Source organism: Euphorbia lathyris, chromosome 4 (genome assembly GCF_963576675.1).
Source record: "Euphorbia lathyris chromosome 4, ddEupLath1.1, whole genome shotgun sequence".
Taxonomy (NCBI): Eukaryota; Viridiplantae; Streptophyta; class Magnoliopsida; order Malpighiales; family Euphorbiaceae; genus Euphorbia; species Euphorbia lathyris.
The window spans coordinates 70,755,646-70,827,734 of NC_088913.1; the positions used below are offsets into that span (position 1 = coordinate 70,755,646).

At 34.9% G+C, this 72,089-nt stretch overlaps 2 protein-coding genes across 2 annotated transcripts; both read right to left on the reverse strand.

The window, feature by feature from the left end:
- Nucleotides 1–11,077: 11,077 nt before the first annotated feature.
- On the reverse strand, nt 11,078–13,388 carry LOC136227861 (small ribosomal subunit protein eS10z-like). Its single transcript, XM_066016629.1, has 5 exons — nt 13,245–13,388; nt 12,913–12,961; nt 12,260–12,539; nt 11,917–12,049; nt 11,078–11,394 (listed from the first exon to the last, which is right to left on the reverse strand). The coding sequence occupies exons 1-5, from the start codon at nt 13,245–13,247 to the stop codon at nt 11,317–11,319; spliced, it is 543 nt and encodes a 180-aa protein (XP_065872701.1). The 5' UTR covers nt 13,248–13,388; the 3' UTR covers nt 11,078–11,316.
- A 15,332-nt stretch (nt 13,389–28,720) lies between these two features.
- Nucleotides 28,721–33,818, reverse strand: LOC136226954 (triosephosphate isomerase, cytosolic). Its single transcript, XM_066015665.1, has 9 exons — nt 33,650–33,818; nt 33,400–33,475; nt 31,917–32,040; nt 31,709–31,793; nt 31,432–31,564; nt 31,088–31,182; nt 29,861–29,939; nt 29,008–29,090; nt 28,721–28,915 (listed from the first exon to the last, which is right to left on the reverse strand). Exons 1-9 carry the CDS (start codon nt 33,686–33,688, stop codon nt 28,865–28,867), a joined length of 765 nt encoding a protein of 254 aa, XP_065871737.1. The 5' UTR covers nt 33,689–33,818; the 3' UTR covers nt 28,721–28,864.
- Between the last annotated feature and the right edge of the window lie 38,271 nt (nt 33,819–72,089).

The following is a 72,089-nucleotide window of genomic DNA, read 5'->3' on the forward strand; positions in this document are numbered from 1 at the left end:
TTGATGAGAAGTTGCCAGCCGAAGCATTGGGAGAAACAGAGTTATTCGCCATTTCAAATGACAAGAAACTAAGGATAGCAGCAGAACTATCGGAAGAAATGAAGAAGGCCATTACCGACGTGTTGATCCAATGCGAGTCGGCATTCGACGCACCAGATGAAGTGCTGAAGGGGATAAGCCTAGAGATAGCAACACATCGACTGAATGTGGATAAAGGCGCAACCCCGTTGCGGCAGAAAAAGAGGGGGCATGTGCCAGAACGACAGAGGGCGATTGAAAAAGCAGTAGCAGACTTGCTAAAATCAGATGCAATCCGAGAGGTCACCTATCCAGAATGGCTAGCCAATGTAGTATTGGTTAAAAATCCAAATGGAACATACATAATGTGTGTAGACTTCAAAGATTTGAATAAAGCTTGTCCGAAGGATATGTACCCGCTACCAAACATTGATATATTGGTAGATGGGACTGCGGGATTCGAAGCTTTGTCGTTCACTGATGTGAAATCCAGTTACCACCAGATACCAATGGAGAAAGCGGATGAAATCAAGACGTCATTCATAACTCATCAGGCGACTTATTGCTTCAAGGTGATGCCCTTTGGATTGAAAAATGCGGGAGCAACATATCAGCGGATGATGAACAAGATATTTTCAGACAAGTCGGGTGAGAACTTCTCGATTTATGTAGATGACATGATCATTAAAAGCAAAAAAATGCAAGACCATCTGCAGGATATTAAGGAAATTCTGGAAGTACTGATCAAATATGGCCTCAAGTTAAACCCGGAGAAATGCACGTTTGGAGCGAGAGCCGGAAAATTCCTGGGCTTTATTGTTAGTGGCAAAGGAGTTGAGGCGAATCCTGAGAAGGTTAAGGCGGTGATGGAGATGAAGACTCCAAGGAGCATAAGAGAAGTACAGCGACTCAATGGGCGGTTGGTGGCGTTAGGACGATTCATATCATGTTCTGCTAGAAGATGTCTACCTTTCTACAATGCCATCAAAAAATCAAAGTCCTTCGAGTGGACGCCGGATTGTCAAGAAGCATTCGAGGGGATAAAACGATTACTATGTTATCCGCCCTTGATGATCAGGCCAGTGGATGAAGAAGATTTATTTCTTTATGTATCCGTCACCAGCATGGCGATATGCACCGTAATGGTGCGAGAGGAAGAAGGACAACAGTATCCGGTGTACTATGTGAGTAAAGTCTTAAAGGATGCAGAACTTCGATATTCGAAGTTAGATAAAACGGCTCTCGCGGTGATAACCACGGCGGCTAGGTTGAAGCCATACTTCCAGGCGCATACTATCATTGTGAGAACTGGGATTCCAATGCGAAAGGTATTACAGAAACCTGACGCATCCGGGCGATTAATGGAATGGTCAATTCGCTTGGGAGAATTCGACATTCGTTATGAAGGAAGACCAGCTTTAAAAAGTCAAGTACTCGCCGATTTCGTGAATGAGTTCACATGGGATGAAAATGAATGTCCAAAAATACAAAAAGAAGAGTGGAGTATGTTCACAGATGGAGCGTTATCCGCAGATGGGGCTGGACTAGGAGTCTTTATCAAAGGTCCGGACGTTATTCGCCTATACTATGCAGCAAAGTTAACATTCAAAACTACTAACAATGCTGCAGAATATGAGGCAATGATATGCGGATTGAAATTAATTAACGAACTCATGCCAGAAAGAGTGATCATCTACAGCGATTCTAAGCTTATGATAAATCAGATCACAAAGAATTATCTGGTGAAACAGGAAGATCTGGTCAAATATCATCAGGTTGTTAGTAGATTGACACATAAGTTAACACGTAAAGGAATCGTCTGGGAGATGGTGCATGTTCCAAGGGGTCAGAATACAAAAGCTGACGAGTTGGCAAAAGCAGCGGCAAGTAGGGACCCGTGGAGTCAAAAAGCATGTACTTTGGAAATAAGGTCGTCACCAGCATTCGAAGCCGATCAGATTATGGTCATCGAAGAGCTAGAAGATGATGAAGATTGGCGGATGCCCATACGTCAATACCTGGAAAATGGAGATTTGCCGGTTGATAAAAGTTTGGCCAGAAAGCTAATTGGGCGGTCCGCAAGATACTCAATTCGGGATAGAACTTTGTACCGGAAATCATATACATGTCCATGGCTGAAAAATATTAGCCGCAACGAAGGAGATTACGTGCTGAGAGAACTCCATGAAGGCATTTGTGGGGCACATGAGGCATCCGCAACGTTGGCAAGAAAAGTCAAGTTGATGGGATATTATTGGCCAAAGGTGGTGGAGGATTCCCAGAAGATGGTAGCGGAGTGTCACAGCTGTCAAATCTATGCGAATGAAAAGCATGTCCCTGGAGCCGAACAAGTCACTATAATGACGGCGTGGCCATTCGCAACATGGGGGATCGATATAGTGGGTCCATTCCCAGAAGCAACAAGGAAAAGGAAATACTTGGTAGTCGCGGTGGATCACTTCAGCAAATGGGTAGAAGCAGAGGCAGTAACCGCCCAAACGCCTGAGCGAATGATCGAGTTCTTGCGAGAGAACATTATCATGCGGTTTGGAATCCCGCAAAAGCTCATCACTGATAATGGTACCCAGTTCAACTGTGTCAAATTCAAAGCGTATTGCGAAAGCATGGGGATCAAGAATCATTTTTCCTCTGTGAATCATCCCCAATCGAATGGTATGACAGAGGTCACCAACAGAGCCATGATTCAGGGTATCAAAAAGCGACTCGGTGCTAAGAAAACGGGTTGGGTGGATGAGATACCGCATATGTTATGGGCATACAGAACTTCGGTGAAGGCAGCGACAGGCGAAACACCCTTCTCGCTGGTCTATGGGGCCGAAGCAGTTCTTCCTGTTGAAATTAAGTCACCTACGGACATGGTAATTTATTACTGCGACACCCAAAATCCTATCAATGTTAAAGATGCATTGGATTCTGTGGAGGAACGAAGAGAAAAAGCTTACATGCGAATGGCAGTATATCACAACCGAATCAAAAAATATCATGACAGAAGGGTGCGAAAGGTGATAATCAACGAGAACGACTTGGTCTTGAAAAAGGCAGACAAAATACAATCCAAGGAAGGCAAAGGAAAGTTAGGCGTCAATTGGGTTGGGCCCTACAGGGTGTCCAAGAAGGTGGGATCTGCAACTTTTGAAATAGAAGAAATGGGCGGCAAAAAGCTTCCGCGCACCTGGAATCTAGAGAACCTGCGCCTATACAAACAGGCTGAGTAGTTAAGGGAAATGACGAGTACTCTTTTTCCTTTTATGAGTTGTTTCCCACTGGGTTTTCTGATAAAAGGTTTTAACGAGGCTTTGATCCCACACAGTTTATGTATCCATATAACGTGAAGTTCTTATTTTTTAGCAAAATAAAGATATTTCAATGATTACACCTATTCAATATACAACAGCTGAATGCATGTCCTTCTCAAGCTGATAACAAAAACACATAAATGTGTTGCCTACAAAAAGAAAGGCGGATGCATGATTACGCATCATTTCGCAAAACCTTATGATTAAACCTTATGATTGTTTAAGAACTACAAGGCAGGCATAAAATTAAGCGAATAAAAGAGTACTCAAAAAATTACGAAAAGGGTCTGGCCACCCTGAATTCCAAGTATGAAGTTGACATGCATACGAAAGTAACCGGCATGAAGGCGACAAGGGATAGAAACTCCACAAAAATTGCATATAAGTAAAACGACAAAAGCAAAGTTACTCGGATAAATATATGCTTAAAGTTTGGTACATACAAAAGTTCAAATATGAATAAAACTATACTACGGTTTCTTCCTCCTCGCCTCTGTTGCCCCCTTCGCCTCCAGCGGCTCCCCCATCTTCTTCGATAGTGGGATTTGTTTCAAGCGAATCCCCAACAATAAGTTCGGTAATCGCATCAGAGCGAAGCACCTCTGGCTCAACGGGAGAAACATTTCGCGGGGCGCCATCTTCATCCTGGCTTGGGATCTCGCGGCTGGTTAGAAAGTCATTGGAACTCTGCCAGTCCAGAATGAGTACCTCATCCATATCAGCGTCTTCCGCCTCCAGCTTGTCCCATTTTTCGGCCAACTCCTTTTCAGGAATGGAAACTTTGGGACGACTGGGTACGTGTTCCGGATTCCCATGTTCGTAAGCCGTATGGATCCGCTCTCCATACCAGTAGATGCGGGAGCTATCCTCAGCTACAATCTCCTCCGCCTTCCTCCTTTGCATCTCCAAAGCTTCGTTGGCCGAGTTCAGATTATCAATGGCCTTCTGAAGCTCATGGGACTTAGCCTGGAGTAACTTAAGAGCTTCCTCCCTCTCGCTGACAGCTTTCTGACAGGTATCCTCGAGGAACTTTACCTTGCCTTGGGCATCATCAAGGAGCGACTTCTGCGTCGCCAAATTGGTACCAAGGTTTTCCAGCTCTCTCGCCCTCTCAGCATCCCTACAAAGGGCACCCTCAGCAAAATTGATAATCTGCACATCAGGCGGCACATGAATGGGAGCGCAAAGGAGGGTGTATATTTGAAAGATAGAACGTGAATGAAAAACAGTATACCTCTATGGCACGCTTCTCAATACCCTCCATGGCAGTCGGAAGCGGCACCTTCTCACGGATACGAGAAGCGGATGGGAGTCGTCCAAGGACATTGCCTATAGAAGAAACAATGTCCTTACAGGAAAAGCTTACAGCCATACCAAAGGTTCTAGTCCACCATTTGCTCAAATCAGGGATTGGCTGCGAATGCGTAAGGAAAAGGGTCAGGAGGATATGATGAGGCGGAAAGTAAAAGAAAACGAGAGTAGAAAGCAAATTATAATACCTCGTGGATGGGAGCGCAGTACTTTTCCTTGGATGGGGAGGATACAGGCGTACCACCGACAAGCAAGATCGCAGAAGTGTTTTTCTTCTTAGGGCGGGAAGACTCTGCATCCGCATTGTTCTTCCGTTTCCGATTTAATGTCAGGCCCTCGGAAGCAGGGTCCGTTGGCATGGAAACAATTGCAGTACAAGCCGCCTCGGCAGAAGGAGACGCCCCCACAGATGGATTCGCCCCTGCGGAAGAGGTTGCTTCCGCCAATCGTTTCTTCCTCCTCGCCAAAGCTTTCGCCTCTCGATCTGCAGCGAGTTGGGATAAAGGGTCACCCCTGCAAAGGGTCAAAAGGATTCATCAAAAGGGAAATAAACCAATAATACCTTGTACGAAAACGCGATAAGGGATATAGACAACATGATCTCCCTCGCGATAAGCAATCGCCACTCGACCCCTTAACATATGGAACGCCTGATCATACGTCCATATGAAAGGGGGAGTGTTCTTCAAGAATTTTATAATGGCGGATCCATATGAAAGGGGGAGTGTTCTTCAAGAATTTTATAATGGCGGATTCTTCCTTGCTCGGGTAACCAAAATTCAAACTCTTTACATTAGGCCGACCCCATCGGTGAAGAAAATTTGGATTCTCTTCATTAAACTTGATGAAGAAATAAGACCTGTCCCACTCGCGGATTTTGTTCGACTTCTCGTCAAAACCGTAGTAACCGCTCTGTCGGATGAAGGTAAAATACTCCCCCGAACTTTTGAAGTGGTGAAGCTTGGAAAAGATCTTGAGCGAGAAGGGGACCTCTAGACAATCCGCCAAAAACTTATCCAGGATCAAGTCGGCCCATCCATTGGGGTGCAGTTGTCCGGGTGCGATTCCATAACCATCCAGGACAGAAGCAATCTCATCCGCCAGCGGATACGTGAAACCGCAAATAATTTGGGCGACAAAAATGGTAAAATGCCCCTTTGGGAAGTCGCCGGGACCTCTATTTTCCCCGGGAATGCTTGTTTCCAGACCTTGAAGCCAGGGGTACTGCTCCTGCAAGTCATCAATCGTCTCGCGGCAAACTAAGCTTCCTGACCTATCCTTCTTCGGTAATAAGCGGGGAGTTGGGATAGGTGGTGGAATTAATTTCCTAGGGTCGAAACCTAGGCCCTCATCAGTCGTATTCGCCAGACGGAGAAACTCGACGAGATGAGAGTCAGACCTAGGAGAGCTAGTTGAAACCTCATCAACCTCGTGAGACACCTCGCGAATGTAATTTTCATCGAAGGGTGTGAAGTCAAGTTCAGGGTTCGACATATTGGTAAAGGAAACGAACAGAGATAAAAAAGAAATGGTCGAAGGAGTTACAGAAGGAGAAACTTACATGTGCGAAAAAACGCGGAGAAGAACGAAGATAAGAGGGTTGATGCTAGAGAGGAAATGGCAGAAAACGAAAAAGCTACTGGTTAAAACCCCCAAATTTCAAATACCCAGGCGAAGATGAAGAGTTGCCTTAAAAAGACCCTAAAAGGGCTCTTACCAAACCAGGGGGGAGGCATATGATGTTTCATGATGCCAAATGGGTCAAATCCAAGACACGGGCCCAACCCACGATAACTTAAGCCCATGATTCCAGTTGAACGGGCTTTTAATAAAGGGAAGGGCTAACCGCCCGAAGTCCTAATAAAGCACCAAAACCACCCACTCAGACCACGTACATGACTACGTGGAGGACGTGGCACAGGAAGAGTAACCGCCGAGGGCGGTTACGGGTGCTTATAAAAGGAATAAGGAAGCTAGGAGAGAGGTACATTTTGACATTTTTTCCTCTATATGATTATCAATCTACTAAATTCTGGATAAAAACTGACTTGATCGTCGGAGAGTTTGCCCGGAGATCTTGTCTCCGGTTTTGTTTTGCAGGATATTATTACGAAGATCATCCAATCAAATTCGGCTAGTTATCATGGTCATTGAATTTCAATTTTTAACGGTATAGTTACTAATCTTAACACTTTTAAACATTGGTAGTCATTCAAAGCATTAAAATGACTGTTGAAGGTTTCAAAATAATCTTTTTATGAAGATTTAATGATATTATAATGAACTTTAATTGTTTAAAATTTTCATTTTGGAGGTCATTTAGGTGTTGTTTGGTTAAAAAAGAGAGTGAATTTTTAGAGAGGGGAAGTTCTAAAAAATGTGATTTTGGAAAATAAAAAATACGTTTTCATGGTAAATATCGTTCTGAACACCTTTAATTTTTAAATATTTTCATATTGAGGTCGTTAACGGTTATTTTGAGGAGTTAGTTAAAGTTGAGTGGTCACCGGTGTTAAAAAATTGTAAGTGGACATACCGTTAAGAATTGAAGTTCAGTGGCTACAATATTAAAATGGATAAAGTTCAATGGATATGAGTGTAATTTATATAATTTCTTAGGATCAAACCGAATTGTTTGTTGGAGATTCTACTAGATAACAAAAAAAAATTCAAAACCGGATTGAACCGCTAACATTTTTTAGAACCAAATCAAATTATACCATTAACTTTATTAATACAATTTTGAAGATTTTCTAATCGCGAATTGTATTGAACCGCACTTACCCATAGTTGGTACACAAATAGTCTATAATTACAGAAAAAAAACCTAATCCCCAAATAAACAAAAATGTATTTTTCCTTTTTTATCAACAATAAAAATCTTTGAATTAATTAGGAAAAGAAGCTTAATACAAGGACTAATAAAGAAGAACTAAAACTAATTAAGATTGTTCTAAAAAAAAAACTAATTAAAATTGATTTGAGTGGTTTAATGTCACGGTCGTGTCTAAATTTCTAAAATTTATATTTTGATATTAATATATATTATAATTATTAGGTGTATGAAGTTAATTTGGTGCTATGGAAAAGTTTGGAGTTAATTTGATGTTTTTATGTGTAAATTAAAAGTTAGGATAATTTTTAAAAGATTATAGAAAGATGGAGGATCAAACTGGATATTTTCTAGATTTGGATATATATCCAAAAGCATTGGCAGATCATCTTTGGTTTATTTTTTTTCTTTGCTTTTCATCATTTTCATCGTTCCTGAACCGTTTTCCCACCGTTTTTTTGATTTTTTCAAAACTCGATGATGGATACAATGTTTTAAGTTCATTTGAATTATGTTTTCGGTCATGATTGATTTTGATATAATTACGTTTGATTGATTACGAGTTGGTTTGATAAAACATTTATTTGATTACAAGTTGGTTTGATAAAAAAATTTATTTGATTATGAAATGGTTTGATGAAACGTTAAGTTTTGAGTATATTTGAGAAGGTTTTGATTAAATCCCTTTATAAAGATATATATGTAGCCATGTTAAGTACAGGATATAGAGAATGTTACCGACCGATTAGGCAAGGTTTGGAAGTTGGCTGTTTATTGTTAGAATTATGATTAGAACGTTGGTATTGCAATTGTAATATAATGATATTTGGATAAATTGGAGACTCCTAAGTATTGATTATGATCTTTCTATCGTCCGATGCCGATTGAGGTCGTTTAAGGTCGGGTGTGACATTTAATCTAGAGATCTTAAATTCGAGTTCGAATCCAGTTATGAATCCTTCTTTGCTTTGTTGATAAAAAAAAAACAATTCATTACTGGATTTGAAATATTACAAATTAACTATTCAATAAAAAAACAAATAATTATACTTTTACAAATTAACTAAATTACTAATATTGTTTACAGTAAAAATATGTAATTTAGTTAATTTCTAAAAATATAAATAAAGAAGAATATTAACAAACTCTTATTTTTTCAAATTAACTAAATTATAAATATTGTTTAATTGAAAATTTTATAGTTTCTCTTTATTTATATTTTTATAAATTAACTAAATTACTATCAAATTTTCAATTAAACAATATTTGTAATTTAGTTAATTTATAAAATCAGACCTTGTATTTTGAATAATTTGCAAAATCATTTTTTTATTGTTCCAAATCGTTCTCTTTCAAAATAAAAGTTACGACAATAATTTTTGATAGAATAATTAAATTTGGAAACTTGATACCACTGTTTCTATTTTTAAATACACCAAACCACAATATTTATTTTTATAACATTTCCTTTATTTTTATTTGATTTCAATTAAAAAGGTTGGATTTCTTTATAGATAGAAAGCTGCAGATCAACAAATATGTGTCTTTAATCCTAATCCTAATCCAAATCCATATCATTTTATATTTATGGTAATTGGTTTTAAATTTCAACTAATACTTAAAATTAAGGTGGGTTCGGTTAACCGGTTTAATAAGATATCTTTTAAATCTAACCGAATTTATTGATTTTTAAATTATTAAAACCAATCCATTTGATATGGTTAATGAAAGTTAGGTTTATGTAGTTAATGATTTTTTATCATTATCCCAATGGTTAGGAAAAAAAAAAAAGACTGTTACCTGTGATATTTATCCAAATATATATATAATTGATAACATATTGAAAAATAGATACAAGTGGATCAATGAGGAACATTCCTTCAAAAGGTATAACTGTCAATATGTGTCCCAATTAGGAAGCTAAAAACTAAAATATACGTTCTTGTTTCCCATATTACGCGGTAACTTATCGAATGAGGAAACAGACATAACAAGTACCAGAGATATGCAAGCCATTAAAACATTATCACGTGGAGACCTATTAAAATATATGTTGCCCCTCTCAACTCTTACAAATAGACATTTTAATGTCATAGGGTACATACAACTTCTTCATCACTATACTAGACTGAAAGTTACGAAATTTTAGTATTTTTACTTACTTAAGCATCAGAGCAAGGACGTCGTACTTCGGCCCCTCCTTTGACCATTTTCTAATCTCATTTCATGTGTTAAGAGTGATATCAAGCTTACAGTGGAGTTTGACGACATCAAGTGGTGCGGTAAGCGTGGATCGAAGTGCACTGTGACTCAGATGAGCAATTGTATTATGCAACCTATCATTCAACAAGCTTTCAATCTGTTGATGCAAGACAATTTGTTAGGACCTCATACTTATACCTCAATGTTAGATCAAAAAATTGAGGAATGTATGGGATCTTTGGACCATGAACAACACAGATTGATGCATGAAATCATGAAGAAACTTATACAAAATATAGATTCCACCCAAGAGTCTATGAATGTTCTATGAGCTGAACATGTCGTGTAGATGGAGGTTGTATAAACAGAGCTTCGAGAGGCAATGGAGCTAACAAACAGGTAGATAGGAATGACACCGTTGTCTATTCTATCTGACATCATATCGTCCGCACTTACCCTGTAAAGGGAGATCGGTCAAAAGAATCTCAACATGATGCCAACATGGGGTGATCAAAGGACAAGATATTCAGTCCTACACGTCAAAAGCATCATCACTCATAGACATCTCCTAGGTATCCTCACTGTCTCAATGAGTCTAGATCTCCTAAGATACGGAAAGGTCTTCGTCACAATTCTACTAAATCACTCTTTCAACATTATGAAGCCAATCATTACAAACCTTCGAGGCCAAGATATATTAATAAATGGAATACCATATCTGATCCCAAAGCCTAGGGAGGACAATACAACATCCCTAAAAGATGACGTGTACGACCTCATTCGGAGAACTTCGAAATGCAATGGTTGATGCCAAGATCGATTCGGATATAGCGGATACTATAGATGTAGATACACCTCTTTGTGCAGAAATTATAGAGAAGTCAATGCCTTACGGATTTAAGTACCCCACATTGAAGGACTATAATGGTACAACTGACCCTACTGCGCATATAAAAAAAATTCACAAGGCCTTAAAGACAACCACAGCATCAAACGCCCTCGTGTGTATACTTTTTTTTACCATATTGAAAGAGTTTGAGGCCAAAGGCGACAAGGGAAAGGACCGCCGAAGGTAGAGGGAACATACAAGCCAAAGCTTTGCTCCTTTGAATGCTCCTAAGAAAGAGATCATTTATTTGGTATAGCAGAACAGACAGCACATTCAATATCCGCCAAAGCTGAAATCATCTGGACAACATCGCAATGACATGTATTGTGAGTTCCACATGAGCGGAGGCCACAATACTGAAGATTGCAAATAATTGGTTGTGGAGCTCAATAAAATGGCCGAGCATGGCAAACTTGTCAATTTTTTTGTAACTCCTAAGAAAGCATAAGATCAACTAGACAAATGTCAATTTTCTAAAGGTCATATGGCGATATGCATTAGTTCCCCTTATGAATCATAAAATTTGGCAGAGATGATTAGAAGAATTTAGATAATATCAGTGCACAACACGAGAGATGACGAAAATCCAGAATTTCAGCTCAAAAGGACATCAAAATTTGAAACGAATATCCATCAACGTCCCTTCCACACTAAAATCTACATCTATTGGCCACAATTGTATTAATCCTCAAATAGCAGCAAACAACACATTCCTTGTAAATGTTGCAAAAACAACGTTCTTCTGCTCAAGGGAGATTCGAGCTAGCAGGCCCTGCACCAAAAGCACCAGCACCACGCCCGAAGCCAGGCCTTCCACCGCTACCCTGCATTTTCAGAAAAAGGAACATCAATGAAAGTTCAGTTTTTAAGCTCAAACACAAGTGTAACATTGATTTTCATATGCAGCGTGATCAAACACTAGAGAGTAATGCATATTTCTATGTGATCCAATCATTTTATAACATTTTAATGAATCCAAATCAGGGGTTTGCAACTCAAAAACCACATGGAGATATTGCAAACAAGTTAAAGTACACATTGGCGAAAATTACACATAAATGACACAAATTGACAAAAAGTACACATAAAATGACACAAAATCAATAACAAGAGCCAAAAATAACGACAGAATTGCTTAATCCTTCAAGCAAGTCTATATGGAAACAAAATAAAAATAAATTCTAGCAGCAACAGTACTCTCTGTTTCTAGTTTTTGGATACATATATTTTCATCAATGCATCAATATAGAACATAAACCAAAAAGAACAAACTAAATAGCATACTTAATTGACAAACATTTTTCAGGAATGAGAAAGAGGGAAAGAAAAATGTATTATTCAATTACCCCATATGTAGGCCTGTAATCAGCAGGAGCTCCACCCTTGTCGCCAAAGTCACCACCAGCTCCTCGGGGTCCTCCACGGTATCCATCTCGATCACCACCAAATCTCCTCTCTCCATCAAAGCGAGAAGGGCCACTAAATTAAAAGATCACAGCAATAAATCAAGGGTTGATCAGGGTTTATTACGGAAATGAGGTGCACCAAACTTTAAACAAAAAGTATACATGATGATTCACATTAAATCATGAAGGGAAGAACTAAAAAAAGAAACTGCAAAGTGCTACTTGTAGAAAAACAAAATCACGGGAAGAAAAAAATGGAATGGAAAATTAGGAGGTATTGTACCGTGGGCGATCGCCAGGTGGGCCTCCCATCGGCCTACCAAGAGGCTTGTTCTGTTTCTTCAATGTAGCAGGCACGATTTCAGATGGTAAATTGAGATAAGTTCGCAGGAACTCAATACCATCGTTCGTAAGGTACCAGTAGTAGTGCATCCATGCGAAGGTTTCACGAACATACTCCTTTGACTTGAAGCTCTGCATCAGCTTAATAACTTGCAAGTTCGGCACATCGATATTTGGGTGCTTTGCAAGATTGTAATCTTTCTTTGCAAAACATACTCCCTCTACAAAGAGCAAAAAGGATATATCACACTCAGGACAAAGGAAAACACATACATTACCATACTAACCTACATAATGCACACTATGAGCTAGAAATAAGCAATTACAAGCCAAAGTAAACATAAGAAACTGCAAGAATTTGTGAATGTAGACGGTAAAACATATAATACACTAAATGATTCAAATCAGATGACTGCCAAGCATATGCACTCCTCCCATTACATATAAAACAAAAAAAAAAAAAGTTGAGGTCTTTGAGTAAAACAAAATTCCTGGTTTAGTGGTTTCTAACCAAACAATATTGAGAATTTCGAAATATTTAACCTAACAAGCACACAATTGTTCATAGATAAGGAATCATTAGACGAGAAATACCTTGAAAGAGGTACTTGGAGATTTCTCGGCGGTTCTTCTCGGAGATGATCTGAAACAATAAATAAATAAAAATCAACCTAGTTCTTAATTGTGAGATTGACTACATCTGAAAACAATGTCGAAATCCATTCGGTCCCTGAATATAAATATACCAATGCTAAGACTTAAGCTCCTCTCCCCTTCAAGGAGCCACAAAGGAAGGATTAAAATCACATAAGACATTTATTCTTCTACTACTTTGTTTTCTTGAAGATTGCCAGCAACCAAATAGAATCCAAACAAATTACCATATCAAAAAATAAATGAGGGTAAAGAGAGAGAGAGAGATGCACCATTTTCGCCGGAAAAGAAGATATTCAGAAGCTGCGATGAGGAGCGGCAATGAATCGAACACTGTTAACTTGAGAAACTCCTATCGCTAGCAGCAGAAAAACCCTACTTATTTGTATACATTCGTTTCATAGGCACTCTGTACCCTAGTTGGGCTTCCATTTCTGGGCCTGTTTCATGTCCTTAAGCACGTTTAGGCCCAAAGCCCGTCATTTATTTTTCTAAAGAGCTTTCTACATAGAAGTTATAATTAGGGGGCGTTTGGTTCACATGGGGCAAGGGAAAAGGAATCAAAAAAGGGAAACTAAAGGAAATGAAAGGAATGAGCATTCATACCCCTATGTGTTTGAATATGTTTAGAAAAGGGAATACAATTCCACCCCATTCCCTTTGTGGATGTTTGGTTCAAATAGGGAATCAAAACTATTTTTTTTAACTTCATATATAATAAAAAAAATCAACTTTTTTATTATAGTTTCCATAAAACGTGAAATAACTTCATATATAATCCCAAACAATCCAAAACGTCACTCACTTGCTACCCTTATTGATAATAATATAAAGTTTATAAAAGTTAAAATTAATAATGCATAAATATTATATTTAAAAAGAAAATAATTATTTTAAAATAATTAAAAATAAATATTAAAACTGAATAATGTGATAAAAGAAAAAAATTTGGTTAAAATTATTTTTCAGGATAAAAAGGTAAAAATAAATAATTATAAGGATCAAAAGTGAAATTAATCTAGTGATAAAAAATATAAATAAAAAAATATAAGGATTAAACAAAAATAAAAAAAGTAAAATTTAGTCAAAAAAATATTTTTTGAGTAAAAAAATTAAAAATATATAACAAAAATAAAATTAATCCAAAGATAAAGAAATGTAAAAATAAAAAAATATAGATACAAAAATAAAAATAAAAAATAAAATAGGGAGTAAAGTAGAATTTTATAAGGAGTGTAGGTTAGAAAGAGAGGGGAAATGGAATAGAAAACCTTAGGGGAAAGTGGGGAATGAGTTAGAGGAGTTAGGGGTAAACCCAAAACTAAAAAAAGGCAAAGGGAGAATTAACAAAACAAACACCAACAAAGGGAATGAAGTCTCCTCTTTCCCTTATCCTTTCCTGAAACCCCCAAACCAAACGCCCCCTTAGATATTACTTTATAGTATAAAATTTGGATGGCAAAGTAGTGAATAGGTGGGATTTCTAATGCGGATTTAAATAGGTGGAAAACAAAATTTAATATAGAAAAACCATTTTCACATAGATCAAAACTATGAAGCACCGACTCTTTTCCGGGGTCGTCGTGGCCGTGTCGAATTCGTCGGACTCGGGGACTCGCCGGGACTCGACGGGGACATGAGACACGGATGGGACTCAGCAGTGACACAGTAGGGACTCGGCGGGACATGGCAGGGACTCAGGGAGACACGACGGGGACTCAGCTAATGGTGAAAATATGTAAAAGTTTAGGGTTTTTTTTAAATCTTTTAAAACCTATGGTTCAATTGCAAAATTTGACAAAAAAAAAACTTAAACTATATCTAATTTTCATCTGTGTATCGCGATTATAAACGCTTAGAGCTTCTTTCTCTTTCTTCTTCGATTTGTTTTGTGATTTAGCAAGTTTTTTTTTATATATTTTACATCTAATATATATAGAATTTGTCGTGTCTCGCCGCACCCGTATCTCATATTTTCTAAAAATGCCGTTTGCCGTGTCCGTATCCGTGTTCGTACCGAGTCGGTGCTTCATAGGATCAAGTATGTAGATTAGAGTATAGGAAATTTAATTACTTTGCACGAAGATAAAGACTCATTCTCATTGATAGAGATTACTTTATGGTTTAACTTAGATGACAAAGTGAATAGTTCAGTTGATGGAATTTCTACTGCGGATTAAATAGGTAAAAAGCCAAAATTTAATGTAAAAAACCATTTTTCCATGGATCAAATATCTTAAAGTATTAGAAATTTAATTACCTAGAGATAGAAAGGGGTAAATTTCATCAATGGTGTACAACCTTTACTCCATTTCACACTAACCTTCAGTTTGTCTCACTAATATGCACGAACTTATAGGTGACCTCCCACTTTGGTGTATATCAAGTAAAAATGACCTATTTGACCAGTTAAAAAGTTAAAAATTGACCCACCTAACATGAAATTACTTTTATACCCTTCTTCTTCTTCCCTTCCTTTTTTTAATTTCCAACTCCACCTTTCTCTCTAAAATCAACCTCACTCCTCCTAATATCTTTCCCTTTCTCTCTCTAGCTCACATCTCTCTATCTTTGGATGTTCTTTGAAAAGCTTCCTTTTGATTCTCGAAAGGTCGTGTTGAATATAGTGAAGATCATGTTTTGCAAATCAGACACTCTTCCAAGGAGGAGAGAAAAACAAACCTCCTCAGTTCAGATCTCCAAAACAAACAAGTTGAAAAGTCATAGTACGAACTGAGCTTATTAATTAAACGACGAAAAGCATGGAAATCAAGAAATTAAAATGAGAGTTGGTAGAAGGAGTATACCTGCGTTAGTAGCTCACATCTGAAGAAGATGAAGTGATAGTTGAATAAAATTCTATAAAGTTTGCAAGCTCTTAATATACCAAGGACTATTTTCATGTTTCATCAAGTTTAGAATATTCACGAAAGCTCCTCTCCACAATAAGAATTATTAGTTCCAAGTTAAAATTGTAATTAGATTTCATTCAATCAGCTTTTAAAATCACAACAACAATGACCCAAATCCTCATTAGAATATAAATTGAAGAAGAAAATCGTAAATCACCAGATGAAAATTGAAGAAAATCACAAGAAACCAATTGAAATTTGAAGAAGACAATTGCAAGGGAAGATACACAGTATTGAAGAACAAAATCATAAAGGAATAGACAGAATATTGATGAAGAAAACCAACAAAAATTTGAAGACAAAAAATCGCAATTGAATAAGAAAATTGGTTTAAATTTAAAGAAGAAAATTCCATGGAGTGCAAATTGCAAAGGATTTGAAAGTAGTTAGAGAGAGAAAGAAATAGAGGGAAGAAAAGAAGTTGAAGACATTGAGGTATGAGGGGTAAAAAGAGAAATAGATAAAATTAATTTTTTTATAATTTGTGGGTCTCAATTTTATTAATGAATATGATGAAAAATGCTGATGTGGCACGTTGACTTAAAGTTGACCGGTCAAACATGTCATTTTTACCTGCTGTACACCAAAGTGGGAGGTCACCTATAAGTTCGTACATATTAGTGAGACAAATTGAAGGTTGTACACCAAAGTGTGAAATGGGACAAAGGTTGTACACCATTGATGAAATTTACCCAGATAGAAAGCTACAAAGGTTGGGCTTCTCCACATTACTAGATCTGTCCACGGATCTGGATATCTGTCTGGTCTGCCTATATATTTATTGGTCTGAGTTTGGACAATGAAAATTGATAATTGACCAGCCCGGCCTAGGTCTGCTATAGCCCATCTATTTTTTTAGCAGACTTGGGATTAATGAAAATAGCACGGGCCGATCCAGCCCTGTCCGCCTTATTAATATTAATTAAAAAATCATATATTTATAATTAAATATTTATTTTTAAGTAAAAATTTTATTTTTTATAATTAAAATTTATGTATATTTTTTTAGGTGGACTTGTATGGACTGGATTTGTGATTTGATTTTTAAGCATGAATCCAGTCCAGCCCAATCCCGTCTAAATTAATAGTGGACTGGGCTGTGCTAAATTTGGAATGAGTATTTCCATATAAAAGTCTACTAGGCCCGATCTATTGACAGATCTACACACCACACACGCATAGACACGATCTAGAAATAACATTTGGGCTTAAAGCACTTTTTGGCCCTTGACCTATCCAAAATTTGTGCATTTGGCCTCTGATCTATTATTTGGTCACATTTGGCCCCTGACCTATCAAATTAGGTAAAATTCAACCCATATTGAATGGAAAATTAACTTTCTTGGAAAATTAAGAGCAGTCACCAACACAAAAACCACACATGACACATAAATAAAATTAATTTTCAACTAGAGATGACAAAAGTAACTATTTTACACAGTAAAAAAACCCTAAAAACTTTTTCTAGTGTACCGATAGAGTGAAAATTAAGTTTATTTATGTGTCATGTGTCATTTTTGTATTGGTTACTGCTGTTAATTTTCCAACACAGTTAATTTTTCATTCAATATGAGTTGGATTTTATCTAATTTGATAGGTTATGGCCAAATATGACCAAATAATATGTCAGATGTCAAATACATAAATTTTGGATAGGTCAAGGGTCAAAAAGTGCTTTAAGCCATAACATTTGTGCTATCCAATCTTGAAACGAACGAACGTGAATGAATTTGGACAGAGGGGGCACATTAAGGGATAGGATTAGGGAAAATTCAATTGTTGCGTGCATAAACCATATTTCCAAAATAGATTATATTTCCTCCTTAAAATATAGGTTAAATCCAATTCTAATTTGACTATATATATTTATTATCTGAGTATTATATTTTAAATATTAAAACGTAATTTCTAATTAGACAAATTTACTCTTTTATTTATCAATTGGATTTGGGTTGAATTTGATTCCAATCCTATTGTAATCTCTTGTTCATCTGGATCCACTTAACTGATTCTCATATAATTATATACATATAAGTATTGTATGTATTTTAAGCTATCCTAAGAAACCTAATTCCAATTAGTCTATTTTAAAGTATGTGATCGTATATGTCTATCTAATATTGTTAGTTTGACTGAAGTCGAGTTCCATCTGACAAGCAATCGATGCACTCTAGCAAGCTATTATGACTACCTAACTTAGATAGTTATCTTTTGTATCTAAATTGATAACCTAGTCGTAATCTCAAGTGATCCTTTGTTATGCGATATCAAGTCCGACATGAGGCACAGTCATGTCACCCTCATCTGATGCTCGAGCATTTCTTGAACTCCTATGGAACTGATAAATTCGAACAAGCAATATCTAATTGCTTCATTTGGGTGTGACCACACATTTCTCAGCTTCACTAATCAAGTGGTCGGTGATATATGCTCTCTCGTAGGAAAGTGGTTATCCCCGCACTTCACTCACGGTCCCTCAACATGATTTACAACATACCTAGCTAACTCATACTTGACACCAATTTACTGGCTCATTAGATGATAACAAAAGCATGTTGTGTCTTATTTAAATCCCATAGTGACTTTGGATATAAGGACTCATCTTTAAGCATTACATGAGAACAACATATGTCATTGTTACTAGATCATCGAGAGCTTATTCCCTTGGTATGACATTGAATGTATATAACCAGTGAAACATCATCACAACCAAGGCACATGCTAGTCTTTAGTTCGTTATTATTCCCACAATAACAACAAACTAAAGATTTCTAGATTAATATCTTATTGTCACGCGGTTTTACTTGTCTGTATCCTAAACCCGTTAAACATGAGCAAATTACTAATCAATGATACTCTATTAAGTTAGTTCACACAAGTGAATTACATAACATATTATTCTCTTACAATTAAGGGTATTGTCTATATACAATGTCTCGGGACTATGACATACTCCAACAATCTTACACTTTCACTAGTTTCGACTAAGTAAGATCCTATTCTTGTTGACCAAACATGACCATCATGTTAATGTCGATCCAATAAGTTCACTATTGAATCCTTGACATTATTATCTGACTTAACTTTGTTGGTCTTTACATTTCAATCGACTCCATTCGATTGAGACGTAATCCCTTGAATACGTGTTCAGATTTTATTATGACCGATGCATCTAATTTTGTGCAGTTGCTCCGTATCCATCACTTGAAGATGTCTACTGTGACTAAGATGAAACTCCTAACGCATTAACTCGCTCCAAGATCCAAAACTATCTTGTTGCATCCAATATAACAATATACTTAGCTTTCTTCTTCTTGGTTCATAAACTCAGCTTTCTTTTGATTTTCTTCCTTCGAAAAAAGCCCCAAAATAAACTTTTTTGTATGGGTAAAACGTAATTTGTCATATTTGCATTTGATTTATCGAAGGGAAATGGACCTGCAGGCGAAAAAGATGATAAAACATAAAAAGTTAAAATTTTAATTAACGTTTATGAGCGAAAATGGACTTGCAGCCAATTTTACTGCTAAAATGTAACTTTATCAATTTTAATTGACGTCTACGAAGGGAAATCTGATTTCATTCAAAAATCACAGGAAAATGAAACTTTCAATACCAGTCTTAGAAGGGGAAAGTGCTTTCATTGAAAAATCCCAAGAAAACACTCAGAGATGGAAAAGCTAATATAGTAATAACTTCCCAACTCCTAGCCACTTAGACAAACTAGAGGAAGTGTGAAAGTAGAGTAAGGGAGAGAAAGTGATTTGAATATGTTATAAGAGCATCCCTCATGCATAAGAATTTGTTGTTACTTTCACCTGTGTAGTTGTAATCTACCATTCAACCAATTATTACTTTTTATAGTTTGTTACTAAAAAGAGTTACCAACTCTTTCTTTCAGCCAATAAAATTAAAAAAGCCACTATTACAGAGTTTGTCCATCACGGGAGGCGTCAAATGCGCTGCATCTGGCGCATGTCTGACACACGCCAGGTGAGGCGCGTCAGACGCCTCCCAAAGCAGGACTACGTACAACTTTTTACTTTTGGGATTTTTACCGTTTTAATCCTTTTATTACATTAAACTATGTTTTGTACCCAATAGTACATTGAAATAATAGTCTGTTCTAATGCTATATTACTTTTAAGTCTTACTTTTCCCACGTGTCACTTGAAAAGTTATAAAGTTTGTAACTTGGACGTAGGGATACTGTAAGACAAGATGTCAAAAAATTTAGCAAAGTGAGGCTAAGAGCAAGTCTAATAGATGTTATATGTATGTTACTTCAAGGATTTGGAAACACCCAACCACTACACCATATGTTACTTTGTTGTTACAAAATTAAGCAAGTTACCAACTGTGGTAACAAAGAAAAAATAAAATGAAAATTTATAATAATGTAGGAAGTGAAGGCCACGCAAAGCAATTTGTGCACCTCAAATGGCGCATGCAGTACACGCACCTCATGAAAGGTGTGAATTGCCCTTTGTGGCCTTGAAAGTGGCAGACAAATTGTCTGCCACCCTCTCTCACTTTCTATTTTAATTGTATCTGGGAAACTATTTCAAATTTTCTATTTTTAATTCTTTAAAAAAAAATTGGGTAAATAATTTATTAGTCCTCTAGTTTTTACCTAACACACTGTTTAGTCCTTCTATTTTGAAAACAGATTTTAAGGTCCTTAACTTTTACCAATATTAACCCTTTAGTCCTTTTGTCTAGTTTTTTTTATACTTGTAACCGTTATATTTTAGCATAAATAGACATATATAAAATAACAGAATAACATGGTGAACTTGTATTGTAATGTGGTTATCCTAAAAGCTAAGATATGTTCGATTAAAAATATAAAAATAAATAGATAAAAGAACCATAGGATTAATATTGGTGAAAGATATGGACCTTAAAATGTATTTTTCAAAATAAGGGAACTAAACAATATGTTAGGTAAAAACTAGAGGACTAATAAATTATTTACCTTTAAAAATATGATATTTTTGATCCCATATTGTTCATTCATTACATAGAGCCGAAAAGTTTCTTTGAAGAGGGATATTCATACACAAAAATAGTAAATTTTTATTAAATAAATCTAGACTAGCTCAAAAAGTTGTAATTCTATGTTGGTTCATTTCCTCCACCAGCGGAAACAGATTGGTAAAAATACAATAAAGGCTAGGTCTATGGGAAGACACCCGAAAAAGAGTCATGCCATATAAGACGAGGAGGCGCAAAGCAACTAAAAGCATCCACAATGGTTGGTGACAACTATTGTGACTTAAGTGCACTTAGTAATAATGTGAAGTAACATTCCACTAGAGAGATAGCAACTTTTTAAAATATTATGGGAAAAAAAAATATTAATAAATAAAAAGTACCTAAACTGTAATAAGCCAATGATGAAATAGCATTTTTTTCATAAAAAAATGCAGGTTTGTTGATGGCCACGCCTTGCCATCATGCGCCAGATCTGGTGTGTGAAGTTCACGCGCCAGATCTAGCCCTCTTGTGTAATGGCATGGCCTTCAAACACTTTTATTTTGGATTTTAGGGATTAAAATACTGTTTGTTACAGTCAGAGGTAACAAACTTAAATTAGGAACATTAAAGTAATAACCTCTTTAGTGGATGGTTGTTACTTCATCCACTCAGTAACAACCAAGTGACCATCACTAGAGATGGTCTAAAAGGTTATGACAATGTTTTTTATACAACTAGAAAGGGGTGCCACCAAAGCATAAGAAACATCTTTAAAAAACATACCACTATATTCACTTGTTACTTCAAATTTTGTTAAGACCCACTTGTCATAAACTATTATATATTCATTCAATTAATATTAATGGTGCCTTCTATGGTTACTTTGTTTTTGACAAAGAATCATTACTTGGTACGTTTTCACCATTGGATGATGGAGTATAAAATTATTCCAATGGTGAAAACATACAAAGTAAGACTTACTTTGTAAAAAACAAAGTAAGCATAGTCTTTACCAATATTAATATATCATTAATGATATTTTACCCAACAAAATAATTAATTTAATAAAAAATTATTTATCCAATAAAATAATTAATTAAAAAGCGTATATTATTTTAACAAAATTGAATAAATAAATAACTATTATTTTTTTAAAAAGAAATTATTATTATTAAATAAATAAAAATTTGAGTGGTTAAAGGCTTTAAGTCGCTAAAATTAGATCTCAAGTTCGTGTTTCTGCGTAGGCAGAAAACTTTAATTGGAAGAAGATCCACTTAAAGAGTACCTGATGAGATCCGAACCGAGAAATTAGATAAACTATTAAATTTTTTATTAATTAATTTTTTATTTATTAATTGAATAAAAAATATAAAAAAATAATTAGAAAATAATCTCGGTGGAATGTACAAAGTTTTTTAATTAAAAAAGAAATATTTTTTTACCACAAATCTGTTGATCAACAATGTGATGCAATGGAATTTAAATTAAAAATAGAATTATTTTGGGTAATTAATTTATTAGTCCCTATATTTTGACAAAACACACTGTTTAGTCCCTGTATTTTAAAAAACACATGGTAAGGTCCCTAACCTTTTTCTCAGTGAACTGTTTAGTCCTTCCGTCTGTATGTTAGATTTTTTACCGTTTATGACTTCGGAAATGACTAAATTACTCTTTACTATTTACCTTCGAACTTTAGAAGAGGAAATCCAATTTAGAAGAAGAAGCTAATTGTATGGAGAACAATAAAAAGAATAACTCCAATACTTACGAATTTGAACGATTAAGAAGAAAATTAAGAAAAAGAACACTCAAAATTGATTTCTGATGCATTAAAGTTTAAAGGAAAGAAAAATAAAGGAGTAATTAATGTAAGGTCTGCTATGATGAATGTAGAGTCTACCCAACCCCAATAGTCTACCCATTTAATGTATAGTCTGCTGATACATAACTTAGGCTGCTTAGTCTACCCATTTAATGTATAGGCTACTTGTAGGGTAAAGCTGTCTACTAGGTTGTATATATATGTGTGTGCATGGAATGAGAAAGTGTAGAAATACCATTACAGAAATTACATGGTATCAGAGCCTAAGGTCTAAGGTTCTGAGAGGTTCTTTTCTATATCTGGGTGGTATTTCCCAGAGGTGTGTTTCTGTCAAGATTTTAGTATTTTCTGGGTGCTATTTCTGAGATCTATTTCTGTCAAAACGTGGTTCTCTTGAATACTCAGTTTCTGACTTCATTTTATCTCACCACCATTTCGATTCAACTCCTCCACCTCCGACCGGCGTTCTCTCAAAATCCGGTGACCATCTGAGCAGCACGTGAGCTTCACGCGCCACTGTCACTTCGCACCTCCGTTCTCACGCGCCGACGCGTGGAGGCGCGTGCAGCCCCCTCTTCATCTCCGCCTTATCTCTCCGGCGTCGGAATCTAATTTTCGATCGCCCTGTATCATCATCCGCCTTATCTCTCCTCTTTCTGGTTCTGCCTTTCTCGGACAGTTGCGTACAGTTCTCTGCTTGTGTGGTTTATTGTTTTTTTTTCTGCTTTAAATTGTATTATTATTAAATTTAAAAAAAAAGAAAGAAAATAGAAAAAAAAGGAAAGAAAAAAAAGGAGAAACAGAAAGAAATAGAAGAAAAAAAAATCTCATTTCGTTCTAAATTAATTTAATGGGAGAAGGGGCTGAAAAGAAAATTGTCACTGAATTTACATTAGGCTCCTCCAGAATTACGGATCGAAAATTACTCGGGAGTCAGAATTATACTCAGTGGCAACGAACTATTCGTCGATTTGTCAACAGTGCTGACTTAGAAGATCATTTGACAGGTAATCCGCCACCTAAAACAAATGTTGATGCTCGTAAGAAGTGGTTAATGGGAAGATTATAAATTGTTTAATCAAATTCAAAACACTCTCGATCCCACTGTTGATGATGTCGTGACTCACTGTGAGACCATCAGGGAATTATGGGAATATCTCGAGTTTCTGTATGCTAACAAAAAGGATATGTCTCATCTTCATATGTTGTTGTTAAAGATTTATCGTGCAGAACAAAAGAACCGATCTCTTCTGCAATATTACACTGAAGTGAAACAGGCATACGAGGAAGAGAACAGTCTGTTTCTAATTGTGTCTGATGTGAAACAAATGCAAGCACAGAAGGAGCGCGTTGTTGTTCAGTGTTTTTTGGCCGGTTTAGGTCTTGAGTATGATGTAGCACGTACACAGCTGTTGACTAGTGGGACACTCCCGTCTCTCGCGGAAGTCTATTCTCGTTTACTTAACGTCTGTAAGGATGGCGTAATGGCTTCTGGTACATTGTCTTCTGACACAGTAGCATTGGTAAGCAATGCTAGCCAAGGTCGTCGAGGTGGAGACAATACTCTTTCTAGTGGCCACCGTAGCTCCCCTCGTACTTGTTATCAATGTGGGGGAGAAGGGCATGTTAAGAAACATTGTTGGAAACTACATGGTAAACCACCCCAACACTCGGCACAACACCCTCTCCGAAGATCTGCAAATATGGCAACTCAAGGTGGCATCCTTCCAACCCCGTCCTCCGTCACCATTTCTGCCGATGAGTATGCTCGGTTTCAGCAACTTTCTGCAACTTATGATGCAGAACAACCATCCACCTCAACCTCCGCTTTGGCTGATACAGGTAATCATGTGGCATGTCTCTCCACCTCCTCTCGTAGTTGGGTGATTGACTCTGGTGCTACAGACCATATGACCGGCAACACAGGTATTCTTTCTTCTTTCCAACATCTGGCCAATTTTCCATCTGTTATGTTAGTCAATGGCTCAACGACTTCTGTAATTGGAGAAGGGACAGCTCACCCAACATCTAATATTCCTTTATCCTCTGTGTTATGTTTACCTAATTTTCCTCTTAACTTATTATCTGTCAGCCAACTTACTAAGACTCTTAACTGCTCTGTTGTTTTTTATCCTACCCATTGTCTTTTTCAGGATCTTGGGACGAAGAAAATTATTGGTAGAGGGAACCTGGTAAATAGATTGTACGTACTTGATTCAACTTATCGACAAGTGTCCACATCCATTATCTGCACAAGCGCGTCTCTTTTGCGACTTCACTGTCAATTTGGCCATCCGTCTTTTCCAGTTTTACTAAAGTTATGTCCTAGCCTTCCGCGTGATTCTACTCTGGAATGTGAAGCTTGTCAATTTGCTAAGCATCACAGAGTTTCGTATCCACCGCGAATCAATAAACGTGTCGAGTCCTCCTTTTATTTGGTGCACACTGATGTGTGGGGTCCGTGTCCTGTTGTGTCCAAACTTGGTTTTCGTTATTTTGTAACATTTGTTGATGATTATTCTCGTGTTACTTGGCTTTATCCTATGAAAAATCGTTCAGAATTGTTTACTATCTTTTGTGCCTTTCATGCTGAGATTCGCACACAATTCAACAAATCTATTTGTATTTTGCGAAGTGACAATGCTAAAGAATATGTATCTTGCACTTTCTAATCGTATCTTTCCCAACATGGTAATATTCATCGGACTTCTTGCATCGTTACCCCTCAGCAAAACGGTGTTGTCGAACGTAAGAATCGTCACTTATTAGAAGTCGCTCGAGCACTGTTGTTTCATATGCAGGTTCCTAAAACTTTTTGGGTAGATGCGGTCTCCACTGCCTGTTTTCTCATCAACCGTATGCCCTCTTCAGTCCTTAATGGTCAGATTCCATACTCCCTTCTTTTTCCCTCGTCTCCTTTATTTCCTCTTGCACCACGTTTTTTGGATGTACTTGTTTTGTTCAAGACATGCGACCACAAGTCTCCAAACTTGATCCCAAATCCATCAAGTGTATCTTTGTGGGTTATTCTCGGACTAAAAAAGGGTATCGTTGCTACTCTCCTTCTTTGGGTCGTTATTTAGTGTCCGCTGATGTTACCTTTTTTTGAAAACACTCCTTTTAATGGTCTCGGATCAACTCTTTCTGTTGACCCGGCAAGTCCATCTGACGATAATTATCGGCGTGTACGTCCTTCAAGTGATGCAGGTGGTTTCTGTTCCTTCTCGACCAGTTGTCCGTCACGTTTATTCTCGGCGTGTACGTCCTTCAAGTGATGCACCTTCTAGTGCTCCAGTTGCCAGTGTTCCCCCTCCAGTTTCGTCTCCAGATCCTTCCCCATCTTCAGATCCTAGCATTGACCTTCCTATCGCCCTCCGAAAAGGTACCCGCCAATGCATTTATCCGATCTCTTCATTTGTATGTTATGATGCATTATCACCTTCCTCGAAGTCTTTTGTAGCTTCTTTAGATTCAGTTGTTGTTCCTTCCTCCCTCTCTGAAGCAATGAATCATCCTGGTTGGCTCCAAGCCATGAAAGAGGAAATGCATGCCCTTGAACAAAATCATACTTGGGATCTAGTGTCTCTTCCATCTCAGAAGCGTGCTATTGGTTGTAAATGGGTGTTCAATGTCAAGTTCAACCCAGATGGTTCTGTTGCCCGGTTGAAAGCTCGTTTGGTTGCAAAAGGTTATGCTCAGACTTCTGGCATTGACTATTTAGAGACATTTTCCCCTGTTGCCAAACTCTCCTCCGTTCGATTGTTCGTTTCTTTGGCTGCTACTTACAACTGGCCGCTTTATCACTTGATGTCAAGAATGCTTTTTTGAATGGTGATCTACGCGAGGAAGTTTACATGGAGCAACCTCCTGGTTTTGTTGCTCAGGGGGAGTCTGGGAAAGTTTGCAGGTTACGCAAGTCCTTGTATGGATTGAAGCAATCTCCTCGTGCCTGGTTTGGACGATTCAGTGCTGCTGTCATTGAATTTGGTCTTCGTCGAAGTGCATATGATCATTCTGTGTTCTACTCATCATCTGGTTCTGGGTGCATTTTACTAGTAGTATATGTTGATGACATTGTAATTACTGGAAATAATGAAACTGGCATTATGAAATTGAAAGAATTCCTCGGTACTTGTTTTCAGACAAAGGACCTAGGACAATTGAAATATTTTCTGGGGATTGAAGTTTGCCGAAGCCGTAAAGGGATTTACCTCACTCAGAGAAAATATTATCTAGATGTGTTAAGTGACGCTGGTTTGATTGAGGCGAAGACTTGTGATGCACCTATGATACCAAATGGGAAGCTGAAGACTGACGATGGAGATTTACTACCAGATCCTGAAAGATATAGACGAATCGTTGAAAAATTGAACTATCTTACAATCACTCGTCCTGATATTTCCTTTGCTGTAAGTGTTCTAAGCCAGTTCATGTCATCTCCAAGAACTTCACATTGGGATGCTGTTAGTCATATTCTGAAATACCTAAAGGGGACTCCGGGGCGTGGTATACTATATCAAAATCATGGTCATCACACTGTTGAAGGATTTACAGATGCGGATTACGCAGGAGATCTTACAGATAGGCGTTCTGCTACGGGTTATTGTGTATTTGTCGGAGGCAACCTAGTATCTTGGAAAAGTAAAAAGCAGAGTGTTGTATCTAGATCCAGTGCAGAATCTGAGTACAGGGCTATGACACAAACTACATGTGAACTTGTATGGCTACGCAACCTTCTTGGTGAGATTGGATTTGCGCAGATGAAACCCATGAAGTTATGGTGTGATAATGAAGCAGCTATCTACATCGCTAATAATCCTGTATTCAATGAAAGGACAAAACACATAGAAGTTGACTGCCACTTTACTCGAGAAAAGCTAGAAGATGGCACAATCACAACATCACATGTCAGAACAGGGGGACAATTGGCAGATGTGTTTACCAAGGCATTACCGAGTAATCGGGTTAACTATATATGTAACAAGCTGGGCATGATTAATATCTATGCTCCAGCTTGAGGGGGAGTGTAATTAATGTAAGGTCTGCTATGATGAATGTAGAGTCTACCCAACCCCAATAGTCTACCCATTTAATGTATAGTCTGCTGATACATAACTTAGGCTGCTTAGTCTACCCATTTAATGTATAGGCTGCTTGTAGGGTAAAGCTGTCTACTAGATTGTATATATATGTGTTTGCATGGAATGAGAAAGTGTAGAAATACCATTACAGAAATTACAAAAAAGAAGAACGCAAATCCAAATTGACTAACAAAATCTTCATGAGAGTCTAACGGCAAAGACTAAACAGTTCACCGAGAAAAATGTTAGGGACTAAACAGTTTATTAAGAAAAAAGTTAGGGACTTTATCATGTGTTTTTGAAAATACAGGGACTAAACAGTGTGTTTTATCAAAATATAGGGACTAATAAATTAATTACCCAAAGTATTATGTGGTTCAAATCACCACAATTTTGAATTTAAATTCTTCTTATCTACACACAGTAGTAAGGCATCTTTTCCTATCAAGAGGCGCCAATTTGAACCTCAAAGCCATTATATGACAATTATTGAACGTTGTCAGTTTAAACGTTCTCAGTTCAAACCGCTTGACAGTTATTAAACATTGATAAGTCTCTATTGTCCTCTTTCCAAAGTGGAAATTATCTATAATACCAACTAATGAAATTATAACACATTATAAAATCATCATCTTTTATTACTATTAGCGCATCTATTTTTTAGATTTTAGATTTTAACAAAACATAACTTAGCTCTTAAGACATTGCAATAATTTTCTATCTGACGGTTTATACCTAATATACTGATTAAAAATCTAAAAGAAAAATAGACAGAAAGACTAAATAGTGTAATAGCTCACTAAAACCTATATCAATGATATAATTATATGTAATTGATATCAATTACATCAATTACCTTCAACTCAAATCTTACATTCTTTATATAGCTCGTTACCTTCAAAACTTACAAAGTCCGTCTTTAACTGGTTGATTGAAAGCAAAGAAAAGAAAAGAAAGTTGAATTTATTCAGCATAATCGAGTGTTGCATGGTGTTATCATTACAATACAAAAAGCCAAAACTTATTTCCTCAAAGAAGTATATCAAATTATACCTTTCCCAAACATAAGATTACAGTGATTCGCGCTGCCTTCAACCGCTTTTCTTTATCTCCGCAGACTTGATAATGTCAATGAACTCAGGCTGTTGACAGCCAAAACAAAATACGAAGTAAGGAAAAACACTTACAAAGTTTAATACATTATAACTTACTTAACAACCATCCAATTACTTACCTTGAGAGAGGCTCCACCAACCAAAAACCCATCAACATCAGGCTGTGCAGCCAATTCCTTGCAGTTTGCACCACTCACTGACCCTGAAACGCGAAAACAATTAAATACAATACTCGGAAATGATTCATTTTCTCAGCACCCTTTAAGGACAAAGACAGCAAGCAACAACAGGCAATAAACTAATGTACACAGAGTAGCTTATTTGTATATTTAAGGATCACATAATAATAAACTAGGTACCCCGCTTTAAGAGCTGTCAATTTTCTGACACGAGACACAATTTGCAAAGACAACCCGTTTGACACGATTATCATTTTTGTGTCATTTATATAATCACGCGGAATATACAGATACACATAACACTATTACCCATTTTGACAGGCCTTCAACTCAAGTGCAATGCACACTTTTAACACCGTCATAACACGATAACCCTAACCAAACACGCCTTCCAGAGTGTTTGGATACCCCATTTTGGATGGTCAACTCAATTGAACTCTACATGCTCAGTTTTCGTGTTTGAAAGAAAAAATAAAACAACTGAATTATCTCATATTTAAGAATAGTTTGGATTGTAAATCATGCCCAAAGATGGAGAACACATTTGCTCAAAAAAACAATTGAATTCTTTCATATTATTTTTCTTTTCCACACTTAAGAATTGATTTGGTAAATTAATTGAATTGAATCCTAATAAAAAAGTTGAATCATTTTCTTGCAAGAAATTTGTTCCAATCCAAACTAGGGAAGTGAAGAACTATTAAAACCAAAACCTTTATATACTTGAGAGGTTACCAACAATGATTGGTACAATGAGAAAACCTGAGGACGTAAAACTAATATATGAACATACCTCCATAAATAATCCTGATTGTAGAAGCGACTTCTGGACTGATGTTGGCTTGAAGCCATTTCCTCAGTTCAAAGTGTACCTATTACATTGACAAAACATTGCATGGAAAAACAAGTGAATTTTGATTTATATCATATCCAAATTTTTATGAAAATAACCTGAGAAACCTATCACGCGGCAATCAGAAGTGGCTATTCATATATTGGCACTCAGATATTAATATGACATGGACATTTAACTATCAGCTTAAGCTTTTGGTTCAAACGGTTCCATGACATGGTAGGTCTAGGGTTCGATTCCTAGCCCCATTTGTTGATTTAATTTCAGGACATGGTATTATGGGCCTGGGTTATGCACGCTTCAAGCCCAGTGGGCATTCGCGTGTGGGGTGTGTCAGATATAAATATGAAATGGACCTTAGCTTGAGCTTTTAGTTCAATTGGTTTCATGACCGGCACCATGACCATTTACTAGGGTAATATGATTTTTAAATTTTATAAAGGAAAAATCCATTTTAACTAAAGGGCGGCCCAGTGCACTACGCGTCCCCGCTGAGCGAGGATTTGGGGAGGGGTCCTACCACAAGGGTATATTGGGGGCAAGCCTTCCCCTGCCAATTTATTTGGCAAGAGGCCGCTCCTAAGACTCAAACTCGTGACCTCTTGGCCACACGACAACAACGTTTACCGTTGCGCCAAGGTTCGCCCTCAAAAATCCATTTTAACTAAAAAGAAAATTTAGAATCCAATTTGATTTGCATGTTTCATATATTAGTCTTTTAGTCTCAATGTCAATCACAATCACAATACTACAGTAATTTTGCATACATAGAAATGTAGAATGCTTCACAAATTCATCAAATAGACTAGAAAAATTGAAATCCTTTCTCTATGTTGAAAACAGGAAATTGGTGGTATAAACAAGTTTTGGCCAGACATCCTAATAGTTCTCGATTCTCAAACTCAAAAATTTATCATGCCAGGTGCCAACATTCTAATCCTTTATAGGAGTTCGTAAGGAAAATAGACAGAGATGATATAATCAATGTTGTCCAAGTTCATTGCAATGAAATTAATTTACCAACCTTCTTGCTAGGCTGCTAATTTAATACTGAAAACACCACATTTCAGAAATGTAGATATGTTTCATAATACAGAGAAGCAACATAAAGGTCCTCAATACACAGATGAGAATAAAATTCAATAAAAAAGACAAGGCTAGACTTACTTCTTGTGCCTGAGCAGGTGAAGCAACTTTCCCTGTTCCAATTGCCCACACAGGCTCATAGGCCAGAACAACATCTGTCCAGTCTTTTACCCGCTCTGCCATCAAAGTAAAATATGGAACTAATATGAGAAATTTAAAAGCATTTTAAGCTAGTGCATATACTGATGCATAAGAAAACATTCAAATTACATCCTTATATATATATATATATATATGATAGACTTTTACTATATATTATTCACCTGCGTGACAAAACTTGCAAAAGATTTAGCCTAAGCAACAGACATCAACAGTAACATAAAACGTTAACTACCAACGCTGGAAAATGCAATCAGAATGCTTACCAGCTATGGCTTTGTTTTGTGCAGCAACAACATCCAAAGTAGATCCTGCTTCACGCTGCTCCAAAGTCTCACCAACACAAGCTATAACTTTCAAGCCTTTGGAAAGTGCATATGCAACTTTATCTCCAACAAACTAAAATCGAAATGCTTACATGATCAGAAACTATCACAAGTAGGTAAGTGCAAATCTTGATTGATGAGCAAAAAGCAAGCACTTATGAAGAGGCACTCATCAGCATATCAAGTACTAGAACCCTGTACCACGAGGATAGCCTACCTCATTTGACTCGCCCAAAATAAGTCTTCTTTCAGAGTGACCAAGGATAACCCAAGGAATACTGAAGTCTACAAGCATTTCCGCACTGACAAAAATTAGACATGAACTTAGAACTTTTACAAATAGAATTTTTAACAATAATCAAGTCAAGCTAAACAAGTCAATCTTGTTACAACTTATGGATACGAAAGTACAATACTAAGCATACCTGATTTCACCAGTGAAAGCACCTCCTTTCTTAACCCAACAATTTTGTGCCGCAACATGAAAATCAGGCTTCAACGAACTTTTCACCAATGCAAGAAACACAGATGGAGGGCTTACCACAACCTCTGGAGAAGAAAATAAATTTTACATCATAGTGTACAATCAATCAAAAAATAAGTTTTCATAATTCAGATTCACACCATGAATAATTTTTCTTTCCTTTCGTGGAATGGTGGGTGCAGGGGTCTGGTTTAGACTAGGAAAATATAGTTCGTAAGTATCAGATAACTGTGAGAGTGTTTGCTACAACAGTTGGGCTATTAATATTTTTTTAGAAGAGTTATCCCTATTAACATTTTTTTAGAAGAGTTATCCCTATTAACATTAGTTCAATAACAGAATAATAATCCTATTCCAAATAAGCTTTTCCTTTCACAATTATTTTTAATGGACCCAGTAAATTTAAATACTCATTAAAATATTATCAAATAATGTTTATAATAAATGGTTCATGTCATAAGATGTGACTAAGTTTTACGCTGGCCGCCACAAACCTACCGAAGAGTGGCAAAGGGATGTAGTGGTGAGGGGTAGGGGAAGACCTAAGCAAACTTGGAGGAGGGTGATCGAGAGTGATATGAGTTTATTGGGAATTGAGGAAAATATGGTAGTGGATAGGACGGAGTGGAGGGAGCGAATCTGTGTCGCTGACACGACTTGATTTTCACGGTTTTATATGATGGTTCATGTTAGCCGACCCCGAATCATTTCGGGACTAAGGCTTTGTTGTTGTTGTTGTTGTAATGTTTATAATAAATATAACCATGCATTCATAAAACAGAATTATTATTACTATTACTAAAGAGTGTATACATAAAATCGATTTTAATTTTTAATACCACTTGATTTGTAGAACATATAAAAATAGAAGATTGCATATGAACAATAAGTTATACCTTAACAATCATTTACATGACCATTGACCATTGACATAAGTAACAACAAAATCCATTATCAATATTAACCAAGCAAATAAGATTTGTCATTTTATTCATCGGTTAACACTTACAAACTATCAACAACGATTTATCAGCAGCTACCAGCTATCACAAGCAACCAAGGACTATATTATAAACATCCTTAGCAGCTAATAACTTTTACCAAAGACCTAATACTATGATGCCAATCTTTTTCTTAGTTACAGTTATAAATATGATCACAACACATCACTGAAATGTCATTCTAACATAATTTTCATTCAGTCCCTATAATGTATAAACAACAAAGATTTTCCAGAGATCAAGTGGCGGTATTCACTATTTCCCCCTATGAATCACCAAAATTGGGTAAAAAAAAAGTGTTTGGATTACAGCAAGATCAAATACAACATAGAAGCACATAAAACAGCTGTGACAAGAAGCTCTTCCATCGGAAAGTGGCAGAAAATACAAGATGAGGAAGAAAGTTAACAGGAATTTACTTACCAACTACATCTGAAGACGGCACCTGACCTTCATTTAGTGTGGAGACTATCTTCTTCACTTCTTCAGTGGTTCCATTCTACATCCAAATTCAATTCAATGAAAACGAAAATAAAAAACTATAAAAAGTTCTCTTGAATTTTGATTTACATTGAACAGATTAATTCGAACAAACCAGCCAGTACAAAAGCAAAACAAAGCGGAAAATTCATAATTGATAATGCGGTACGAAATGGAAAGAAAAGAAACTCACGCATTTCCAGTTGCCGCCGACGAAAAACTTCCTGGCCATACTATTGGACGATGATCAGCTCCGATTTGTTAGCTGCAGATCGTAGTTCCTCCCTCCAACTGAAGTCGTCTGTTGATATTTACGCAGATCTGCTGGTGGTTATCGATTTATCACAAAGAAGGGCCAAATAGCAATTGCCTCTAATTTCGAAAAAAGAAAGAAAAAAGCAATTGCTTCTAATTACGAATATGACCTCGAGTATGGAATATCCATATTCAAATATCAGCATCTTCACAGTTAAAGGGTAGTATTGTAAATTGAAAAAGGTAGTTAAGGTGAGGCGTGGATCATGGGCTTAAAGGACGTCATAGGAAGGAGATAAGGTTATTGTTTTGGGTGGTAGAGTGATCGGTCACTTGTCATGCGGGTTCTTGTTCAATCCAAAATAATAGTTTTGTTCATAATTTTGTCTGATTCTTCGAGATTTGTTATTTTTCTTTCGTCAAAACTTATGATTTGACCCCTAAACTTTCAATTTTTAAAGTGGATACGCCACCTCTATTTTACTTATCGTCGCATCCTGTTTGACATTTTTGCCATTTTCATTTTTCATTCAAAAAAGTGAAATTCTCTCTAATATCAAAGGAATTCAAAAAATCCGAAGAACAACATGAAGAAAAATCATGATTCCAAAACAAAGAAAAATACTTGAACATCTAAGTTTCGTATTTACCAATAATTTGAATTTTTTTTTGAAATAGAGATAAACTTTATTAAACATCACAAAACACGTCTCTTACAATGGCATCACCGATCCAACTCGGTTCAGAAAAAGAAATGTAATCGTTAGTTAAGGAACTAGCCTGTCTTGTCATCGCATGAGCAGCTGTGTTCGCTAATCGTGGTATAAATAAGACGGAGTAACCCGGTCTCGAAATCAAAATATCCCTACAATCCTGTAATATGCAATCATAGTCAGAAAGATCTTCACTGTTGTTTAGAATACTAAAGACCACTCCTTGCGCATCCGACTCGAATATAACTCGTTCCTAACCCTCGTTTGCTGCTAAAACCCGTGCTTTCTAGATTGCCAGAATTCCAACAACACGAGTTTCCGTTACACCAATAACCTTCGAGCTGCAGACAACAATTACCTTACCCTGGCTGCCCCGAACTACACATCCCAGGCCACCCCTGTTGAAACACCTTTCCACAGGATTTTGATTTGACAAAATTAATTAAGTGAAATTAAATATTCTAAACACACTAAGTTTAAATGCTTTGATTTATTGTTACTAATGTGTTTGTTCAATGATGAGTTTTATAATTTATTATAAGACATAAAGATCATAAGGCCCAAGCCCAATACGGAAGCCAAGGCCCAAGTCAAACAACTCAGTACACTCGGTTCGCATATGTCAAGACGTTGCCGTTTTGACTTAAAACGCAACTCAGCAAACGGAAGGATCTAGAAGACCTTCGGGAACAACTTCAAGATGAAGCTGCTGAGTAGTTTCGACAAAGCATACAAGACAGCAGCTGGCAAAGGAAAACTTCCAGACAAAGTGTTTCCTCTTTTGGCAAAGTTCAGACGACACAGTATGCTGTCCAGTTGACTTTACCATAAAAGGAGAGACCATCTGCTGAGCTGACCGAGGACAGAAGATACACAATTCTGATTGGCCGAGAGCTCTGAGCAAGTCAGGATGACAACGACATATAGCCGTTTCCCTCCAACGGTTATTTCGAAATTCGAAACGACCGATGCCCAGACATCTCTATAAATAGAGCCATTAGAAGCTTCACAAAACACAGAACTTGATCAAGCCATTACGCTGGCCAAATCACTACAAGTTCTGCAAGCAAGAAGCAAAACAAATTCTTACACTACAAGTTTATTCATTTGTGTAAAAGTCTAGAGTGATTGATCTTCAATCATCTAAGGTGTTCTAGCAATTGTTGTTTAGGACAAATCTTTATCATTTCTAGAAATAGAAAGGAGAGGCTGAGTACTCGGTTTTAGTACTCAGCGGAGAGATTAGGATTGAGTAGAAGTATAGAGGAAGGTACTTTTGTCATACTCAATTGCTGATATTGTAAAAGGTTTGAGGCTCTACCTTTAAAGAGCTCGGTAGAGGATTTGAAATCTCGGAAGTGTTCCGGGGACAGGACGTAGGCTTGGAAGAAGCCGAACCTGGATAAATCTGCTGAGTGAAGTATTTCTAAACCTTTAACTCCTTATTTGTACTGCTTGCTTAAACAATAAAAAAAACTGACCAAGTAAAGAGGTCAAGTTGAGTTGTGCGCATTAAACGTAAGAGCTCAGGAATAGACTCTAAGTGCTATCTCCTGACTCAAGCTAAGAAACTGACCTAGTCACCAGTTGACTAAGCCAGCATCTTGTTGTTTACTCAGCGCCGCTGTTAAAACCTTTTCTTTGGCAAAAAGAAGTCTGCCTTAATTGAGAAAAAGTTTAAATAGTTCCTAACCCCCCCCTTGGAACTATACTTGCAACTAAACAAGGGACCAACAACCCCGACTGCTGCTCGTGGAACACAGCACCATCCGTGTTGCATTTCAGATGACCAGCAGGCGGCGGGATCCACCGAATTTGGGGACGAACTATTGTATCGATAGTTGATTGGACATGCAGATTGTGCGATTTCCACTCCTCATAAAATCCCAGACAGCGCGTCCAGCATACAGCAGGCTGCTGCACCACTCCCTTCCACATCAGTGTGTTGCGTTGCTGCCAGATCGTATAAAAAACCAGCACAATTTTAATAAGATCAATATCAGATGCTGTTTCACATTGCTCGAAGAACCAATCTGCAGCAGTGTCATGAAGACCAATCGGAGCAGTAACACGAGCCTCATTCCAGCAGCTAACTGCGAAGGGGCAATCTGCAAATAAGTGCCAGCTGTGTTCGATATCGGTCAGACATAGACAACACTCCGTTTGAATAGCCATTTAACGAATTTAACTTTGAAACAAATTTTTTTCGTTGAATTTGCTCTAAACGGGTAACCCATACGGTCCAGTCTATGGTCCGACAGTATGAACTACCCGTTCGGATCTAGGTCCGAACGGGTAGCCCATACTGCCGGTCCATGACCGAACCTTATAGGCTACCTGTTTTTCCCTAGAAAAAACGGGTCCAGCACCCGTTTTCCTTTAGTGAAAACGGGTTTAATTTTTTTTAATTATAATAAATATTAAAAATGAATTGGACGCTTCAATACGTATTTTTTATTTCAATTTATCTATACGTTTTTTCTATCCAATTAATACATAATTTATCAATAATTAAATTTACGTTCTAAATGTAAATAAATATAATTTAAAAATTAATTCAATACATAATTTATCAATAATTAAATTTACGTTCTAAAAGGTAAATAAATATAATTTAAAAATTAATTCCACGCTTCAATACGTATTTTTTTTATTTCCAATCAAGAATTTATCTATACGTTTTTTCTATCCAGTCAATACATAATTTAGGTATAATTAAACTTACGTTCTAAAAGGTAAATAAATATAATTTAACAAATAAAAATTAATTCCACACTTCAATACGTATTTTTTTTTATTTCCAATCAATAATTTATCTATACATTTTTTCTATCCAATCAATACATAATTTATCTATAATTAATATTTATTATAATTAAAAAAAATTAAACCCGTTTTTCCTAAAGGAGGGAAAACGGGTACTAGACCCGTTTTTTCCTAGGAAAAACGGGTCTAGGAGGAAAAACGGGTAGCCCATGTTCGGACCTAGATCCGAACGGGTAGTTCATACTGCCGGTCCATGGACAGGATTGTATGGGCTATCCGTTTAGAGAAAATTCAACGAAAAAAAAATTCTTTCAAGTTAAATTCGTTAAATTTCAGATTATTGGTAATACGAAACTTAGATGTTCAAGTATTTTTCCTTGTTTTGGAAGCATGATTTTTCTTCGTGTTGTTTTTCGGGGTTTTTGAATTCCTTTGACATTTGAGAGAATTTCACTTTTTTGAATGAAAAATGAAAATGACAAAAATGTCAAACATGAGGCGACGATAAATAAAACAGAGGCGACATATAGCAAGACCTTTTTTAAATGGCCTCATACATTAGTTCCCCTTGAATTTGTTCAAAATGGTTGATTAACCTTCTCAATTTATATGTTGTTTTATTATTCTCCTAAACTGACTTAAAGTGCCACTATTAAATTCATAAATCTATGCAAACGCTATACAAAATTGTACAAAACAGAAAGTTAATTTGTTTTAAAGACTTAAAATCACGAATTAGGCCTTTGCTTTTTAAGTTTTGAATTTTTTACGGATTTAGATAAATTGCAATTTATATAACTTTAAACAAGTTCAAGTGGCAAATGGATCACTGTAAACAGGTCCAATGAGCCAATAGGCCACTTTAAATAAATTCAGGTAGTCAATATGTTATTTTAAGCAAGTTAAGAGAGCTAAAAGAGACACCATGTAAGTTTAGGAGGTCAATCAAATCTTTTGGACAAATCCAGAGGTTTTTAACGTATTAAGCTTTTTAAAAGTGAAACTATTATTTATATCACCACATTGATCTCTTAATCATTTATTTTTAGGTTATCTTATAAAATCGGTTCAATTGAGAGGCTCATCTATATATTTACACTAATTACAATACCTCTTACTAAACTAGACATTTTCATTGTTAACGTTCCCGTAATACCCTTGTTTTGTTCAAACCATATACTGCAGCCAAGTTGTTATGCGAAGCAACTGTGAAACCATCCCAACGCGATAACACCGCTGAACACCTTCTTTGAATAACTTATGCGGTTTATGAGGGATTATCGCATCAAATTCAATGGCAAATGTTGGGAAAATATAAGTCTCAATCTCCTTGCTTGAAATAAGAAGAAATCGCAGCATGTTTAGTGTTTATGGTTTGTTAGGGTTTACAGGGTTAAGGTATAGTTTTTCGTATAATTTAAGGTCTTATTAGAGTTAGATTTATGTTTAGTAGTATGTTTATGCATATGAAACTTATTTGGGTGATTGAATGTGTTAGAAATCTTATTTTTCAGCAGCTCAAAAGTTTCGCAGTCATGAAAAACCTTCCGCAATATAAGCAATTGCGGAAGAAATTCATATTAGTCATTTGAATTTCCTTCACAGTTGCTTCTACTACGGAAAGTTTTTCATAACTGCGAAAACAAATGAGTGGAGGAGTACCTTTGCAGTATCATACACTGTGAAGGGATTGCCTGAACTGCGAATATCATTGTCTTCGCAATTTCATCATATGTTTCACAGTTGGTTCAACTGCAAAATGTTTTATTCTTGTTTCTTTTCGTAGTTTGGATAATTGCAAAGGAGTTTATTAACTGTGAAGTAGTTTTGTTTTATTGTTTTTACACTAAATGTAAATATTTATATAATGTGAAGGTTTCAACCACGAATTCTTCTAAGAAGAATTCCAAGAAGTGAAAGAGAGGATTACTCAATATGAAAGGATTCAAGTATCCATTCAACTTGAATACAAATGCATCAATGACGGTGAAGTAAATGGAATTAAAAATGAGAAATTAACACGAGGATTTTTGGAAAAAATTATATTTTATTGATGTAAAATAGTTTAGTTACAAGCAGGGCGGATGTAGGGGGTCAAAGGGGGCATTTGCCCCCCTTCATCCCATAAAAAAATTAAAGTCCAAAAATAAGGGTTAAAGTGTAAAAATACCCCTAATATTTTGGGTCAGGAGCAATTTTATCTATAACGTCTAATATTGTACAATTTTATCCCTAATATTGGAAACCAAGAGCAATTTTACCCCTAACGTTGATAAATTGGGTCAATTTGAGAAATAATTCATCAAACTGTCTTCTCGGTCATGAATAATAATGTCTGAAATTGATCCAATTTATCAACGTTAGAGGTAAAATTGGTACAAAATTATAAAATGGATATGCAATTGGTGCAAAATAAAGACAAAAATAACTGTATTTTATAATAGTGTCTGAAATTGATCCAATTTATCAACGTTAGGGATAAAATTGCTCTTGGCTATAAATATTAGGGGTAAAATTGCATCATTTTAGATGTTATGGATAAAATTGCACCTGATCCAAAACGTTAGGGATATTTGATATGTAACAACCCGAGAATCCCGGAAATGGATGATTACGAACCGAAAACATTTAATTTACTTACGTTTTTTTATAAAAAAAATCATAAAGATAATGAATGACAATTGAACGATTTTGCATTTTTCGTTACCAAAAATTGAACAATTTTGCATTTTTTGTCATAAAAAATTGAACAATTTTACATTTTTTTGTCTAAATTTTTTTTACATAGAATTTTGCCCCCCCTCTCTCAAATACTGGATTCGCCACTGGTTACAAGTGCCAAGGTGAACACAAAAAATTATAATTGAAATTAACGGTAGAAATGAAAATTGAAAATATGAAATTGGAATAACAATAATAGAAATGGAATTGAAAATAACAAACTCGAAGCCAATAAATAGCTATTTCGACGAGGTCGCAAGCTACAATTGGCTTCAAATTGATGGCCAAACGAGCAACTTGAACGATTGTTAGAGAGTGTGAATGACTCAATTCGTGGAACTTCAACAAGTGAAAAAAATAGAACGACCAAATTCTTGTAAAAAGATTTTCGGGGGTTGAAATGGCTTGGGGAATGAATTTTCAGAGGCGGATTGAAAAGAAACGAAAGCCTAAAAAAAAGGTTAGGTTATAAGGGATGAGAATATAGTGAAGATTTTAGACAAAAATGAGCTTTAAAGAGTCAAAACCAATAAAAGAAGATGGTTGGGCAAAATGTTAAAAAGGGTACAGAAACTAACTTTTTATGAAATTTGGGCAAGAAAAACGTTAACTTTCCGGTTCGGGATTACCAAACCAACTATTGGAACTTGAAATGGATTGCTTATAAATGATTATAAGCTTGGAAATACGAAATTTGGGGATTGGATGGTAAAAAGAACAAGTCATAAAATCGGGTTTATTGTACTGATTTGTCTGGTGATTGATTATGGTTTAGGATGCTGAAGTTACAACCTCCTCCCACTACTTTCTAAATTCACTCACCCACATTCGTACTCCTTCCACTTTCTCTATTTCTTCTTAATAATATGGGTTATGGGTTCATGGACAGTGGAAGTAAGAGTTTAGGAGAAAGTGGGCAAAATTTTGTATATATGTCAACTTCAAAAATTCGAAATTCCATCATGACTACTTCGTTTCGGCTCCAAAAAAATAACTTGTATATTTATCGAAACGTTTAGTTTCTGAAAACCTTGCCGCTTAGCAAAGAAACTGTTATTTTGTTCCTTGAAAGCATAATCGAAGTGAATTCCCTTTAAACTCCACACGTCTCAAAATCATGCTCAAGCTTAGCTTGTTTATAAATCGAGCCAAACACAGTCGAGCTTTTATCTAGTTGAACGTTGAGCTGCTCAAGCTCGGCTCATTTACAGCCTTAATTGTAGCGAGCAAGAAAGACGATGTTGAGTATTAGGAGCAAAAGTTAGATCTCACCTTTAGTGATATGGTAAAGTTAATACGAAGCTAAGAAACAGATACTGAAAATAACATGGTTTTTGCTCCTAATAAGCAATATTTGCAAATGAACGCTGCTACTGAAACAGCATCAGCCCCGTCCCTGGGCATGGACAGGAGGAGCGTCTGCCTAGGGCCCAAGGAAATGAGGGCTTCAAAAAATAGTTTTACATAATGTAGCCCTCTATCACATATATTAATATAGAAAAAAATAGCTATTCAAATATGAATAATGAGCCAATTAATTAGAATTTAGCCCTCATTTGCCAGCCTTTCCTTTTTATATAAATGTCCATTAGTATAGAATTTCACCCTTCACAATCACTGAGATATCCCTAAATATACAGATTGTTGATAACTAAAATATACATTTAATAACTAAAATACATTAGTCCATAAAAAGTAACATTTAGCAAAAATTATAATAACTCACCAATTAATTCAAAAGAACGTAAAACACGTTTTGTATTTTTTAATTACTTGTCATCTTCTTGAATCAATCTCCCCCAAATTTCAATAATTTCTAATTTATCTCTCCCATAAATGGTTATGTTTTATCAATTCTTCATCTTCATTCTTCAGTTAAAAGTTATATAAATCCTCATTCAATTCATTATCCATCTTCATCATTCTTTATATCTAAAACTGAAAGCCATCAAATTTTCTTCAATAATCATAGCAATTTTGTGTTTGAGAGAAGAAAAACGCATCAAATTCTCCTCACCCAGACCAGACACTACTCCCCTTTATTATTCTTCTTCAAGTTTCATCGGATGTTAATTCATTCTAGAAAATGTAATTTTTGTTTCCATCATTTACATTTTTCAAGCCACTTTTTATGGATTATATTCTAGCTTGAATTGAAATTCTTTGTTTGTGTATTATATTGTGATTTTTGGACTTGTTTATTAGGGCCCCTTTTGGTACTTCACCCCTAGGCCTCCAAAATCTCAGGATCGATCCTGAACAGCATTACTTGTGCACTTTCATGCCCACACACAAGAACCTACAAAGTCCATTGGGTCTCAGCTGAGTAGTAATATTGTGATTTTCATTTTTAGTATGTCTTTAATAAAATACAGTATCTTTCACATGGATCCTGATGATCACGTGAATTTGGTCATTCACCGTTAGATGTAGGCTGATTAAACCTAAGCCTTGAGATGCTTTGAATATCTACTTTAGGATTTTAATCAGCCTACATCTAACGGTGAATGACCATATTCACTGTGGTGTCCATGTGAATACTACTGGTATGAAATATAAGCACTTGGAACTAGCCAAAAAATGAAAGGGCTCTTAGCCTCTTACCAGGGACTTGGTTTGAGTGAATGATTATCAATTAAGATTGATTTGAGTGGTTAAAGACTTCAAGTTGTTTAAACTAGATCTCGAAATACTTAACAACCAATTAAGAACCATGGAGAAGAAAACTAGATCTCTTATCGGCTGCAGAAGAGGAAAAAAAGACCGTTTTCTTTCTTCTTTGAGAATTAAATGTATCAAGTAAAAAGTTTGTCTTCTAAGCCAGAGACGTGTGGAAATTCAACACGTTGTGTGGCCTTTTCAATCTGGCATGTAGGTTTGTAATCAAGCATAGCCGAGCTAAGATTTGGCATGCTCAAGATCGGCTCGTTATAAAATTAATGAGCTCAAGCCTGATCCGAGCTTTGGCTTGCTCAAGCTCGACTCAGCTTATTAGAAAATAAACGAGCTCGAGTCGAGCTTCGAGCTTGTTTCGAGCTCAAAATCCTCTTTGAACTTTGTCCATTAAGAAAATTATCTAACCATAAATTATCGTGAGTAAATCGTTAATTATATTATGAAGTTTGTTCACAAATAGACTTTTAATTATGTACATAAACAAACTCACAAGCAAAATCCGTGAATAAATAAACAAGATACTGACAAATAGTTCGTCTGTTACTCATTTATTATGTTTATGCATGAAATCATCTAATAACAAATGAAATAATAATAAGTTTAGATATTTATCAACTAAAACAAAACTATATAGTTTTCTACAAAACTAAAATTTGTTCATAAATGTTCTAATCGAGACTGCTTAATCTCGGCTCGTTTACGAAACGAGCCAGTAAATCGTGCTCATGAACAGCTCATTTACGAATCGAACCGAATCGAACCTAGCTTTTATCGAGCCGACCACCGAGCCGCTCATGAGCGGCTCGACTCATTTATAGCCCTACCGGCATGTTTGTAACTTTAACAATTCACATGTCGTGTAAATTAAAATTTTACGAACATGAATTAAAGTTCCACACAATGTGTGGGATCTCAACACGTTGTGCAGAATCTCGACCCAACATGTTTGACTATGTTGGTATTTTCTGAAAAATAAGTTTAGCTAGGATATTTTCTTATATATTATCTCATTTTATTTTTAAAACTTTATACACTATTTAATCACATGCTCTTATTTGAAATAAAATGAAATTTTTATTTTATAGACTAACAATAATTTCTATATGTAAATATTTATATAATGTGAAGGTTTCAACCAAGAATTCTTCTAGAATAATTCCAAGAAGAGAAAGAGACGATTACTCAATATGAAAGGATTCAAGTATCCATTTAGCTTGAATATAAAGACATCAATGACGGTGAAGTAAATGAAATTGAAAATGAGAAATTAGCACGAGGATTTTTGGAAAAAAATATATTTTATTGATGTAAAAACAGTTTAGTTTCAAGTTCTAATATGAACACAAAAAATTATAATTGAAATTATTCGTATACAAATATAGCTAAATTATTGCAGAATTGAGTTTAAAACAAATTAATGGTAGAAATAAAAATTGAAAATATAAAATTGGAATAACAAAAATAGAAATAGAATTGAAAATAACAAACTTGAAGCCAATAAATGGCTATTTCGACGAGGCAGTGAGCTATAATTGGCTTCAAATTCATGGGCAAACGAGCAACTTGAACCATTGTTAGAGAGTGTGAATGACTCAATTCGTGGAACTTCAACAAGTGAAAAAAATAGAACGAACAAATTCTTGTAAAAAGATTTCTTGGGGTTGAAATGGCTTGTGGAATGAGTTTTCAGATGCGGATTGAAAAGAAACGAAAGCCTAGAATTAAAGTTAGGTTATAAGGGATGAGAATAGAGTGAAGATTTTAGACAAAAATGAGCTTTAAAGAGTCAAAACCAATAAAAGAAGATGATTGGGCAAAATGTTAAAAAGGTTACCGAAACTAACTTTTTATGAAATTTGGGCAAGAAAAACGTTAACTTTCGGGTTTGGGATTACCAAACGAACTATTGGAACTTGAAAATACGAAATTTTTTGGGGTTGGATGGTAAAAAGAACAAGTCATAAAATCGGGTTTATTGTACTGATTTGTCTTGGTGATTGATTAGGGTTTAGAATGAAGACTTTGACCGCTTTTTTTTATAGTTTTTTAGGATGCAAAAGTTACAACCTCCTCCCACTACTTTCTGAATTCACTCACTCACAATCCACTTTCTCTATTTCTTCTTAACAGTCTTGATCACATGCACCTTAATGAGCATATGAATTTGCTGATTCACCGTTGGATTTAGGCTTATTAGAATCTTAAGGTGGAGTTTCATATGGGTTATGGGTTCATAGACAGTGGAAGTAAAAGTTTAGGACAAAGTGGGCAAAATTTTGTATAGGTCTAATACATAAATAACCCCCGAACTTGTCCAAATATTGCAACTTCCACCCCTCAATTTTCAATTGTAACAACTTACCCCTTAAACTTGGGGTAAATTACATACGTGGTATACAACCTTCACTCATTTTCACACTTTGGTGTACAACCTTCAATTTTGCACACTAAAGTGTACAACCTTCTGGTTTACCTCCCACTAAAGTGTACAACCGGTATTTATGACTGACTAATGCAAGTCAACATTTCCATGTCAGCATTTTGACTACTTTAAAAGTAAAAAAATAACACCCTATTATGAAATTACTAAAATAACCTTATCTCATTTCTTTGCAACTCATCTCTCTCACTCTTTTCCTTTCTCTCTCTAAATTTTCTCTCAGTGTAACTCATATCTCTCTCATATATCCTTTCTCTCTCTCCTTCATTAATAAAGGATCCCTTTTCTGAAATAAAAATCCACAAAATAGAATAAGAAATAAAAGATCATCCGATCTTGAGAGAATGAGAGATGTTAGGAGGAGGAGGAGGAACCGTTACCGTTACCGGAAGGCGTTTAAATGGTGAAGCAGAGAAGGATAATAAAGAGAGCAATTAGAGTTGCCCATCCAAATCCTAAATGGTCAGAAAAATTCCCAATGGAAGAAGATGATGATCCGTCTTCTAATTTCTTACATTTTTATTTTGGATCCTTTTAGATTTCTTCCTGAGCTTGATTCAAATCTCCATTATGTATAAAAATATGCGATGATATTTACTCAATCTAAGTTGTTTATCACGAACTTTCAAGTGCATCTGTCAGATCTATAGCTGTCTTCATCCTACCTTTGAATTATGATAAAATTGAAATTTCAAAAATTTGAATAGGGGGAGAAGAAAAAATGGAGTAAATGGAAAAAATAAAGAAAGAGAAACAGAGAATTGCAGTCCCAGGGCCCTGGACTGAAAGAAAAAATGGATTAAAACAAATAATAAAAAACAGATTTCTTCCTGTGCTCGATTCAAAATTGCAGTCTCTGCTGCCATGCGTTGCAAAGGAAGGAGACAAGGTTATTTTAGTAATTTTATAATAAGTTGTTAATTTTTGTCTTTTTAAAATGGTCAAATTGCTAATGTGGCAATGTTTGCGTTGACCAGTCACAAATACCGGTTATACACCTTAATGGGAGGTCACCAGAAAGTTGTGCACTTTAGTGTGCAAAATTGAAAGTTGTACACCAAAGTGTGAAAATGGGTAAAAGTTGTGGATCACATATGTAATTTACCCCTTAAACTTGTTCAATTGTAAAACATAACCCCAAATTGGAAATTTTTTTACCCCGTACTTGAAGCAACAGTAAAAGCGTTTCCCCGGATTCATATCAAGTCAAAGATATGATTATCACACTCCATGAGCGTTGCAGATTTTGCATTTCACGTGTTTCTTCAATTGCAGTCCATATCAGGAATTTGGGGTGATATTTTACAATTGGACAAGTTTAAGGGGTAAATTGTTACAATTAGACAAGTTTGAGGGGTAAGTTGTTACAATTGAAAGTTGGAGGGGGAAGTTGCAATATTTGGACAAGTTCAGGGGTTATTTGTGTATTAAGCCTTTTGTATATATGTCAACTTCAAAAATTCGAAATTCCATCATGACGACTTCGTTTCGGCTCCAAAAAATAACTTGTATATTTATCGAAATGTCTAGTTTCTGAAAACCTTGCTTCTTAACAAAGAAACTGTTATTTTGTGCCTTGAAAACATAACCGAAGTGAATTCCCTTTAAACTCCACACGTCTCAAAATCATGCTCAAGCTCAGCTCGTTTATAAATCGAGCCAAACACAATAGAGCTTTTATCGAGCTGAACGTCGAGCCGCTCATGCTCGGCTCATTTATAGCCTTAATTGTAGCGAGCAAGAAAGACGATGTTGAGTATTAGGAGCAAAAGTTAGATCTCACCTTTAGTGATATATAATAAGCAATATTTGCAAATGAACCACACACAAGAACCTACAAAGTCCATTGGGTCTCAGCTGAGTAGTAATATTGTAATTTTCATTTTTAGTATGTCTTTAATAAAATAAAGGATGAAATATAAGTACTTGGAATTAGCCAAAAAATGAAAGGGCTCTTAGCCTCTTACCAGGGACTCGCTTTGATTACCAATTAGACTGATTTGAGTGGCTAAGGACTTCAAGTTGTTTAAACTAGATCTCGAAATACTTAACAACCAATTAAGAACCATGGAGAAGAAAACTAGATCTCTTATCGCCTGCAGAAGAAGAAAAAAAAGACCTTTTTCTTTCTGCTTTGAGAATTGAATGTATCAAGTAAAATGTTTGTCTTCTAAGCTAGAGACGTGTGGAAATTCAACACGTTGTGTGGCCTTTTCAATCTGGCATGTAGGGTTGTAATCAAGTCGAGTCGAGCTAAGATTTGGCCTGGTCAAGCTCGGCTCGTTATAAAATTAATGAGCTCAAGCCTAATCCGAGCTTTGGCTTGCTCAACCCCGGCTTAGCTTATTAGAAAATAAACGAGCTCGAGCCGAGTTTCGAGCTTGTTTCGAGCTCAAAATCCTCTTTGAACTTTGTCTATTAAGAAAATTATCTAACCATAAATTGTTCGCGAGTAAATCGTTAATTATATTATGAAGTTTGTTCACAAATAGATGTTTAATTATGTACATAAGCAAAGTTCGTGAATAAATAAACAAGATACTAACAAATAGTCCGTCTATTACTCATTTATTATGTTTGTGAATGAATTCATCTAATAGCAAATGAAATAATAATAAGTTTAGATATTTATCAACTAAAACAAAACTATATAGTTTTTTAAAAAACTAAAATTTGTTCATATATGTTTTAATCGAGACTGCTCACGAGCTTTCGAGCCGAACGTTGGCCTGCTCAATCTCAGCTCGTTTACGAACCGAGCCAGTAAATCATGTTCACGAACAACTTATTTACAAATCGAACCGAGTCGAACCTAGCTTTTATCGAGCCGACCACCAAACCGCTCGTGAGCGGCTCGGCTCATTTATAACCCTCCCGGCATGTTTGTAACTTTAACAATTCACACATCGTGTAAATTAAAATTTTACGAACATGAATTAAAGTTCCACACGATGTGTAGTATCTCAACACGTTGTCAGAATCTTGACCAAACATGTTTGACTATGTTGGTATTTTCTGAAAAATAAGTTTAGCTAGGATATTTTCTTATATATTATCTCATTTTATTTTTAAAACTTTATACTATTTAATCACATGCTCTTATTTGAAATAAAATAGGCCTAAGGTTTTTTTTGGGAAGTACCAATTTAGGCTCCACATCCAAAATAGCATCGGCTTAACGTTTAAACATAACATCAATTTAGGACTCACTAACAGAATATGACAGGTCATCCGTTAAATCTACAAACTCAGTGCCACATTACATAAGGTATCAAAATAGGTCTAAGGTTTGTAGAAAGTACCAATTTAGGCCCCACGTATAAAATAGCATCAATATAGACTTAAAGTTTACAAAATAATACGAATTTAGGCTTAACGTTTACAAAATATATCTTATTTATAGGGAAATAATATAATATGATTAATTGCGACCTTTAGCTTTGGATATATTTTATAAACGTTAAGCCTATATTCGTATTATTTTGTAAATATTAAGCCTATATTGGTGTTACTTTTACGTGAGCCCTAAATTGATACTTTCTACAAACTTTAGACCTATTTTGGTACCTTATGTGATGCGGTGCTGAGTTGATAGATTTAACGGATGACATGTCACGTTCTATTAATGAGTCCTACATTGATACTATGTTGTAAATGTTAAGCCTATATTAGTATTATTTTGAACTTGGAATCTAAATTGGTACTTCCCTACAAACCTTGGACATATTTTAGTACCTTATCCTTTTATATATAGCAAACTAATTAACATGATTGGAAAGTTCAATGACTACTTTAATTAGACAAGTTAGATACAGAAAATAAAAATCTTAATTTGAGATCTCAAACCTTAATTTTTTCTTACAAGTAAATTTTATTGGATTTAGCAAAACAAAAACTGAAGACTGATTCAACTAATTTTATATATAATAAATAAAAAGTTTATTTTCTTTCCAATAAGGTGTTATGATTTCCATAAAAATATGCACATTTTTTTAGATTTAGTTATCTAAAAATAGATCATTAAAATGAATATATATTCATAAGACATCTTTTGCATTGGTAATTATCTGAAAACAAAAAAGAAAAATGAATCACTCATCATTATATGGATTGATAAGTGCATTTTGTTTTGCAATAGTAGTCATTAGGCCTTGTTCAGCATGTTTTGGCAATGTAACACTTTCAGAAGCTGATGTGAAAAAGTATTGTGCAAACAACACAGATCCCGCATTTTGTTTCGAAACTGTGAACTCGAAATCAAACTCAACCCCCGATAATATGAAAGATCGTGTTAGCGGGCTTTGTGGATTTTTTCTGAATTTAACTCAGAGTAAATGTGCAGATTATAATGTCGAGTTTCAAAGTTTGGTTAGTAAAGGTAGTGATGACAAAGTGTTGCAACATAGGTATACAAGGTGTTTAGATGAATTTGTGAATATGAAATCTATGATGGAGATGGGAGCGAGATCATTGCAGTCAAGTGATTATTTTCATGTAAGTGTATCTTCTGAATCAGGCATGTTCCTTATTACTTCCTGCTTGGAGAATTTTTGGAAACCACCACTCGTACAATCTCAACTCTGTGAACAATTTCATGAATGAGTTTAAGAAACTATTATTTGCACAAGAAAAGAGTTTAAGAGGTATCCAGAAAGGAAAAAGACAAGTGAATCGGCGAGTCATAATAGAATAGGTTATGCAACTGTTATCCCTGAAAACATGACTGGCTCCGAGTCTAAGTTAGGAGTGCCTTGGCTTAGGACTCAAGATTGTAGGACCTAATTTTTTTTATTAGGTATATTTATATATATATATATATATATGGAATAAAAAACAATTTATACTAAAGTTATAACACAATTCCCATTGAAAGATCGCATGTTCAATTCCATTTGAAAGCAAATTTTTGTTCTTAAAAAAACATATACAAATATTGAAATTAGAGAAATTCATATAGAAATTCACCTTTAAAAACTTATTTACAATTGTGTCAAATGATATTTTAAATTATGTCAAACTAATAAAATGATTATTTTTAATATATTTTAAGGATTAAAGTTTATAAATTAAGAGCCTAGGATATATTTACTAAGGTTTACAATCTATGAATGGGGGTCTATATTTTTTAAATTAGAGCATAAAATCATACTTTATTTCCTAAATATATAAAAAATAGGATAAATAATTATAAGGTCTCTGTGTTTTTATCTAATATACTACTTAGTCCATGTGTTTCTAGAAATAATTATATAATCCCCTAGTTTTTATTTTTGTTAACTCTTTAATCCTTATGTTTGAGTCAATGATCAAACTATACTAAATAAAATTTTAAAATACCAAAATTACCCTTTACTTTATGTTTTATATTTTTTCCTACATAATCACAATCTCTCCAATATAAAATCCAACATAAAGTAATTGATTTAATAATTTTTATATAATTATAGAACTTTAATTTAATAATATAAAATTTGTTGACTAAACCTCTCCCCTTTCTAACTAGTGACCATGCCAACAAGAGAAAGTTGCCCCTCTTTACTCAAACCTAGTGCTTTCTTTCCACTCAAAAGCTCAAGAAGAAAAACACTAAAGCTATAAACAAACATCGCTTCTTTCTGTCAATTGCCCATAAAGAGCATGCTTATGAACTACATACCCCCATTGTTCCAGCACCCTTGTGCTTAAATGAGTTGCTCCCTGTGGTGTAAACTTTTCCAGTCCAAAATCTTCTATCTTTGCTTCGAAATTGTCATCCAATAGTATATCATTGTCTTTAATGTCCATACGGATGATTGTCGGTTGAATGGACTTAAGAACAGTCAGCTAAACATTATTTTATACACATATATGAAATGATTTTTCCTCTCTAAAGAAATATACTATATTTTAATTAGCTTGAAAACATTATTTGACAAGTTATTGTAACTTATGATGTTTTTTCAATGGTTCCATGAAGTGCGAGTTTGCTGTGTTTCTTTTATATCCTTTTATTGAACATGTCTAGAAAATTATGTGTATGTATCAACATTTACTTGAGATAGATCAACGAGTTAGCTGTCACTTTTTTAATGCTTATTGAAATGAGAAAACTACTTCCTATTAAAATTTCTCTGGCTCTTTTTTTATTTTGTCACACTAACAGAGAAGAACCTTTCATCATTTCTATATGAGAATCCCCTCCCCCCCCTCTCTTTTCATATTAGCTACTGCCATGAAATGGGAGCAGCTCTTGCTTACATGCTCCTTGTAGAAAGGCAGCAGGGCTGCTGCCTATACAAAAATATGGATAAAGAATTTAGGAGAAAAGTTGTTATACACTACAAGGAAAAAGTGAAACATTAACAAGCACATTGCACATACATTACCATACACTCCTGACCTTTTCGCATATTGCAGCATTGATTGGAAGTTCTGAAATATATCAATTGAAAACCACATGAGATATGCTAGCACTAAAACCGTTTTACCATATATATATATAAGTTCTTGAATGGTAGTGAATAGATTGAGTCCTATCTCCAAGTTTGGAACCAACTGAAGAATTTGCTGATTTTTTCATGTACTCCAAAAAAACTATTTTGGAAAAAAGGGTTGAGCATATCCAAGTTCTACCATTGATAGACCCATAATTGAGAAAGTTGAACACAACAGGAAAACAAAGCACGATTATTAACAGTTTTACAGCAGTGGAAAGGTACACAGGAAAGATCTTAAAAACATTAACATAAGCGTACACCCATAATTGTGAATCAAAAGCCACCCATGTAATCTTAAAGCTTTACAAACTTTGCACAAATGAGGTTCATCAACTGTAGTTAATATGAACCTGATCCATTTATCTTGTTTAATAATAGTATTGACTTGCTCCATTTTGAAAAGCATGTGTATGCATTTTCCATTTCTGATTTAACATTTGAATGAATGAAGCTGAACTGAACTAAAGACTTGTTTCTTTAAGTATATAATTTTCATTGAACTAAACTGAACTGCTCCAATTTTCAGTTTATATTATCACATGATTCTATTAATATAGTAATTAAATGTTTGAATTATTGATATATGTTTATTTTTATGGTGTTTAACCTACTTTGTGCTTTAATATGAGCAAAGTCTCATCCCTTTAATATGAGCAAAGCCTCATCCCTTTAATATGTTGATTCTCTTTCCCATTTCTTATTTTTCTTGTTCATTTGGTATTAGCAATAAATATAATTCATTATCTACTGCTGAAATAGTTAAACCGAGTCTTGTTTTAGCACTTTAGATCATTCATATCATTGTTTCTAGCATATGGCTTGTTGCTGAAATAGTGGAATTGAGTCTCTTCACCACTTTAGATTCGATTAGATGATTGTTTCTAGAATGTGGCTTGTTGCTGAGATAGTTGAATTGAGTTCATTTACCATTTTAGATCAATGAGATCATTGTTTTATAGTTTGTGTTTTGTTGCTCAAATAGTTGATTTCTCTTTACCACTTAAGATCATATCAGAGTGTGTTAATTGGAGTAAGTTGAACTAATCTGATTGGCCCTAAGAATCCAATCTGCCAAAGATTTGTTTGTTATAATGTTAGGAAAATGTTTCTAGTACTTGTGTTTTAGTTACTAACTATATTTAGTACATGTGTTTTAGTTTTAGTTTGACAATCACATGTTGTCTTTATTTTATGCTAGCAACTTGCAAAGCCAAAGAAGGCAAAACCATCAAAAGTTGAACTGTTTGTTGAGAGGGACATATAGACACCAACTAAAATCCTCAAATATAGAATTGTGAGTATTTTATTTTAATGAAACTTTTTTTTTTTTTTTACAGATTGTTACTTATCAAATTATGCATCTAACTCATTTTTCTTATAGTCCACAATTGAAGACATTTGTTCTTCTAGAGCAAACAGTGAGAGTGTTAAGAACCTTATTTATGGTGACACATCACTTGGATCCTCTTGGCTTATTGGTAGGCGTGCAATACTTAAGAAATTGAAGAACAGTCAGCTAAAAATATTTCTGATGTCTATATAGAGGAATTGACAAAGATAAAAAAATCAATTGCAAGGAGAAATGGAGGAGAAAGTGATCCAACTCGAAGGAGTAACAGAGGAGTAATTGAAACAACAATTGGATCAAAAAGTGAGGAAAAACTTGACATTAATCATAAACAAATTGGTAGAAGTTAATTTCAATCTCAACATTAAGATTGAGGATATAATGGTGGCATTTGAAGTGAAAATGAGAATATTATTATCTTTTCTAAGGAGTTTGAATGATAGGTTACATTATGAATGTATGATTTTATTATACTTTTTTTTTTTATTATTATGTGTTTTAGATCATATGAGAATGTTAAATTTCATTGTTAACATATCGACCTATTATAGATTTGTAATTACAATTAAGGATTTTATTTATGCTATCATCTAAATTCAGAAATTGCTTTTAATTTTGTTACATTAAAAACTGATAAATTGTCAAGGAAAAAGTGTTGCTTTAAACATAATATGTTCCATAAAAAAAGTGTTGCAAATTGTATATGAAAGGGTTGCTAGAATAAAAAAAACGTTAAATTAAAAAGTGTTGCAGTTTTATATAAAAAGAGTTGCATCTGAAAAACAATGTTGCATAAAAACATGGTGCAAGAAAGTTCAAAAGTGTTGCTTATAAATTTTTTTCCGATAATAGTGTTACCTTTTCTATGATTTAGGCAACAATTTTATTTCAGTTGCTATTGGGTAGAAAAGTGTTGCTAAAGACATAAACAACAACATTTTCATGGATGTTGCTATAAATATGACAGAGTGTTGCTAAAAAACAGCTTTAGCAACGCGCGAGTAAACAACATTTTTTTTGGCAAAAGGTGTTGCCTAAACATCATTAGCAACAGAATAACGACTTTAGCCAACACTTGTTCGGAGTTGCAACAGACCATCTATGGTGTAGTGTGCGAAATGTTTTATTCTTGTTTCTTTTCGTAGTTGGGATAATTGCAAAGGAGTTTATTAACTGTGGAGTAGTTTTGTTTTGTTGCTTTCTTTACACTAAATGTAAATATTTATATAATGTGAAGGTTTCAACCAAGAATTCTTCTAGAATAATTCCAAGAAGAGAAAGAGAGGATTACTCAATATGAAAGGATTCAAGTATCCATTTAGCTTGAATATAAAGACATCAATGACGGTGAAGTAAATGAAATTGAAAATGAGAAATTAGCACGAGGATTTTTGGAAAAAAATATATTTTATTGATGTAAAAACAGTTTAGTTTCAAGTTCTAATATGAACACAAAAAATTATAATTGAAATTATTCGTATACAAATATAGCTAAATTATTGCAGAATTGAGTTTAAAACAAATTAATGGTAGAAATAAAAATTGAAAATATAAAATTGGAATAACAAAAATAGAAATAGAATTGAAAATAACAAACTTGAAGCCAATAAATGGCTATTTCGACGAGGCAGTGAGCTATAATTGGCTTCAAATTCATGGGCAAACGAGCAACTTGAACCATTGTTAGAGAGTGTGAATGACTCAATTCGTGGAACTTCAACAAGTGAAAAAAATAGAACGAACAAATTCTTGTAAAAAGATTTCTTGGGGTTGAAATGGCTTGTGGAATGAGTTTTCAGATGCGGATTGAAAAGAAACGAAAGCCTAGAATTAAAGTTAGGTTATAAGGGATGAGAATAGAGTGAAGATTTTAGACAAAAATGAGCTTTAAAGAGTCAAAACCAATAAAAGAAGATGATTGGGCAAAATGTTAAAAAGGTTACCGAAACTAACTTTTTATGAAATTTGGGCAAGAAAAACGTTAACTTTCGGGTTTGGGATTACCAAACGAACTATTGGAACTTGAAAATACGAAATTTTTTGGGGTTGGATGGTAAAAAGAACAAGTCATAAAATCGGGTTTATTGTACTGATTTGTCTTGGTGATTGATTAGGGTTTAGAATGAAGACTTTGACCGCTTTTTTTTATAGTTTTTTAGGATGCAAAAGTTACAACCTCCTCCCACTACTTTCTGAATTCACTCACTCACAATCCACTTTCTCTATTTCTTCTTAACAGTCTTGATCACATGCACCTTAATGAGCATATGAATTTGCTGATTCACCGTTGGATTTAGGCTTATTAGAATCTTAAGGTGGAGTTTCATATGGGTTATGGGTTCATAGACAGTGGAAGTAAAAGTTTAGGACAAAGTGGGCAAAATTTTGTATAGGTCTAATACATAAATAACCCCCGAACTTGTCCAAATATTGCAACTTCCACCCCTCAATTTTCAATTGTAACAACTTACCCCTTAAACTTGGGGTAAATTACATACGTGGTATACAACCTTCACTCATTTTCACACTTTGGTGTACAACCTTCAATTTTGCACACTAAAGTGTACAACCTTCTGGTTTACCTCCCACTAAAGTGTACAACCGGTATTTATGACTGGCTAATGCAAGTCAACATTTCCATGTCAGCATTTTGACTACTTTAAAAGTAAAAAAATAACACCCTATTATGAAATTACTAAAATAACCTTATCTCATTTCTTTGCAACTCATCTCTCTCACTCTTTTCCTTTCTCTCTCTAAATTTTCTCTCAGTGTAACTCATATCTCTCTCATATATCCTTTCTCTCTCTCCTTCATTAATAAAGGATCCCTTTTCTGAAATAAAAATCCACAAAATAGAATAAGAAATAAAAGATCATCCGATCTTGAGAGAATGAGAGATGTTAGGAGGAGGAGGAGGAACCGTTACCGTTACCGGAAGGCGTTTAAATGGTGAAGCAGAGAAGGATAATAAAGAGAGCAATTAGAGTTGCCCATCCAAATCCTAAATGGTCAGAAAAATTCCCAATGGAAGAAGATGATGATCCGTCTTCTAATTTCTTACATTTTTATTTTGGATCCTTTTAGATTTCTTCCTGAGCTTGATTCAAATCTCCATTATGTATAAAAATATGCGATGATATTTACTCAATCTAAGTTGTTTATCACGAACTTTCAAGTGCATCTGTCAGATCTATAGCTGTCTTCATCCTACCTTTGAATTATGATAAAATTGAAATTTCAAAAATTTGAATAGGGGGAGAAGAAAAAATGGAGTAAATGGAAAAAATAAAGAAAGAGAAACAGAGAATTGCAGTCCCAGGGCCCTGGACTGAAAGAAAAAATGGATTAAAACAAATAATAAAAAACAGATTTCTTCCTGTGCTCGATTCAAAATTGCAGTCTCTGCTGCCATGCGTTGCAAAGGAAGGAGACAAGGTTATTTTAGTAATTTTATAATAAGTTGTTAATTTTTGTCTTTTTAAAATGGTCAAATTGCTAATGTGGCAATGTTTGCGTTGACCAGTCACAAATACCGGTTATACACCTTAATGGGAGGTCACCAGAAAGTTGTGCACTTTAGTGTGCAAAATTGAAAGTTGTACACCAAAGTGTGAAAATGGGTAAAAGTTGTGGATCACATATGTAATTTACCCCTTAAACTTGTTCAATTGTAAAACATAACCCCAATGGCATCACCGATCCAACTCGGTTCAGAAAAAGAAATGTAATCGTTAGTTAAGGAACTAGCCTGTCTTGTCATCGCATGAGCAGCTGTGTTCGCTAATCGTGGTATAAATAAGACGGAGTAACCCGGTCTCGAAATCAAAATATCCCTACAATCCTGTAATATGCAATCATAGTCAGAAAGATCTTCACTGTTGTTTAGAATACTAAAGACCACTCCTTGCGCATCCGACTCGAATATAACTCGTTCCTAACCCTCGTTTGCTGCTAAAACCCGTGCTTTCTAGATTGCCAGAATTCCAACAACACGAGTTTCCGTTACACCAATAACCTTCGAGCTGCAGACAACAATTACCTTACCCTGGCTGCCCCGAACTACACATCCCAGGCCACCCCTGTTGAAACACCTTTCCACAGGATTTTGATTTGACAAAATTAATTAAGTGAAATTAAATATTCTAAACACACTAAGTTTAAATGCTTTGATTTATTGTTACTAATGTGTTTGTTCAATGATGAGTTTTATAATTTATTATAAGACATAAAGATCATAAGGCCCAAGCCCAATACGGAAGCCAAGGCCCAAGTCAAACAACTCAGTACACTCGGTTCGCATATGTCAAGACGTTGCCGTTTTGACTTAAAACGCAACTCAGCAAACGGAAGGATCTAGAAGACCTTCGGGAACAACTTCAAGATGAAGCTGCTGAGTAGTTTCGACAAAGCATACAAGACAGCAGCTGGCAAAGGAAAACTTCCAGACAAAGTGTTTCCTCTTTTGGCAAAGTTCAGACGACACAGTATGCTGTCCAGTTGACTTTACCATAAAAGGAGAGACCATCTGCTGAGCTGACCGAGGACAGAAGATACACAATTCTGATTGGCCGAGAGCTCTGAGCAAGTCAGGATGACAACGACATATAGCCGTTTCCCTCCAACGGTTATTTCGAAATTCGAAACGACCGATGCCCAGACATCTCTATAAATAGAGCCATTAGAAGCTTCACAAAACACAGAACTTGATCAAGCCATTACGCTGGCCAAATCACTACAAGTTCTGCAAGCAAGAAGCAAAACAAATTCTTACACTACAAGTTTATTCATTTGTGTAAAAGTCTAGAGTGATTGATCTTCAATCATCTAAGGTGTTCTAGCAATTGTTGTTTAGGACAAATCTTTATCATTTCTAGAAATAGAAAGGAGAGGCTGAGTACTCGGTTTTAGTACTCAGCGGAGAGATTAGGATTGAGTAGAAGTATAGAGGAAGGTACTTTTGTCATACTCAATTGCTGATATTGTAAAAGGTTTGAGGCTCTACCTTTAAAGAGCTCGGTAGAGGATTTGAAATCTCGGAAGTGTTCCGGGGACAGGACGTAGGCTTGGAAGAAGCCGAACCTGGATAAATCTGCTGAGTGAAGTATTTCTAAACCTTTAACTCCTTATTTGTACTGCTTGCTTAAACAATAAAAAAAACTGACCAAGTAAAGAGGTCAAGTTGAGTTGTGCGCATTAAACGTAAGAGCTCAGGAATAGACTCTAAGTGCTATCTCCTGACTCAAGCTAAGAAACTGACCTAGTCACCAGTTGACTAAGCCAGCATCTTGTTGTTTACTCAGCGCCGCTGTTAAAACCTTTTCTTTGGCAAAAAGAAGTCTGCCTTAATTGAGAAAAAGTTTAAATAGTTCCTAACCCCCCCCCTTGGAACTATACTTGCAACTAAACAAGGGACCAACAACCCCGACTGCTGCTCGTGGAACACAGCACCATCCGTGTTGCATTTCAGATGACCAGCAGGCGGCGGGATCCACCGAATTTGGGGACGAACTATTGTATCGATAGTTGATTGGACATGCAGATTGTGCGATTTCCACTCCTCATAAAATCCCAGACAGCGCGTCCAGCATACAGCAGGCTGCTGCACCACTCCCTTCCACATCAGTGTGTTGCGTTGCTGCCAGATCGTATAAAAAACCAGCACAATTTTAATAAGATCAATATCAGATGCTGTTTCACATTGCTCGAAGAACCAATCTGCAGCAGTGTCATGAAGACCAATCGGAGCAGTAACACGAGCCTCATTCCAGCAGCTAACTGCGAAGGGGCAATCTGCAAATAAGTGCCAGCTGTGTTCGATATCGGTCAGACATAGACAACACTCCGTTTGAATAGCCATTTAACGAATTTAACTTTGAAACAAATTTTTTTCGTTGAATTTGCTCTAAACGGGTAACCCATACGGTCCAGTCTATGGTCCGACAGTATGAACTACCCGTTCGGATCTAGGTCCGAACGGGTAGCCCATACTGCCGGTCCATGACCGAACCTTATAGGCTACCTGTTTTTCCCTAGAAAAAACGGGTCCAGCACCCGTTTTCCTTTAGTGAAAACGGGTTTAATTTTTTTTAATTATAATAAATATTAAAAATGAATTGGACGCTTCAATACGTATTTTTTATTTCAATTTATCTATACGTTTTTTCTATCCAATTAATACATAATTTATCAATAATTAAATTTACGTTCTAAATGTAAATAAATATAATTTAAAAATTAATTCAATACATAATTTATCAATAATTAAATTTACGTTCTAAAAGGTAAATAAATATAATTTAAAAATTAATTCCACGCTTCAATACGTATTTTTTTTATTTCCAATCAAGAATTTATCTATACGTTTTTTCTATCCAGTCAATACATAATTTAGGTATAATTAAACTTACGTTCTAAAAGGTAAATAAATATAATTTAACAAATAAAAATTAATTCCACACTTCAATACGTATTTTTTTTTATTTCCAATCAATAATTTATCTATACATTTTTTCTATCCAATCAATACATAATTTATCTATAATTAATATTTATTATAATTAAAAAAAATTAAACCCGTTTTTCCTAAAGGAGGGAAAACGGGTACTAGACCCGTTTTTTCCTAGGAAAAACGGGTCTAGGAGGAAAAACGGGTAGCCCATGTTCGGACCTAGATCCGAACGGGTAGTTCATACTGCCGGTCCATGGACAGGATTGTATGGGCTATCCGTTTAGAGAAAATTCAACGAAAAAAAAATTCTTTCAAGTTAAATTCGTTAAATTTCAGATTATTGGTAATACGAAACTTAGATGTTCAAGTATTTTTCCTTGTTTTGGAAGCATGATTTTTCTTCGTGTTGTTTTTCGGGGTTTTTGAATTCCTTTGACATTTGAGAGAATTTCACTTTTTTGAATGAAAAATGAAAATGACAAAAATGTCAAACATGAGGCGACGATAAATAAAACAGAGGCGACATATAGCAAGACCTTTTTTAAATGGCCTCATACATTAGTTCCCCTTGAATTTGTTCAAAATGGTTGATTAACCTTCTCAATTTATATGTTGTTTTATTATTCTCCTAAACTGACTTAAAGTGCCACTATTAAATTCATAAATCTATGCAAACGCTATACAAAATTGTACAAAACAGAAAGTTAATTTGTTTTAAAGACTTAAAATCACGAATTAGGCCTTTGCTTTTTAAGTTTTGAATTTTTTACGGATTTAGATAAATTGCAATTTATATAACTTTAAACAAGTTCAAGTGGCAAATGGATCACTGTAAACAGGTCCAATGAGCCAATAGGCCACTTTAAATAAATTCAGGTAGTCAATATGTTATTTTAAGCAAGTTAAGAGAGCTAAAAGAGACACCATGTAAATTTAGGAGGTCAATCAAATCTTTTGGACAAATCCAGAGGTTTTTAACGTATTAAGCTTTTTAAAAGTGAAACTATTATTTATATCACCACATTGATCTCTTAATCATTTATTTTTAGGTTATCTTATAAAATCGGTTCAATTGAGAGGCTCATCTATATATTTACACTAATTACAATACCTCTTACTAAACTAGACATTTTCATTGTTAACGTTCCCGTAATACCCTTGTTTTGTTCAAACCATATACTGCAGCCAAGTTGTTATGCGAAGCAACTGTGAAACCATCCCAACGCGATAACACCGCTGAACACCTTCTTTGAATAACTTATGCGGTTTATGAGGGATTATCGCATCAAATTCAATGGCAAATGTTGGGAAAATATAAGTCTCAATCTCCTTGCTTGAAATAAGAAGAAATCGCAGCATGTTTAGTGTTTATGGTTTGTTAGGGTTTACAGGGTTAAGGTATAGTTTTTCGTATAATTTAAGGTCTTATTAGAGTTAGATTTATGTTTAGTAGTATGTTTATGCATATGAAACTTATTTGGGTGATTGAATGTGTTAGAAATCTTATTTTTCAGCAGCTCAAAAGTTTCGCAGTCATGAAAAACCTTCCGCAATATAAGCAATTGCGGAAGAAATTCATATTAGTCATTTGAATTTCCTTCACAGTTGCTTCTACTACGGAAAGTTTTTCATAACTGCGAAAACAAATGAGTGGAGGAGTACCTTTGCAGTATCATACACTGTGAAGGGATTGCCTGAACTGCGAATATCATTGTCTTCGCAATTTCATCATATGTTTCACAGTTGGTTCAACTGCAAAATGTTTTATTCTTGTTTCTTTTCGTAGTTTGGATAATTGCAAAGGAGTTTATTAACTGTGAAGTAGTTTTGTTTTATTGTTTTTACACTAAATGTAAATATTTATATAATGTGAAGGTTTCAACCACGAATTCTTCTAAGAAGAATTCCAAGAAGTGAAAGAGAGGATTACTCAATATGAAAGGATTCAAGTATCCATTCAACTTGAATACAAATGCATCAATGACGGTGAAGTAAATGGAATTAAAAATGAGAAATTAACACGAGGATTTTTGGAAAAAATTATATTTTATTGATGTAAAATAGTTTAGTTACAAGCAGGGCGGATGTAGGGGGTCAAAGGGGGCATTTGCCCCCCTTCATCCCATAAAAAAATTAAAGTCCAAAAATAAGGGTTAAAGTGTAAAAATACCCCTAATATTTTGGGTCAGGAGCAATTTTATCTATAACGTCTAATATTGTACAATTTTATCCCTAATATTGGAAACCAAGAGCAATTTTACCCCTAACGTTGATAAATTGGGTCAATTTGAGAAATAATTCATCAAACTGTCTTCTCGGTCATGAATAATAATGTCTGAAATTGATCCAATTTATCAACGTTAGAGGTAAAATTGGTACAAAATTATAAAATGGATATGCAATTGGTGCAAAATAAAGACAAAAATAACTGTATTTTATAATAGTGTCTGAAATTGATCCAATTTATCAACGTTAGGGATAAAATTGCTCTTGGCTATAAATATTAGGGGTAAAATTGCATCATTTTAGATGTTATGGATAAAATTGCACCTGATCCAAAACGTTAGGGATATTTGATATGTAACAACCCGAGAATCCCGGAAATGGATGATTACGAGCCGAAAACATTTAATTTACTTACGTTTTTTTATAAAAAAAATCATAAAGATAATGCATGACAATTGAACGATTTTGCATTTTTCGTTACCAAAAATTGAACAATTTTGCATTTTTTGTCATAAAAAATTGAACAATTTTACATTTTTTTGTCTAAATTTTTTTTACATAGAATTTTGCCCCCCCTCTCTCAAATACTGGATTCGCCACTGGTTACAAGTGCCAAGGTGAACACAAAAAATTATAATTGAAATTAACGGTAGAAATGAAAATTGAAAATATGAAATTGGAATAACAATAATAGAAATGGAATTGAAAATAACAAACTCGAAGCCAATAAATAGCTATTTCGACGAGGTCGCAAGCTACAATTGGCTTCAAATTGATGGCCAAACGAGCAACTTGAACGATTGTTAGAGAGTGTGAATGACTCAATTCGTGGAACTTCAACAAGTGAAAAAAATAGAACGACCAAATTCTTGTAAAAAGATTTTCGGGGGTTGAAATGGCTTGGGGAATGAATTTTCAGAGGCGGATTGAAAAGAAACGAAAGCCTAAAAAAAAGGTTAGGTTATAAGGGATGAGAATATAGTGAAGATTTTAGACAAAAATGAGCTTTAAAGAGTCAAAACCAATAAAAGAAGATGGTTGGGCAAAATGTTAAAAAGGGTACAGAAACTAACTTTTTATGAAATTTGGGCAAGAAAAACGTTAACTTTCCGGTTCGGGATTACCAAACCAACTATTGGAACTTGAAATGGATTGCTTATAAATGATTATAAGCTTGGAAATACGAAATTTGGGGATTGGATGGTAAAAAGAACAAGTCATAAAATCGGGTTTATTGTACTGATTTGTCTGGTGATTGATTATGGTTTAGGATGCTGAAGTTACAACCTCCTCCCACTACTTTCTAAATTCACTCACCCACATTCGTACTCCTTCCACTTTCTCTATTTCTTCTTAATAATATGGGTTATGGGTTCATGGACAGTGGAAGTAAGAGTTTAGGAGAAAGTGGGCAAAATTTTGTATATATGTCAACTTCAAAAATTCGAAATTCCATCATGACTACTTCGTTTCGGCTCCAAAAAAATAACTTGTATATTTATCGAAACGTTTAGTTTCTGAAAACCTTGCCGCTTAGCAAAGAAACTGTTATTTTGTTCCTTGAAAGCATAATCGAAGTGAATTCCCTTTAAACTCCACACGTCTCAAAATCATGCTCAAGCTTAGCTTGTTTATAAATCGAGCCAAACACAGTCGAGCTTTTATCTAGTTGAACGTTGAGCTGCTCAAGCTCGGCTCATTTACAGCCTTAATTGTAGCGAGCAAGAAAGACGATGTTGAGTATTAGGAGCAAAAGTTAGATCTCACCTTTAGTGATATGGTAAAGTTAATACGAAGCTAAGAAACAGATACTGAAAATAACATGGTTTTTGCTCCTAATAAGCAATATTTGCAAATGAACGCTGCTACTGAAACAGCATCAGCCCCGTCCCTGGGCATGGACAGGAGGAGCGTCTGCCTAGGGCCCAAGGAAATGAGGGCTTCAAAAAATAGTTTTACATAATGTAGCCCTCTATCACATATATTAATATAGAAAAAAATAGCTATTCAAATATGAATAATGAGCCAATTAATTAGAATTTAGCCCTCATTTGCCAGCCTTTCCTTTTTATATAAATGTCCATTAGTATAGAATTTCACCCTTCACAATCACTAAGATATCCCTAAATATACAGATTGTTGATAACTAAAATATACATTTAATAACTAAAATACATTAGTCCATAAAAAGTAACATTTAGCAAAAATTATAATAACTCACCAATTAATTCAAAAGAACGTAAAACACGTTTTGTATTTTTTAATTACTTGTCATCTTCTTGAATCAATCTCCCCCAAATTTCAATAATTTCTAATTTATCTCTCCCATAAATGGTTATGTTTTATCAATTCTTCATCTTCATTCTTCAGTTAAAAGTTATATAAATCCCCATTCAATTCATTATCCATCTTCATCATTCTTTATATCTAAAACTGAAAGCCATCAAATTTTCTTCAATAATCATAGCAATTTTGTGTTTGAGAGAAGAAAAACGCATCAAATTCTCCTCACCCAGACCAGACACTACTCCCCTTTATTATTCTTCTTCAAGTTTCATCGGATGTTAATTCATTCTAGAAAATGTAATTTTTGTTTCCATCATTTACATTTTTCAAGCCACTTTTTATGGATTATATTCTAGCTTGAATTGAAATTCTTTGTTTGTGTATTATATTGTGATTTTTGGACTTGTTTATTAGGGCCCCTTTTGGTACTTCACCCCTAGGCCTCCAAAATCTCAGGATCGATCCTGAACAGCATTACTTGTGCACTTTCATGCCCACACACAAGAACCTACAAAGTCCATTGGGTCTCAGCTGAGTAGTAATATTGTGATTTTCATTTTTAGTATGTCTTTAATAAAATACAGTATCTTTCACATGGATCCTGATGATCACGTGAATTTGGTCATTCACCGTTAGATGTAGGCTGATTAAACCTAAGCCTTGAGATGCTTTGAATATCTACTTTAGGATTTTAATCAGCCTACATCTAACGGTGAATGACCATATTCACTGTGGTGTCCATGTGAATACTACTGGTATGAAATATAAGCACTTGGAACTAGCCAAAAAATGAAAGGGCTCTTAGCCTCTTACCAGGGACTTGGTTTGAGTGAATGATTATCAATTAAGATTGATTTGAGTGGTTAAAGACTTCAAGTTGTTTAAACTAGATCTCGAAATACTTAACAACCAATTAAGAACCATGGAGAAGAAAACTAGATCTCTTATCGGCTGCAGAAGAGGAAAAAAAGACCGTTTTCTTTCTTCTTTGAGAATTAAATGTATCAAGTAAAAAGTTTGTCTTCTAAGCCAGAGACGTGTGGAAATTCAACACGTTGTGTGGCCTTTTCAATCTGGCATGTAGGTTTGTAATCAAGCATAGCCGAGCTAAGATTTGGCATGCTCAAGATCGGCTCGTTATAAAATTAATGAGCTCAAGCCTGATCCGAGCTTTGGCTTGCTCAAGCTCGACTCAGCTTATTAGAAAATAAACGAGCTCGAGTCGAGCTTCGAGCTTGTTTCGAGCTCAAAATCCTCTTTGAACTTTGTCCATTAAGAAAATTATCTAACCATAAATTATCGTGAGTAAATCGTTAATTATATTATGAAGTTTGTTCACAAATAGACTTTTAATTATGTACATAAACAAACTCACAAGCAAAATCCGTGAATAAATAAACAAGATACTGACAAATAGTTCGTCTGTTACTCATTTATTATGTTTATGCATGAAATCATCTAATAACAAATGAAATAATAATAAGTTTAGATATTTATCAACTAAAACAAAACTATATAGTTTTCTACAAAACTAAAATTTGTTCATAAATGTTCTAATCGAGACTGCTTAATCTCGGCTCGTTTACGAAACGAGCCAGTAAATCGTGCTCATGAACAGCTCATTTACGAATCGAACCGAATCGAACCTAGCTTTTATCGAGCCGACCACCGAGCCGCTCATGAGCGGCTCGACTCATTTATAGCCCTACCGGCATGTTTGTAACTTTAACAATTCACATGTCGTGTAAATTAAAATTTTACGAACATGAATTAAAGTTCCACACAATGTGTGGGATCTCAACACGTTGTGCAGAATCTCGACCCAACATGTTTGACTATGTTGGTATTTTCTGAAAAATAAGTTTAGCTAGGATATTTTCTTATATATTATCTCATTTTATTTTTAAAACTTTATACACTATTTAATCACATGCTCTTATTTGAAATAAAATGAAATTTTTATTTTATAGACTAACAATAATTTCTATATGTAAATATTTATATAATGTGAAGGTTTCAACCAAGAATTCTTCTAGAATAATTCCAAGAAGAGAAAGAGAGGATTACTCAATATGAAAGGATTCAAGTATCCATTTAGCTTGAATATAAAGACATCAATGACGGTGAAGTAAATGAAATTGAAAATGAGAAATTAGCACGAGGATTTTTGGAAAAAAATATATTTTATTGATGTAAAAACAGTTTAGTTTCAAGTTCTAATATGAACACAAAAAATTATAATTGAAATTATTCGTATACAAATATAGCTAAATTATTGCAGAATTGAGTTTAAAACAAATTAATGGTAGAAATAAAAATTGAAAATATAAAATTGGAATAACAAAAATAGAAATAGAATTGAAAATAACAAACTTGAAGCCAATAAATGGCTATTTCGACGAGGCAGTGAGCTATAATTGGCTTCAAATTCATGGGCAAACGAGCAACTTGAACCATTGTTAGAGAGTGTGAATGACTCAATTCGTGGAACTTCAACAAGTGAAAAAAATAGAACGAACAAATTCTTGTAAAAAGATTTCTTGGGGTTGAAATGGCTTGTGGAATGAGTTTTCAGATGCGGATTGAAAAGAAACGAAAGCCTAGAATTAAAGTTAGGTTATAAGGGATGAGAATAGAGTGAAGATTTTAGACAAAAATGAGCTTTAAAGAGTCAAAACCAATAAAAGAAGATGATTGGGCAAAATGTTAAAAAGGTTACCGAAACTAACTTTTTATGAAATTTGGGCAAGAAAAACGTTAACTTTCGGGTTTGGGATTACCAAACGAACTATTGGAACTTGAAAATACGAAATTTTTTGGGGTTGGATGGTAAAAAGAACAAGTCATAAAATCGGGTTTATTGTACTGATTTGTCTTGGTGATTGATTAGGGTTTAGAATGAAGACTTTGACCGCTTTTTTTTATAGTTTTTTAGGATGCAAAAGTTACAACCTCCTCCCACTACTTTCTGAATTCACTCACTCACAATCCACTTTCTCTATTTCTTCTTAACAGTCTTGATCACATGCACCTTAATGAGCATATGAATTTGCTGATTCACCGTTGGATTTAGGCTTATTAGAATCTTAAGGTGGAGTTTCATATGGGTTATGGGTTCATAGACAGTGGAAGTAAAAGTTTAGGACAAAGTGGGCAAAATTTTGTATAGGTCTAATACATAAATAACCCCCGAACTTGTCCAAATATTGCAACTTCCACCCCTCAATTTTCAATTGTAACAACTTACCCCTTAAACTTGGGGTAAATTACATACGTGGTATACAACCTTCACTCATTTTCACACTTTGGTGTACAACCTTCAATTTTGCACACTAAAGTGTACAACCTTCTGGTTTACCTCCCACTAAAGTGTACAACCGGTATTTATGACTGGCTAATGCAAGTCAACATTTCCATGTCAGCATTTTGACTACTTTAAAAGTAAAAAAATAACACCCTATTATGAAATTACTAAAATAACCTTATCTCATTTCTTTGCAACTCATCTCTCTCACTCTTTTCCTTTCTCTCTCTAAATTTTCTCTCAGTGTAACTCATATCTCTCTCATATATCCTTTCTCTCTCTCCTTCATTAATAAAGGATCCCTTTTCTGAAATAAAAATCCACAAAATAGAATAAGAAATAAAAGATCATCCGATCTTGAGAGAATGAGAGATGTTAGGAGGAGGAGGAGGAACCGTTACCGTTACCGGAAGGCGTTTAAATGGTGAAGCAGAGAAGGATAATAAAGAGAGCAATTAGAGTTGCCCATCCAAATCCTAAATGGTCAGAAAAATTCCCAATGGAAGAAGATGATGATCCGTCTTCTAATTTCTTACATTTTTATTTTGGATCCTTTTAGATTTCTTCCTGAGCTTGATTCAAATCTCCATTATGTATAAAAATATGCGATGATATTTACTCAATCTAAGTTGTTTATCACGAACTTTCAAGTGCATCTGTCAGATCTATAGCTGTCTTCATCCTACCTTTGAATTATGATAAAATTGAAATTTCAAAAATTTGAATAGGGGGAGAAGAAAAAATGGAGTAAATGGAAAAAATAAAGAAAGAGAAACAGAGAATTGCAGTCCCAGGGCCCTGGACTGAAAGAAAAAATGGATTAAAACAAATAATAAAAAACAGATTTCTTCCTGTGCTCGATTCAAAATTGCAGTCTCTGCTGCCATGCGTTGCAAAGGAAGGAGACAAGGTTATTTTAGTAATTTTATAATAAGTTGTTAATTTTTGTCTTTTTAAAATGGTCAAATTGCTAATGTGGCAATGTTTGCGTTGACCAGTCACAAATACCGGTTATACACCTTAATGGGAGGTCACCAGAAAGTTGTGCACTTTAGTGTGCAAAATTGAAAGTTGTACACCAAAGTGTGAAAATGGGTAAAAGTTGTGGATCACATATGTAATTTACCCCTTAAACTTGTTCAATTGTAAAACATAACCCCAAATTGGAAATTTTTTTACCCCGTACTTGAAGCAACAGTAAAAGCGTTTCCCCGGATTCATATCAAGTCAAAGATATGATTATCACACTCCATGAGCGTTGCAGATTTTGCATTTCACGTGTTTCTTCAATTGCAGTCCATATCAGGAATTTGGGGTGATATTTTACAATTGGACAAGTTTAAGGGGTAAATTGTTACAATTAGACAAGTTTGAGGGGTAAGTTGTTACAATTGAAAGTTGGAGGGGGAAGTTGCAATATTTGGACAAGTTCAGGGGTTATTTGTGTATTAAGCCTTTTGTATATATGTCAACTTCAAAAATTCGAAATTCCATCATGACGACTTCGTTTCGGCTCCAAAAAATAACTTGTATATTTATCGAAATGTCTAGTTTCTGAAAACCTTGCTTCTTAACAAAGAAACTGTTATTTTGTGCCTTGAAAACATAACCGAAGTGAATTCCCTTTAAACTCCACACGTCTCAAAATCATGCTCAAGCTCAGCTCGTTTATAAATCGAGCCAAACACAATAGAGCTTTTATCGAGCTGAACGTCGAGCCGCTCATGCTCGGCTCATTTATAGCCTTAATTGTAGCGAGCAAGAAAGACGATGTTGAGTATTAGGAGCAAAAGTTAGATCTCACCTTTAGTGATATATAATAAGCAATATTTGCAAATGAACCACACACAAGAACCTACAAAGTCCATTGGGTCTCAGCTGAGTAGTAATATTGTAATTTTCATTTTTAGTATGTCTTTAATAAAATAAAGGATGAAATATAAGTACTTGGAATTAGCCAAAAAATGAAAGGGCTCTTAGCCTCTTACCAGGGACTCGCTTTGATTACCAATTAGACTGATTTGAGTGGCTAAGGACTTCAAGTTGTTTAAACTAGATCTCGAAATACTTAACAACCAATTAAGAACCATGGAGAAGAAAACTAGATCTCTTATCGCCTGCAGAAGAAGAAAAAAAAGACCTTTTTCTTTCTGCTTTGAGAATTGAATGTATCAAGTAAAATGTTTGTCTTCTAAGCTAGAGACGTGTGGAAATTCAACACGTTGTGTGGCCTTTTCAATCTGGCATGTAGGGTTGTAATCAAGTCGAGTCGAGCTAAGATTTGGCCTGGTCAAGCTCGGCTCGTTATAAAATTAATGAGCTCAAGCCTAATCCGAGCTTTGGCTTGCTCAACCCCGGCTTAGCTTATTAGAAAATAAACGAGCTCGAGCCGAGTTTCGAGCTTGTTTCGAGCTCAAAATCCTCTTTGAACTTTGTCTATTAAGAAAATTATCTAACCATAAATTGTTCGCGAGTAAATCGTTAATTATATTATGAAGTTTGTTCACAAATAGATGTTTAATTATGTACATAAGCAAAGTTCGTGAATAAATAAACAAGATACTAACAAATAGTCCGTCTATTACTCATTTATTATGTTTGTGAATGAATTCATCTAATAGCAAATGAAATAATAATAAGTTTAGATATTTATCAACTAAAACAAAACTATATAGTTTTTTAAAAAACTAAAATTTGTTCATATATGTTCTAATCGAGACTGCTCACGAGCTTTCGAGCCGAACGTTGGCCTGCTCAATCTCAGCTCGTTTACGAACCGAGCCAGTAAATCATGTTCACGAACAACTTATTTACAAATCGAACCGAGTCGAACCTAGCTTTTATCGAGCCGACCACCAAACCGCTCGTGAGCGGCTCGGCTCATTTATAACCCTCCCGGCATGTTTGTAACTTTAACAATTCACACATCGTGTAAATTAAAATTTTACGAACATGAATTAAAGTTCCACACGATGTGTAGTATCTCAACACGTTGTCAGAATCTTGACCAAACATGTTTGACTATGTTGGTATTTTCTGAAAAATAAGTTTAGCTAGGATATTTTCTTATATATTATCTCATTTTATTTTTAAAACTTTATACTATTTAATCACATGCTCTTATTTGAAATAAAATAGGCCTAAGGTTTTTTTTGGGAAGTACCAATTTAGGCTCCACATCCAAAATAGCATCGGCTTAACGTTTAAACATAACATCAATTTAGGACTCACTAACAGAATATGACAGGTCATCCGTTAAATCTACAAACTCAGTGCCACATTACATAAGGTATCAAAATAGGTCTAAGGTTTGTAGAAAGTACCAATTTAGGCCCCACGTATAAAATAGCATCAATATAGACTTAAAGTTTACAAAATAATACGAATTTAGGCTTAACGTTTACAAAATATATCTTATTTATAGGGAAATAATATAATATGATTAATTGCGACCTTTAGCTTTGGATATATTTTATAAACGTTAAGCCTATATTCGTATTATTTTGTAAATATTAAGCCTATATTGGTGTTACTTTTACGTGAGCCCTAAATTGATACTTTCTACAAACTTTAGACCTATTTTGGTACCTTATGTGATGCGGTGCTGAGTTGATAGATTTAACGGATGACATGTCACGTTCTATTAATGAGTCCTACATTGATACTATGTTGTAAATGTTAAGCCTATATTAGTATTATTTTGAACTTGGAATCTAAATTGGTACTTCCCTACAAACCTTGGACATATTTTAGTACCTTATCCTTTTATATATAGCAAACTAATTAACATGATTGGAAAGTTCAATGACTACTTTAATTAGACAAGTTAGATACAGAAAATAAAAATCTTAATTTGAGATCTCAAACCTTAATTTTTTCTTACAAGTAAATTTTATTGGATTTAGCAAAACAAAAACTGAAGACTGATTCAACTAATTTTATATATAATAAATAAAAAGTTTATTTTCTTTCCAATAAGGTGTTATGATTTCCATAAAAATATGCACATTTTTTTAGATTTAGTTATCTAAAAATAGATCATTAAAATGAATATATATTCATAAGACATCTTTTGCATTGGTAATTATCTGAAAACAAAAAAGAAAAATGAATCACTCATCATTATATGGATTGATAAGTGCATTTTGTTTTGCAATAGTAGTCATTAGGCCTTGTTCAGCATGTTTTGGCAATGTAACACTTTCAGAAGCTGATGTGAAAAAGTATTGTGCAAACAACACAGATCCCGCATTTTGTTTCGAAACTGTGAACTCGAAATCAAACTCAACCCCCGATAATATGAAAGATCGTGTTAGCGGGCTTTGTGGATTTTTTCTGAATTTAACTCAGAGTAAATGTGCAGATTATAATGTCGAGTTTCAAAGTTTGGTTAGTAAAGGTAGTGATGACAAAGTGTTGCAACATAGGTATACAAGGTGTTTAGATGAATTTGTGAATATGAAATCTATGATGGAGATGGGAGCGAGATCATTGCAGTCAAGTGATTATTTTCATGTAAGTGTATCTTCTGAATCAGGCATGTTCCTTATTACTTCCTGCTTGGAGAATTTTTGGAAACCACCACTCGTACAATCTCAACTCTGTGAACAATTTCATGAATGAGTTTAAGAAACTATTATTTGCACAAGAAAAGAGTTTAAGAGGTATCCAGAAAGGAAAAAGACAAGTGAATCGGCGAGTCATAATAGAATAGGTTATGCAACTGTTATCCCTGAAAACATGACTGGCTCCGAGTCTAAGTTAGGAGTGCCTTGGCTTAGGACTCAAGATTGTAGGACCTAATTTTTTTTATTAGGTATATTTATATATATATATATATATATATGGAATAAAAAACAATTTATACTAAAGTTATAACACAATTCCCATTGAAAGATCGCATGTTCAATTCCATTTGAAAGCAAATTTTTGTTCTTAAAAAAACATATACAAATATTGAAATTAGAGAAA

What these genes read in the sequence shown, in the direction of transcription:
- LOC136227861 (XM_066016629.1), bottom strand. An exon ending in CCACCTGGCGATCGCCCACG is followed by an intron (nt 12,050 to 12,259) that starts GTACAATACCTC and finishes CTTTTAATTTAG; the next exon opens with TGGCCCTTCTCGCTTTGATG. An exon ending in ATTACAGGCCTACATATGGG is followed by an intron (nt 11,395 to 11,916) that starts GTAATTGAATAA and finishes CTGAAAATGCAG; the next exon opens with GGTAGCGGTGGAAGGCCTGG.
- LOC136226954 (XM_066015665.1), bottom strand. Translation starts at nt 33,688, where the DNA reads ATGGCCAGGAAGTTTTTCGTCGGCGGCAACTGGAAATGC. An exon ending in GCTTTCACTGGTGAAATCAG is followed by an intron (nt 31,794 to 31,916) that starts GTATGCTTAGTA and finishes AATTTTTGTCAG; the next exon opens with TGCGGAAATGCTTGTAGACT. An exon ending in CACCTGCTCAGGCACAAGAA is followed by an intron (nt 29,940 to 31,087) that starts GTAAGTCTAGCC and finishes TCAATGTAATAG; the next exon opens with GTACACTTTGAACTGAGGAA.